This window comes from Hyperolius riggenbachi, chromosome 3 (assembly GCF_040937935.1).
Source record: "Hyperolius riggenbachi isolate aHypRig1 chromosome 3, aHypRig1.pri, whole genome shotgun sequence".
NCBI classification, from domain to species: Eukaryota; Metazoa; Chordata; class Amphibia; order Anura; family Hyperoliidae; genus Hyperolius; species Hyperolius riggenbachi.
Genome location: NC_090648.1, coordinates 110079638 through 110151726, shown reverse-complemented (window position 1 = coordinate 110151726; position 72089 = coordinate 110079638). Strand labels below are relative to the sequence as shown.

The 72089-nt window shown below is 43.4% G+C and overlaps 2 protein-coding genes across 2 annotated transcripts in view; both read left to right on the top strand.

Annotated features, from left to right (window-relative positions):
• Positions 1 to 3967, top strand: part of TMED4 (transmembrane p24 trafficking protein 4) — a 19778-nt gene extending 15811 nt beyond the window's left edge. The window contains exon 5 of the mRNA XM_068274764.1: positions 1280 to 3967. Within this exon, the coding sequence (XP_068130865.1) occupies positions 1280 to 1429 (150 nt within the window). The 3' untranslated portion in view covers positions 1430 to 3967. The remainder of the gene's footprint in view (positions 1 to 1279) is intronic.
• Positions 3968 to 15556: 11589 nt separating this feature from the next.
• Positions 15557 to 51551, top strand: DDX56 (DEAD-box helicase 56). Its single transcript, XM_068272360.1, has 14 exons — positions 15557 to 15696; positions 20724 to 20885; positions 22778 to 22932; positions 23020 to 23190; positions 26173 to 26263; positions 26965 to 27206; positions 30015 to 30146; positions 32853 to 32966; positions 33350 to 33444; positions 33994 to 34070; positions 41711 to 41800; positions 47218 to 47323; positions 48708 to 48808; positions 51258 to 51551. Exons 1-14 carry the CDS (start codon positions 15646 to 15648, stop codon positions 51348 to 51350), a joined length of 1680 nt encoding a protein of 559 aa, XP_068128461.1. The 5' UTR covers positions 15557 to 15645; the 3' UTR covers positions 51351 to 51551.
• Positions 51552 to 72089: the final 20538 nt, after the last annotated feature.

Here is a 72089-nt window from a genome sequence, read left to right as displayed (position 1 = left end):
GCAATGAGCGGAGAACGGACAAAATATGTCCGTTCTCACCTCAAGTGGGAACACAGTCTCCGGGTGCCCGTACATTAGTGGATTTTTTTTTTATTTTTTTTTTTTGCAGGCGGATGAACCTCCGAATCCGATAATTATATTATATCGGGGAACAATTGGCACAAAATATTGGTTGCAAGGGCTCGATTTGGGTGCGCAACAGATTTTTTTTGATGGATCCCCGGCTAGTGTCATCTTATTTGTGTCCCACCCATGTGCAGCGTTGGAAGCTCGCCTGTCACACCGCTGCAAATCAAGCCTGATAGGAGTACACTCGCATGTAAATACCTTCTCTTTTAAAGGGGAACTGAAGTAAGAGGTATACGGAGGCTGCCATATTTATTTCCTTTTAATCAATACCAGTTGCCTGGCAGCCCTGCAGGTCTATTTCTCTGCAGTAGTATCTGAATAACACCAGAAACAAGCATGCAGCTAGTCTTGTCAGCTCTGACTTTAAAGTCTGAAACGCCTGATCTGCTGCATGCTTGTTCAGGGGCTATGGCTAATAGTATTAGAGGCAGAGGATCAGCAGGGCTGCCAGGCAACAGGTATTGCTTAAAAGGAAATAAACATGGCAGCCTCCATATACCTCTCTCTTCAGTTTCCCTTTTAAAAGGGCTAAATTGCTTTTGTCCTAGTTATTCAGTGGGATTTTGGGGTTCCCTTTGGTGGTTTTTGTTCCTTACAATTTAAAGAAAACCTGTAACAGAAAAAGAGCCCCGGGGGTACTTACCTTGGGAGGGGGAAGACTTTGGCTCCTATCTTGGCTTCCCTCGTCCTCCTTCGTTACATGGTTGTCTCGCTGGGCCCTTCCGAATGGCGGCTATATAAATATTTACCTTCCCGGCTACAGTGCAAGAGAGCGGACCCGATTGGGAACGGCTATTTCCGCCTTAGCCCATCGGGGAGCCGTTACGGTGTCTGTGTTGGAGCCATCGATTGTAAATATTTCAGGCGCTACTGCTTGACACATTGTCAGCTGTGGCTTCGGAGGGGCCCAGCAAGATCTCCGTGGGACGGAGGACGACAGGGGAAGCCTCGGTAGGATCCAGAGGCCTCCCCCTCCCAAGGTAAGTACCCCCAGGGGCACTTTTTTTTTTTTTTTCTACAGAGTCTCTTTACCTGTCTACCCTATAACAAGTTGAAGTGAGAGTCTAGATTTGATAGTTTAATTATTCCTTTGTAAAAGCTATCATTTCTGGAAGCCTTTTAATCATGTGTTTACCCTTTTTTTCCACAGTACCGTGAGGAGAGATTCCGCTTGACCAGCGAGAGCACTAACCAGCGTGTCCTGTGGTGGTCCATCGCCCAGACTCTCATCCTCATTCTTACGGGCATCTGGCAAATGAGACATCTGAAGTGCTTTTTTGAGGCCAAGAAACTTGTGTAAAGCATATACCTCCGTGTCCAAATTCTCTATCCCCGTACATACAGAAACAAAACTGGTTGGCATTTGGTACATTGGACAAGTGTACATTGGACAAGTGGCCTTTGTACATTTACCCTCTCAAATTGTATTTAACTGACACATTTGGTCCACAATAACTCTGGTTCCATCTTCTGTAATTGGTACAGTTCCCTAATTTCTGCAGATTTATAGCTGTTGGGAAACAGATTGGGGAGTAGATGTAGTTGGGTTTATATCTGGTGAGGTATAGTTTCTGCCCTGGTATCAGAGATCATTAGGATACAAATATGGACTGTTTCATTTCCTAAACAACGTGATGTCTCTCGATCTGCATTTTTGAAGGCTGTCGTCGTGACATCTGCAACTGGATTCCACAGCCAACTTTTTCTACTTGCTTCAATGAGAACCCTAATTGGCGGCCTTTACAGAATTTATTTATACTACTATTCAATGCAAAACATGCAGGTTGATTGTGACTGTACTTCTCCATGACAATACTTCACTTTGTACACAAAGTGTCTGGACTTTGGAAGGAGAGTGGTGGTGTTGCCTGCGGTCAACCATCAAATTTGAACAGTTTGTTGTCTTGCTTAGTAATGTCCCTTTTCACCCTCCATAGGTTGTGTATGAGGCCATCCAGTACATGATGAGATCAGTAGTTCATCTGTGTTACTAAAGTCTACTCTCTGGTTTTTAAATTGTGATCTCCAGCAGTAGCCTGTAATAGTTTTTGTTCTTACATTTAGATCCACAGTAACTCCCTTTTATGTAAGGCATGGTAATTTAACTCAAAGGTTCCCACATTTTGATTTGACGTTACCCAACATACAAGGCTTTTTAAAGAGTAAAAGTAATGCAGGACTAAGTTTAGCCCCTCCCTTTTTTTTGTTGTTGTCGTCAGGCATTGGAGCTTGAAAATCTTTGCTACTTTAGTACGATGTAATTACAGTAAAACCTCTGTTATCCAACACCAACAGGGATTTGGCTGAAGCTGGATAAGTGTAGTTTCTGGTTGCTTTGTATCAATGATAAAAATAGACCTAGCTAATTCAGTACATTACATGAACTCTGTAGTAATGCTCATATACCGTAAATTAAGACAAAAGACAACATAACCTGTTACTGTACAACATAGTGTAAAAGTAGCTTTCTGCATTATGCAAGGGTATGAAATTATTATTTTATTTTATTTTTGCTTGAGACATCTGATTAACTGTGTTCTGGATGACAGGGGTTTTACTGGATTGGTCAAATTGTTGTTTGGGAACTGCTTCTGTGTTTGCAGATGTGATTGGTTAAAAGTCCAGTTTTACTCTATTGTGGATCCTGGATTTTATGAATGTTATGTCAAACTAAAACCTGACTGCACTTATCAGAGACTAGAGGATATAGAACTAATATAGGATGTTTTCAGGACAGGGTAAAAGTCAGCAACTAGCTATTGTTTTTACAAGAATCTTGTAAAGTTGACTGATTAATGGTTGCTCCTCAAACACACCAGTGCTCTGCTTTCTAGCCTTTATAAATATGATGCTATACACCTCAGCTGTATAAAGTTGTGCAATTTTTATCTCCAGACAGTGCTCAGTTTCTTTATAGAATGGTAAGTATGAAGGATAGGTGAACTTCTGTTGGATATTACTGAAGTTACTCTGGGAAAACCACCAGTATACAGTTGGTGTATTTGCGAAGAACAGACACACATCTGTTAGCAGTATCACTAGACTTAAATCAAGAAACAATATTGTGAAAAGAGAAACTCCTATTTTCTTCTTTCATTGCAGGTGTGCTTGTAACAAATTCTCCTTTTCATAGTGCACTAGTGTCCCTGTTCAAATCGTACTATTACTTCTTACTGTGGAGTTTGTAAATTCTCCCTGTGTATGCGCGTGTTTCTTTCTGATTGTTATAGGGATGCTACATTGTGAGCCCTAATTGTGGAACAGCCAGGGCTGGTCTACAGTGACTGAGCTGCACCAGCGGATCTGTTGCTTTCTCAGTGTAATGGCAAAAGATGCACTGCAAGCTAAAAATGTTTTCAGCAGTGCATTGTGGGCTGCTATGGATGCATTGCCATTATATTGTGTCGGCAACACATCTGGCTGGCAACTGATGCAGTGCAATTACTGTAATAACCTAGCCTGATGATTACGGATTGTTCAATGTCAGCACTGTGTAAATACATGATCCCGACTCCTGATTTTCTGAGTATCCGGTGTGGCTGCAGTATCTTTTTCCTTTCAGCTACTGTAGGATCAGGCAGGTTAAGAGGATAGCATGTTAATGAAAGGGGGAGCTGTGTCAGTCTTGTTACACAGATGACCAGGAGTCAGGTTCCTCCTACAAGGAATTGTCCCTGCATTTCATGAAGAAGAAATATGGGCCTCCTTTTTTCCCCGTAGAGTTCTGCTTTAGTTTGGGGGATTCACAAAAGAGAAGTGAAGTTTAGTTATGGTGTGAACTTCAAGTAGACAATCCAGTACTTGTGTAATACAGAAATAAATTGGGAGAAAAAACCCACAGGAACTCCTTTGCATCATGTTTGGCTATTTCGAGAGAACAGAGTGTGACTTTGCACAACATTCTCCTTAAGGCTTCTTGCACACCAAGACGTTGCATTAGGTGGCACGTTAAGGTCGCATAACGTGCACCTAACACAACGTATGGTGCTGCAAGAGCCGACGGTAGAGTGAGCCGCATTAGGCGGCTCGAGTCCTATAATGTCTCCCAGAGTGGCGCTGATTGGCCAGCGGGACCACGTGATGCGGAGCGAGACACTCCGCATCACGTGGTCCCGCCGGCCAATCAGCTGCCGCCAGTGCAGTGAATATTAAGTAGCCATGTGCGCGGCTACTGTAGCTGGCTCTCCCCGCCTCCTCTCCGCCCCCCACTGCGCATGTGCAAACAGTCTAACGCGGCTATAGCCGCTCCAACGCCGTAGCATGCTGCACTTTGCACCGAACGTGCAGCATTACATGTAACGCAACGTGGGCTGTGTGAACAGCCCACTTGTGTTACATTGCTGTGCGTTGGGGGAGCGTTACAGGCGCACTAACGTGCGCCTGTAACGTCTTGGTGTGTAAGCAGCCTTAAAGATATCCGAGGTAAAATATGATTGCTGACCCAAGCTGGGTCGTGGGCTTCTGCATGGATAAGCCACACCCATCTCATGCACAGTTAGTATTTATGAACTGTGCAAATGTAGAATGCTCTCGGCTACGAGAGCGCAGTCATGAGGCGCACATGAACGGAAACTCGCGACCCACCCAGGGTTGACTATTATGCGAGGTGACAGCAGCAGCTTGGAAAACAGCAAACTTCAGCACTGGACCAGATAAACTTCTAGGGGCTGGAAGAAGAAGCAAGTAAAAGCAGCACCGAAGATTTTGGTGCCGCCATAAACTGTGACGGGAATTACGGCTAAAACCGTGCTCAGGGCAGTAATTTGGGCACTATCAAAAGACAGAGTCCAAATGACTATAAAACGGCGTAATTAGACCGCCAGCAATAGCTGGAAGGCAAATGATGTCTTTCCCCAATGTCCAGGACGAGCTGAAGGGGAAATAGTAATTAACGCCGCCAGGACTTTTGCAGGAACAGGGTGAGCCATTTTTCGACTACCCTGCGCCCAAATTTCCCAGCGTCTTAATTATAGGTAAGTCTGGAAGAAGCCCCAGGTGAGTAAAGCTTAACTTTTTTTTTTTTTATTATTATTTCACCTCGAATATCCTTTAGTCACTCCTATTGCAAAAATTAGTGCGGACGAATGTACAAACCGAAGAAATGATCTTATTTTTATTCTTAATTATTATTTAATTAAAAAACCATTTCTTTTTAACACTAGATGCACAAGCTCACTAAATACTAGGTATAGGTAGGTGGCAAAGGCCTTGAACTATTTTAGATGTGGAGGCTGCTATGCTATTCCAGACACTGGCATCCTACCTTGCAGATGGGATTGTACAAAATGCTCTGTAGACTTGCACAAAATCTACTGTATACATAGCTGCTTACTCATACAGTTCCACAACTGAGGGCTGTCCTATGCTAACTTTTTCAGTACACTACAGTAGTGTGGCTTAGTACACATCCCCCCTTTTTACTGTGGCATTCTCACAGGCGTATAAAGATTTTTACCAGAAGTAAGGATGGCACTGATGCAGGACTTGCTTTCCTGTCTGTAGTAGTAGACCTGGAAGTGATAAGATCTTCAGCTTCACAGCTGTGACTCTTTAGAACCTCCCTCTACCTGCTGCAGTCTCTGTAATATAGGATCATAGAGAAGACCAGGTGTAGAGTGGTCACCAGCATCTTCCCTTGGCAATAGTAGAAGCCGGTTAAAAGAAGTAGCCCCTGGGATCTGAAACCTAGTGCTTATAGTAATAATGGTGAAGTTGCACTCTCTTCACCATTGTCCTCTTAACCAGCTTAGCGGTATGGACGAGCTCAGCTGGATTGCTCTGGCCCTGGTGGGCCGATTTTCATAATTTTTTATTTTTTAAACACACAGCTAGCACTTTGCTAGCTGCATGTTGGGGACGATCGCCGCCGATGCGCCGCTACCTGCCGCGTAACAGGGCCCCCCCGAGACCCTGTGCGCAACTTGGCCAATCAGTGCCAGGCAGCGCGGAGTGGATCGGGACTCCCTCTGACGTCACAACGTCGACCTCACGATCGTCATCATGGCGACGGGGAAGCCAAACAGGAAATTCCATTCTGAACGGGATTTCCTGTTTGCTCTGATCGCCGGAGGTGATCGGAAGGGGGGGGGGGGGGGGGGATGCTGCTGCTCAGCGGCCAGCATGTAGCTATCGCTAGGCTAGCTGCATGATTTAAAAAATAGAACGCCAGGGTGGTCAAGGTCTTGCTAGCTCTTAAACTGTAGGTGATAGATGGCCTCTTTGTTCTTATCCATTTGTCATCTACAGTACAGCGCCACCTTGCAGCATGATGGAGAAAGGGCACACAATGTAAATAAACACTGCCACATGCTATCTACATTAGGCTTTGCAGTTCTATTAGTGCAGACAGGTAGGGTCAGAGTATGGGGGGGGGGGGGGAGAGCTGATAGGATCAAATGTACTACACTTGATTTAAAGGCCAGCATTCACATAAAACTGAAATCACACTTGAATGAACTGAGCCTTAACCAAAGTCCTACCTAGGTAGTTATATTGCCAGCCAGAGAGATTATGAATTGACCTATTTACTGTATATCAGTTTGATCATTTTGGAACACTAGCACCAATCCTGCAGGGCAATGTTGAGCATCTGTAGTAGGAAGGGGATACACAGCCACGAGGATTGTGGGGTTTTGCCACTAAATTTCATTACCCACATTCACAACTTGTCAGCACTGATGCTCTAAATGTCGGTAGTGGTTTCCATAGCCAATGCCAATTCTTCATCCCTTTGTCTACTCCCTGTCTGCTGCCACTTCAGCCTCCAAAATGATATTTCTAATATATTTTATTTTGTAAGTTTGGGATTTAAACATGTTTTAGCTCTGTGACTATTTTGAATTGTAATAAAAGGATAACCTTTCCATGTGTATTGGTGTTAGATGGATATGCCGGGTGAATGGTGTGAGCCTTCTTACCTAGGAGTAATGAAGCTGCAGATATGATGTATGCTATATATCTCTATATTCTGTATAAGCCATCATGAGGGATCTCCACATCAAATATCTGCTATGGTTGAAAGCTTGTATTGTGAATGATGGGGTGGCAAGTTGCTGCCAGAAAATGTATTCTGGATGTTGTTCTTTAAGTTAAAAACTTTGCTGTAGGCTGGTGATGGTCAATGAGATGCTTGATAATTCCAGTTGATGCTAATTTTACACAAATGTACACAGTTAGAAATTTACCAATCGGATGTAGCAGCTGCTGAATTTCATTAGTCCATTTCCAAGCTGCATACATTTGTATTAAAGTGGACATGAACTCAGAACTCCCCTCTGCTCTAAAAGATACACAACAGCATAATAACCTTTAACCTCCTTAGTGGTAACCCCGTGCTGGACACGGGGTAAGCCGATGCGGAGGATTTCTCAGGCCCCGCTGGGCCAATTTGCATAATTTTTTTTTTATATATATATACACGCAGCTGGCACTTTGCTAGCTGCGTGTTACCTACAATCGCCGCCGATTCGCTGCTACCTGCCGCGTTAGAGGGTGCCCCCCCGAGACCCCATGCTCTGCCTGGCCAATCAGTGCCAGGCAGCGCTGAGGGGTGGATCGGGACTCCCTGACGTCACAACATCGCGCCCGTCGCCATGGCAACGGGGAATCCCTAAAGGAAATCCCGTTCAGAACGGGATTTGGAGGGGGTGGGGGGATGCTGCTGCTCAGCGGCTATCATGTAGCTAGTGCTAGGCTAGCTACATGATTTAAAAAAATAAATAAATAAATAGTGCTGCGCTGCCTCCCTGGCGGATTTAATTGACCGCCAGGGAGGTTAAACAATAAACATGTCTTTGTTGCAGCTGATATAAATCAGCAACTGGTTGTACTTCCTGATTCATGAAAGTAGACATATAGTTCACAGCCTGTATCTTCAAAAGGGCTTATCTGCCATAAGCGGTCATGTGACAAGGGGGGAGATGAAATTACAACTAGTGATTAGACACAAATGAGGGGGAATTGCAGAGGTTAAACTCTTTAAATACATACAGGGAGCATTGCTGTTATGTTTTCCTTGTGTCCTGTGCAAAAGTTCAGGTCTAATCACATGGGACACAGAGCCATGTTCTCTGCCTCATGACATGCCTCTGTGTCCCTACACAGCTGTTCTCTGCCCCTCACCACCACCGCGCTACGGCCCCTCGAGATTGGTGACTATCTAGAAGGTAAACACAGGGGAGATGAATTCCCTGTTCAAAACGCCCACCAGGGACATTCCTACAGGGTTTCCAGAGCTGCCATCGGGTAGCTCTCCCTGGCCCCGCTCCTCAGCCTCCCTGCACGCTCTGAGAGAAACGCAGTCTCTCCTTGCAGCGTCCTGACCCTGAGGTCACGAAAGTAAGCCGGAGTGGCAGTATTTGCGGTTACCTGATTCGCTCAGCCCCTAGATCAGGTAGCCTACTTACGTTTCAAGTATACGATTTTTAAATTTGTTATACACTGTAGACTGACGAGGTATTACAAGTCTCTGGAGATACATTTATGCCACAAATTTTGCTCAGCCTGGCTAAAAATGTGTTTGATATGTCATGGCAATAGATGTGCAGCCCTCTCTTGGATCATGTCGCATCAGTGAGGATTGCTCAAAAGTTAGTAAATTGTCTGTATGTCCTACAAGCATGAAGGTAAATCTGGTTGTTGCTTGCTTATTTAATCACACAAACGCTAATTCCGCTTTATGCCACAATGACGTACTTTCTCCCCACATGAAGTGTGAAGCCTGTCCAGGCGGCACGATCAAAGTCCTCTCCTCTGTCATTTCCTCCTCTAGCTGCAAATGTACCTGCTGTACAGTTCCAAATCCTCCGAGTGCTTTATTTTTTGTGGTTACTGTGCCCGCTCAACGCATGACCCTGGCCCACAAGCTTCATCAGGTCAGGCAGTGAGAGTAACCAGTAACCAAGAATGGAGCCGGCGGAGGATTTGGGACTGTAGAGCAGGGGAATTTGCGGCTAAAAGAGGAAATGGAGGAAGAGAGGACTTTGAGTGGTGCCCGAACTATGTGGGGGAGAGGTACAAATTGATCTCTTGCCACGGGAGTGATGTTTCCAGGAGCCCAGGGACATCACCTTCTAACACTGGTCAGGGAGAGGGGTTATCCACTCATCTCTAGGGTTCCCAGGATGGGCAAAAGCTGTGCTGGAAGTCTGGTGGCAGCAGAGCTCTACAAAGTGTGTTGGATCATGTGATCTTGGACAAGTCCCCCGCCTGGACTGGTAATGGCTGAATGGGATTGTTGTGCTGGTTGCCCCAGCTGCCGATACCTGCTCAACAGGAGCATGCTGGGCTCTCTTTGGCTTGCTTTTTTGGCAGCAATGGATGGCAGTGAAACTGCCTACAACACATGCACACCAGACTAGCCCCAGCCTGGCATCCCTTGCATCCATCCAGCGATAGCCATTTGATTGAGGCTGCCACACAGACTAGAGAGAGCTAGTTGTTGCATGTGGTGGGAAGAGTTACCACACTAGCTTTACTATGTGGCTTGCGTCTTGCTTTGTTTGGAAGTGCAGTCTTGGACTCATTCAATGATTTTACTAAATACCCTAGTGATAGCATGGGTTAGTGTAGGGTAGTTAGTGCAGTTGGTGGGGCAGCAGGCGTAGGGTAGTTAATGTAGCCAGTGGGGCAGCGCCGCAGCAGTGGTTAGGGTAGTTGTTGTATTTTTTGGACTATAAGACTCACTTTTTCTCTCCCAAAAGTGGGGGGGGGGAAAAGTCACTGTGTCTTACAGTCCAAATGCAGGGAGTTCCTGACTTGTGAACGCTGCCAATACAAACCTCCAATCCACTGCAATGTTGGGGACTCTCTGTACTGTGCCCATACTGGGGGACAAATGGAGGACACAAAGGGGCATAGAGGCGAACATGCTGAATCCAGCGCTGGAGACTTGGGTGCAGAGGCGCCACCATAGGCCGGAATAGGAGCTACGGCTATAACAGGCACAGGGAGTAACTTCAGCGCTGTCAGAAGACAGAGCTGAAGTTGCTTTTAAACTATCATTCACCCACTATCCATGGCGGCCTGGAGGGGGAATAGTAATTAACACGGCCCGGACTTGTGCGCCAGCAGGATCAACCAGGGCTGTGGAATCGGTACAAAAATCTTCCAACTCCTCAGTTTCTGAAGTTACGACTCCGGGTACTTAAAATTGCTCAGACTCCGACGACTCAGTCTAATACTTAACGGCTGTGGATTTTGTACAAAAATCATCCGACTCCGACTCCTCAGTTTCTGAAACCACGACTCCAACTCCGGGTGCTCAAAATTACTCCGACTCCACAGCCCTGGGATCAACCATATACCGGCTGCGCCCAAGTCTCCAGCGCCGTTATCTCTTGTACGCCATAGAGGAGGACACAAGGAGTACAGAAGCAGAGACAGAAGAGGTACAAGGAGGCATGAGGTACAGAGGGGGCATAATCCACAAGATGCCCTTTCGCCATGGATGCACCAGGATTAGTATATATTTTTCCCTCCTGGTTTTCGCCCTCTAAACCTAGGTGCGTCTTATTGTCCAAAAAATACGGTAATGTAGCTGCAGGGGCAGCAAGGGTCAGTGTGGCTTAGATAGAGAAAGCTTGGGGGGGAAGCGTCACAAGATGCCCCTGCACTATGGACACACCCAGATATAATATACCGTATATACATTTTTTTTTCCCTTTATTTTTTGCCCTCCAATCCTTTGTCTTATGGTCTGAAAAAATATGGTCTACATGTCAATTCAGGTAAGTGTGCCCACTAATGATACAATCTTGATTGCACAATTTTCCCAAATCTATATAGAAGAGTAAACTCAGTAAATATAGTTTGCATGGATATTTAATGGAACACAATGGACATATGTTTTTTTTTTCTTTTTCAACCCAAATAACTAACTTAAGGTTGTACTGCATATTACGTAGTGAGGGTAAAATTAATCAAGATTGCATCATCAGTGGGCACCTTACACCTGCACAGCTGTAAAAAGTACAAGTTTGTCATTAATTCTTGGTTTTCAGAATTTATATTTTTCAAGTTCAGATTTAGCTGGGGTGGAAATGAATTAGAACAAAAGATGCAGAAAAGCCCAAAAAGAAATCTGTTAAATATTCATTTCATGTTTCTCTTAAAGTATCCCTGAACCAAGACTCCCAAAAATGAATGACGCTTGTGGTGGGCTAGATTACCTCCTCTTGAGTGTGCTGGTGCTGCTCACTATCCTCTGGGACCCCTGCTCCCAAATCTCTTCATATTCAACAAGATCTCTGGATACTAAATCCCACCGCCGCCACTGCAAATGAGACGTGCACTGGAGCAGTTCTGAACTGTGTGAGCAGCACAGCAAAAGCAAGTGCTCATTCATGGGTGCTTTCCTTCACTGCGCATGCACAGTTCGAAACTCGCACAGTTCATAATCGCTCTGGGGGTAGGAGAGGAGAGACCATGAGGACAATGACAATGAGCAACACCAGCTCACTTTGAAATAGGTGATCTTTCCCCTAGGTCTTTAAATAGAATCTGTATTGTCCTATTTGTACAATAAAAAGCATACCAATTGAGGCACGGTGATCTGGATCCCTCTTTGCCGTTTCCGCTGCTCCCTGCCGCGATCCTGGCTTTTAATTGCCAGTTTTAGGTGGTGTTTACAAACAAAAAACATGGCCGCTAACCAGGAAGTGATGTATGTGTATATGTGTATGTATGTATATTTATTCATGTTACAGTATACTACAAGTTTTTATTACATAGAGAATTATCTGCGCTGCAGTCAGGGATTCTCGGAGTTTCTCAGCATGGGCAGCTCCCTCCCCCCCCCCCTCAGACAAGCTGAAATTGAGAGCAGAGACCTTGTCTGTAACTAATAAACAAAGCACACACAGAGCCTGGAGGGGGCGTGCATAACTTCTCCCTATCACAGTAGAGGCAGTGAATTCCTCTCTTGGTTGACAAACCTTGACACAGGAAATAAGATTAGATATATTACAGAGATAGTGCAACTAGAAAAGCCTCAATAGAACAGGTATAGGAACTTATAGGATAGAAGAAATAAGACTGAAAACTTTGTTACAGAGTCTCTTTAACAAGTGTTACATGTAACTCGTGGTACATCTGATCGCATACCTCCTGACTTTTTGGGATAAGAAAGAGGGACACTTTAAGACATTCCCCTGCCACACTTATAACCGTACCCCCACCACAACCCTTGTCATGCATATAACAAAATTCAGAATCAAAAGATGCAGTTTTATCATTTAAACCTCACTGGCCCTTTCTATTTATTAATTTCAAATCTGAAAATGCAAATAAATAAATATCAATTTAATTGATGGGAATAAAGTTTAGAACCAATTAAAGGATACCCAAGGTGGCATGATGAGCTAGACCTGTATGTACAGTGCCTAGCAGTGTAGCACACAAATAACTATGCTGTATGCAGGGCCAGGTTTCTGGAAAGGCCACAAAGGTCAAGACCTAGGGCGATAAAATTCAGCAGGGCGCAGGACTTGGAGAGATAAGAGGTCACATGTCAAAGTAAATCACTTCTGCTTTGCTCTATTCTGCCTGAATTCCAGAGATCCCTGCATCTCTCTCACTGCAGAGTGTGTGTGATGACAGTCAGCATATGTTGTCATCTGAGGATCTTGTCCTTAGTATAATGAGTGGGGACATACAAGCTGTTGTGAGAAGAAAAATATATGGGCTCAAGTAGTAGAACTTTTGAGTTCAGATTAGTTTCTTTATGCAGCACGCATTCACAGACAGGAATTATCAGCTCTCCTCTCCCCCAGACTGATGTTTTATTACTTGGTCAGAGCTGTTAAAGACCTGAGACCTGTTAGATTAATGGTTTGTTTTCTTTCCTGTCAGCAACATTCTCTCTTTGCTACAGTTTAACTCTTTCCTGACATGTTTTAGAAGCAGCAAAGCATTGTTCTGTGTTAGCCATCAGTGAAAGCAGGATGTTTTGAAACAGAATGACAACTGTATTACATTTATTTATATTTACAAAACAATGTATGCATCTCCTGCTGACTTTATATATATATCTGGGTTCCCCAACATCTTACATCTTGTATACAGGAACAAAGTCTGAAGATGACTCATTAGCCAAAGGCTCACTATTTTCTTTTGGTTAGCCAATAAATATTATCATTCTATTACAAAACGTAAAAACTTCCTGCTGACTAAGATCTGTCTTAACTTGCCCCAAGTGCTAAATTGTCACTGTGTAAAGTACACCAGAGCTTATGCTAGATACACATGATGCAATTTTCTGACAGATTTACTGTCAGATCGACTATTTCCAACATGTCCCATCTGCTATCCGATAGATTTTCTGAATGATTTTTTTCATAGAAATGAACGGAAAATCGATTGGAAAAATTGATCGGAAATCAGATCAGACATTGTAAACAATCGATCTGACAGTAAATCTGTCAGAATTGCATCGTGTGTACCTAGCATTACACGACATCTATGCCAGCGTCTGTAGTGTTGGATGCTTCTACTTACCTGTTCTGCTTTGGATGGGTTTCTCTCCTTTGCGCTGCACTATCACCTGTTTGTGACTCTGACTGAAGCAAATCGCACAAAGGACAAAGAAGCAGCGCATTTTCTGTCCTCTCGGGCTTCTTGTTATTATGCACTCCTGTATGCATGTGCACAGCAGCTGAGGCTTGGAGTGTTATGGGTATGTGTAATTGACAAGTGTTGCTCATATATGAGCATCATTTCTGAATTATGCAAGCCCAGAACACTATCGGCTGCTGTGCATCCAGGCTGGAGTGCAAAATTACATGGAGTTGACAGAGCATGCACTGCTTCTTTGAACGGGGGGGGGGGGGGGGGGGGGGGCAAAGCAGCAAAACAGACAGGAGCTCATGTAACCCAGTGATCACTAGTCAGAGTTGGACAGAATGGGGGGGGCGGTTGGTGACAGCCGGCCTAGGGCGCTGGAAAGTACAAATCCGGCCCTGCAGGTATGTAAGTAGCTGTTCCTGTCTGGGTCAGTCTACAGTGTGACCCTCACTGATAAAAAAAATGCTAGCATACAATGGCTTCTGTGAGCAGGAAAGAGATAAACAGGGCCATAATCCAGTAAAAACTTAAAAAGTAGATTTAAATATAAAACTGTAGAATTTCTTAAAAGGTCATTTTTAGGAGAAGGAGGATAGACACAATTGTTTGTTCCATTCGTTTATTTTCATCTTGGGTGTTCTTTAAACACACATTAACACACATCTGTACTTCAGTCTTGGGAAAGAGGGACAAAGAAGGAAAAAAGAGGGATAGTTGGGAGATATGCTGATCGTTCCAGGGGGTACTCAGGCTTAATACTGTATAGTTAATGAAAGTGAACCTGAACAGAGTACAATGATTTAAAATAAACACATAATGTACCAGCAAATTAATATTACATACTTACCTCGCTGTCAGTTCCTCACAGAAGCTCACCATTTTCTTCTTACGATTCCTTCCAGTTCTGACAAGATTTTGTCAGACCCAAAATATATCAGCTACTGTCAGGTATTACTAAAAGAAAACCTGATGAGCAAGGTAATGTTCATGTTTCCCTATGGCTTAAGTGGGCCCTATTACAGTTTAACAGTGTTATATTTAACAGTGACCAGGAAGCTGTTATGGGGTAATGGCCATTTTCAAAATGGAGGACGGAGAATTCCATTGATCACAGTGAACAAACAGGATGCAGGAGAGGAGAAAGAGATTGATGAGTAGACTACATGGGAGGTAAGTGTGACTTGTGTTAGTTTATTTCGATTTCTAATTTTCAGTTCAGGTTTGCTTTAAAGGATACATCTACCAATTAAAAAACAAAACACAGATTTGCTTACTTGGGGCTTCCTCCAGCCCCTGGAAGCCTATGAGTCCCTTGCCACAGCTCTGCTCTCAGGCAGTCTCATGGGGTCCCCTCCGTAGCAGCTGCCGACCCGGCTAGGTTGGCGGTCTTTGCGCATGTGTGAGCAGAAGTACTGCGCCTGTGCCGAACGCTACCGACTACATGAGCATGGCCGTGGTCATGTGCAGAAGCAGACGACCTGGCCAGGTCATAGGCTTCCAGGGGCTTCCTTAGCCCTAGGTAAGTAAATCTGATTTTTTTTTTTTTTAATTGCCAGATATACAGATTTAGAGTATTAGAAAATGTTTATTCCTATATAGAAAACACCAAATTACTATTTTAGAAAATGCTTAGAAATAATTTAAAGCAATTACCATCTACTACTTTTAAATATATCTTTGTCTAGGGGCATCTTTATCATACTAGATGGGTACTTGGTAAATAAAGGTTTTCAAAAAGAGTACATGCCAATGAATGTATTATGTGCATTCTCAAAAGGACCACTAGATGGCAATGCAATTTGGGAAGTAAGCGGACTGTCCTTTCTGGCAATCTGGCGGAAGTCGCTTGTTTACACGATAAAGTCTACTACTGTACTTCTCCTCTATGGTATGTAGCGTCACCTCACGTAGTGTGCTGGGCTCTATGGTGTGGCTCCACCGGTAAAACACGTAGGTATGGCTACGCTGCGCTTCCATGAGTTGGGGCTGGATGATCGGCTGCTGAAGGTGAGACCTCGCTGTGACATGTGCGTTCTCTGTGTCACCGATACCTTCTATAGCTGGGTGACTAATGTGGGCAGTATCTTCTGCTGTACTGTAGGTGCTGATTGAAGGGGAGCTCCTATCCTACACCCAGTGGCGTAGCTAAGGAGCTGTGGGCCCTGATGCAAGTTTTACAATGGGGCCCCCCAAGTACTCTATACATAACAATTGATACGGCGCACCAAAACCTGCCAATGGCATTGGCAGTGTCAGAGGTGCAAGAAGGGGATGGGGAACAGTTTGTTAATGATTACTACTATTCAAAGCATCTATAGAAGTGATTCTTATGAGCACAGGACCAATAGAGAGCTAATACTGTAGTTGAGGGAAGGCCCTTCGGGGCCCCTCTGGCTCAAGGGCCCCGATGCGGTGGCTACCTCTGCACCCCCTATTGCTACGCCCCTGCCTACACCTTACATGAGGGGAAGCATACATTACACAGTATGGGTGCCAAGTGAGCAGAGGCAGCTATACAGATTTAAAGTGGAATTCCAGTGGTAACTTTATATTAGAGAATGGAGAAAATGGAGGCTTCCATATTTATTTCCTTTTAACGAGACCCCCCCGCCCCCCACAGAGGTACTTAGCCCACCTGTCCTCCTTTGTCCCTCGGTTGGGTTGCAGCGGCATAGCTAGCATAGTTGCCCCAGTATAGCTAGTATAGTGCCCAGTATGGGTAGGTAGTGCCTCAGTATACGCTCCCCCGCCGCTGCTGTTACCTTAGCTGGCGGCCGCTTTCTTATATTCCCCTCCTGCGTGTTATTTTCATTCACAGCAGCGCGTCTCCCGGCTGCTGTGATGAAGCAGGAGAGCGGCTTGCTGGCGGCCGCCAGTTAAGGTAACAGCAGCGGTGGATGGGTTGGGTTAAGGCAAGAGGACAGACCCGCGGCCCAGCTGCAAACCCCCCACGGACCGGCAGTGGGCCGGGGGTTGGGGACCCCTGCTTTAAGGTATATCTGTTGTGAATGAGCATCTGCCTTTTATGTTAGATACTTTGAAACTATTTCAATACCAGCGGTCTCTGGCCCCTTAAGGACCAGAGGCCACTGGTACCAAAAACCAGGGCTCGTTGATGTCACGCCACACAGAATCGCTGCTCACCCGTCACCTCGGACCACCCACTCTGCCGTCTCTGTGAGCCGTTCAGGAGCCGATTTAATTGGCTCCTGACCCTGCGATCAGTGTGAACCTATGAGATCAGCTCACAGTGATGACGGGGCCAATGAAATCAGCTGCTGACCGTCTCATAGAGCTCTGCCGTCATAGAGACGGCTAGGCGATTGAGCTGCGGCAGGTGCAGAGCGGCGCGATCGGCGGTAGCAGCGGGAACATGTGGCAGCGATGTTGAAAACTAAGTTTTGTCAGAAATAAGCTGCCACAAACAGGATGTAGATTGCAACTCGCTTAGCCCGGAAAACGAATATATATGGTATTTACATATTAGGCTGTCTTTTGATGGTCGCTCTGTATTTCTCCCTCTGGAAAGTAAATGCTAATGTGGCCCAATGTGTAATAGGAGCTAAACCGTCATTCTTCACGTTAGTCTCATTGCATTGCATACAGTGAAGCATGCTGTCGCTGAAAACTATGCTTCACTGTAACTTAATGACTGTGTTTAGTGGTAACACGCATTACCATACCGCAACCCCCATTTTACCACAACGCTACCGATGCACTGTAAATGTCACATAAGTGGTGCATTGTAGTGCAGTAAGCCGCATTACAGAACAGCCATTACACTGCACTGCAACCACTGTGAATGGGCTTAACAGGCAAATTCTTGCTCTGTAATAACTAGAATTATCTGTGCCTGAACCAGATCTTTGCACAGTGCTAGTCAGTCAGAATTAATGATTGATACCTGACATCCAAATACCATAGCTGCCAGATAATTATTAGGTTTTCAAATCAGACTGTTTATTACCCGAATGTTTATTCTGGATAATTTATATCAAGAAGTGCATCTCTAGACAGCAGAAGGCCTTAGAAAACTTGCCTGTGCAAGTCAAAGCTAAATTTAATAGTATATGCTGGAACCCCATTTGAAAAATGCATCTGTAGCGACTCCTCAGTCTTCGCAGAGCACTGAAAAAACAGCTTTAGAGATTTGGGCCATAGGCTATAATATAAATTACGGCTAAAGTGGCATTCAGTCAGTAATTTGGGCAACGTCAAAAGACTGAGCACAAATTACTTTAACCACTTGAGGACCGTAGGCTTACACCCCCCTTGTTACCAGGCTATGTTTTACAATTTAGGCCACTTTATGAGCTCACTGCAGGGCCGTACAACTCGGCACACAAGTGATTCCACTACCCCCCCCCCCCCCCTTCTGCCCACCAACAGAGATTTCTGTTGGTGTCCTCTGATTGGTGCTCCGGTGTTTTTTTTTTTGTTTGTTTATTTATTGAATACATGTACCCTTTTATTTTTTTTACTAAGGAGCAAGGTGAGATGTTTTTTGGCATTAATCTGCGCCTAGATCTCCTAGTGCCTTAATCATATGTGTGCGTCTCCTCTGTCTCCACAAATGCCGCCGTTACACCAAGTGCTGTATAGCACGTGAGACTTCACACACGCGTGCCTGGTGGTGCTCAGGGAAGACAGTTGACAAGAAGTCAATGCAGCTGGAGCAGGTGACATTGAAATGCATGGGCACCTGGGGGAATTTACTTTTGGGGGGACAGCATCACGATCTGTAGTCAACCGATTTCAGCCTGAACTTAGTCGAATCGTAAATCGGACATGGTTGTTGTGGCACCAATTTTCATCCGATTCAATAAAAGTATCAAATCGAATGGTAGATCAGGCGACTATTTCTAGATGTATGGCCAGCTTTGTTATCATCCCTTCAAACCCCAATGGCTTTGCTGGGGATGCTCCTCAGGGAGAAGGCACCCTATGCATCTGTATGGACTCTAACCGTACATAAAGCATAAAATCACTCCCATACATCTGACAGCAAAGCAACGCTACTGTTAAAATGACACCTGCAGGGGAGCTACTGCGAGAGTAATCGGGGTCGATGCTCTTGAATGTAATCACATTACATGACATCATTGCTTTGGACCGCAATGATCAGGAGGTCTGTGTTATAATTTTGGCATTGTTGGAATGGGTCAGAGGTCCTCTGTGCCCTATGCTGTTGCATGGCTTTGTTCCTATAAAAGGGTTTGGTGAGTATGCAGTGCAGATGCCCTCTGCCCCACAAGTGCAGTAAATGACTGACTTATCAGAAGCCTCCATCACTTGACATGGCATTACTTCAGCATTTTCCATTACCAGTTAGCACTTCCTGGAATGTGTGCAGGTAGGAGCGTAACACGTGTGCGCACTTACTTGGCAAACGCTGTAAGAGGGTGTCAGTGCTTTCTGGGCTCTGCTGTAGCTGCATTCTGGCACTAATGCTATCAGGATCTACACTCCCAAGCCTGGTACACACCATCGATACTCAGATCTGACAATGATCGCATATAGAAGAAAGCTAGCATTCACACGTATGCTATGGTTTCAAATTCTGATAATTTTCCGATAGGATATCGGTAGAAAATGAATGGAAAGGACATACCAAGGACTGATGGCCAGTATTTCAATCAGTATTTTCCAGCATGTCTGATCTGCTTCCGATCAAAAACAGGCCGATTTTTAAACTTGTGATTGGTTGCTGGCAATCATTATGCTGGGAATACACGGTAAGATTCTGGCGCTCAATTCCGCGCCCGATCGTTTTTGCAGCTCGATTCTGCGGGCAATTCTCTCATCTTCTGCTCATTTTTCTTATTTTTTCCCATTGTCCCCCATGCAGAATCGAGCGCGGAAACGATCGGGCAGTAGATTCGACCATTCGGAAATTATCTATCGAAAATGGCTCAGAATCTTACCGTGTATTCCCAGCATTAGGCTGTATATTTTATTCGAAGGTCGGATCATTTTCTCAATGGGAAGTAAGATCTGAAATGAACATTGCATGGTGTGTACCAGGCCATATACTGCAAAGGATTTGCTGACACTTGCAGTGCAGAGCTGTTACAGGGCAGGTGACCTGAGCTTGCATAGCGCATCCCCCAATTTTTAAAGCGGACCTGAACTCAGAACTTCCTCGCTGCTCTAAAAGATACGCAACCGCATAATAACCTTTAAAGAAAACAATTTCTTTGTTACAGCTGACACAAATCATGCAATAAATATGCAGTGTGTCTACTTCCTGCTTTCATAGAAGCAAACATCTTGTTAACATTCTGTGCTTTCAAATTAGCCTCTCTGCCATGACAGTCTGCTGACACAGCTGAGAGATCAAATTACAGCTGTGATTACTCACAGATGAGGGGGAATTGGACAGGCTAAACTCTCTAAATATATACAGGGTACATTTCTCTGTTTTCCTTCTGTCCCGTGCAAGAGTTCAGGTCCACTTTAAGTCAGGTGTGTGTACAGGTCTTTAGAGGCAGAGGATCAGCAGGATGGCTAGGCAGCCGATAATGTTTTAAAGGAAATAAATGGGCAGCGCGGTGGCGTAGTGGTTAGCACGCTCGCCTTGCAGCGCTGGGTCCCTGTTTCAAATCCCAGCCACTATCTTCATGGAGCTTGTAAGTTCTTGTGTCTGTGTGGGTTTTCTTCTGGGTACTCCGGTTTCCTCCCACATCCCAAAAACATACAGATACGTTAATTGGCTTCCCCCTAAATGGGCCTTAGACTACCACACATACACTACGCCATACAGACACAGACGTGACCATGGTAGGGATTAGATTGTGAGCCCTTCTGAGGGACAGTTAAGTGACAAGACAATATACTCTGTACAGCGCTAAGGAAGATGTTGGCGCTATATAAATAACAACAAAAGATTATAATCATAAATATGGCAGCCTTCATATACTTTTCCCTTTAGGTTCCCTTTAAAGTGGGTAATTTCTGTACTAACATATACATAATTAATAGAATTACCTGTAAGCCACGTCATTTGTCTGCTGTTTGTCATGGTGTCTCTCTAGGCCATAGCTGATTTAGGATGGGCCAAGCCAACTTTAATTCAGGAGAAAGCCATTCCACTGGCTATGGAAGGGAAGGACCTGCTGGCACGGGCAAGAACAGGCTCAGGGAAGACTGCAGCCTATTCCATTCCTATAATACAGAACCTCATGCAGTCCAAGATGGTATGTTCATCTATGTAATGGGCTTGTGCTGTGACAATCTGACAGCTGCTTACTGTATAGTCATTGCCGTGTGTTTTTATTTTAAAATGCTGCAATTCAGTAACATATTTTTTCTCTCTGGTGTCATTATGATTCATACCAGGGTACTCTCTAGAACAGGGGTCCCCAAACTTTTTCAGTCGAGGGCCGGGTCAAGATAGGGTCGGAGTATACATAAAATGTAGAAAACATTACACTGAGCTTATGTAGTGTAAACTATTACCTGTTAACATGTGCAGCCCTTATGTCTCCCATTTAACCAAATCCGATAAAATGCCCCCCAACCCAGCATGTGCAGATAGTATGTCCTTCCACACAGAGGAGAACTCCTCCGGAGGAGAAGCAGCCGTTCATGTGGCACCTGAAGAACATCTTTGCTACAGTGAAGCTTACCCAGGTGACAACCTGCAGTCCACTTGGACCCATGTGGATGGGTGGTACCAGCACTGCTATTCTATATGTGGGTCGCAGATATTTAAAGATGCAGTGGACCGCATCTATAAGTAATAGATTTTGAGAGTGGGGGGCCAGTGTAAAAGCCTTGGGGGGCCGCATTCGGCCCGCGGGCCTTAGTTTGAGGACCACTGCTCTAGAATGTGTATTTTTTTTTCCTGCTCTTATAGTTGCATAGGATTTCTGTTCCAGATTTCTCCCACTACCTAAGACATTATTAATGTGTACCAGAGATAGGCTAGCGCTAATTTATACTTACCTGGGTTTCCTTCAGCCCCAGAAGCACAGTGGCTTCCCTTGCTGTCCTCTTCAGTCCCTCCGACTCCCAGTAATCCAGTTAGTCGAGGGCTTATGTGCATGCTTCCGTCCCCTGACGCAGAACTCTCCAGGGGAAGGGAGCCCGACGAGGGGTGTGCGCACAGAAGGCCGTGACTGCCTGAATTACTGGGAGTCATAGCTGCTTTATGGAGGGACTTTGGAGGATGGCAAGGCAGGCCACAGTACATATGGGGCTGGAGGAAGCCCCAGGTAAGTATAAATTTGCGCTTGTCTACCATCTCGGGGTCCCTTTAAGGTGGGTACACACATTCAATCTTTATTGGCCAATTTTACCACTTCCGTATAGTATGAGACACAACTTGACAAATTCAGCAATATAACCTTAAAAAAAAATAAACACAGACAGCAGGAACCCAGCTGGTGTAGTACATTGAGATAATGGAAGAATTTTATGAACATATGATGGTACGCTCAAAATAAGGTTGCAAACAGGGCAGCCAACCAATAGGGCCTGTGGAGAATAACCGTCCCCACTCGGGAGCAACAGGTCTCTCTCTGCTTGTCGATCGCTCTCTATAAAGATCTATACTGATCCTACCCACTAAAAGGTGCTGCCAAAAAGCTAAGCCTAGAATACACTGCTGATTGTAATCCATGTGTATATATAGGTGTCACCGGCTCACAAGTAGGTACACAGCATGGCATAAGTCAAGCTGGCTCAGCCGCAAAGTGTGCAGAAGTGTCAGGCAGCACAGCGGGTGAGCAAGGCAAGCCACATAGCATCTACCAGAATGCCATGTAGGAGAGACCCAACACGTTTTGCCTGTCACTTCCAGCTTCCTCATGGGTATCTTTTAGTTGTGTTGCAGTAACTGGCTGCTGGTCAGCCAATTGCATTGAATCAGGGCTTAAGTGACGTGAGCAGGGAATGGTAGGATTTGAAATGGTGAGAGAGAAGGTGCTTATTTCTTTTCAGGGTATTACCCAAGTACATCACACACTGCTATGATTTTTCTTGACAGACTTGATTCATTGAAACAAAAAGTGATTTGTAATTTTACATTCCTTTGTAATGTTTGTGCTGGTGCATCCCATTAACATTGCCACTCTTCTGTGCTCAGTCTGTCTCTGAACAAGCAGTCCGGGTTCTGATTCTGATACCTACCAAGGAACTTGGCCAGCAGGTCCAGCAGATGATTCGCCAGCTGACATCCTATTGCTCCCGTGATATAAAAGTGGCAGACATCTCTGGACAGGTGGACGTTTCTGCCCAGAGGTGAGAGTTCTGCATGCAGTTGCAGATGCAGATTTTTTTTTTACTTGCACTGGATAGAAGTTCACTAACTTCCATGTACTCCTTCAGACCTATCCTCATGGAGAAACCAGACATAGTGGTGGGTACTCCTTCCAGGGTACTTACACACATGACTCAGGGAACCCTAAGCGTCCGAGATACTCTCCAGGCTTTGGTGATTGATGAAGCTGACCTCATCTTCTCATTTGGATTTGAAGAGGATCTGAAAAGCTTGCTGTGGTGAGTACTCGTGGTCTCTACACCTACTTAGAGCCAGTGTACACGATTCTATTTTTAAAGCGGACCTGAACTCAGAACTTCCTCTCTGCTCTAAAAGATATGCAACAGCATAATAACCTTTAACAAAAGCATTTCTTTGTTACAGCTGATACACACCCTGCAATAAATCTGCAATGTGTCTACTTCCTGCTTTTTTGGAAGCAGACAAAGGGTTAACATATTAGCGGTGTCTGCCAAGGATTGACGAATTTCTGTGCTGCCACAGCTAAGAGATCAAATTACACTAGTACAGTGATCTGCAAACTTGGCTTTACAACTGTTAAAGGGAACCTATACTGAGAAGGATATGGATCTTTCCTTTTACAATAATGCCAGTTGCCTGACTCTCCTGCTGATCCTGGGCCTCTAATACTTTTAGCTACATCCCCTCAACAAGCATGCAGATCAGGTGCTCTTACTGAAGTCAGACTGGATTAGCTGCTGGTTTCAGGTCTGTGATTCAGCCAAAGAGATCAGCAGGACTGCCAGGCAACTGTTATTGTTAAAAGGGAAACATCCATATCCCTCTCAGTTAAGGTTCCCTTTAAGGAACTACAAGTCCCACAGTGCATTGCAGGAGTCTGACAGCCTCAGTCATGATTCATAAAGGAAAATGCATTGTGGGACTTGTAGTTCCTTAACAGCTGGAGAGCCAAGTTTACAGATCACTGCACCAGTGATTACTTACAGATGTGTAGGAATTAGACAGGCTCTTCTCTCTAAAAACATGTAGGGTGTATTTCTCACTGTTTTTCTTATGTCTTGTACAAGTGTTCAGGTCCAATTTAAGCACTCTTTCCCACTCGCTGTAAATTTCAGAGATTACATTATGTTGAGGCTACTGTCTGTTATTTTATTAACTTTTGGAGGCCACCATGTTATCGCATTAGCCCAGCCTCATTTACAAGGGGGCACGTTGCACATATTACTCATCCCCTCCATTCACTTATTTGAGGGAAGGTTGCAACCACAAACTCTCCTCACCCCCCTAATATATTTGGCAGCAGGGTTGCTGCAGGGGGGTACGCTGCTGTAGGAGGTTCTTGGGAGGCAGTGCAGTTGTTTGTGGAAGGGGAGGAGTCTGCAGGTGTTTGTAGAAGGGGAGGGGTCAGGACAGCACCAATTGGAGCCAAAGTGTTCAAAACTACTGTCTGTCTGGCTTTATAGTGGCTTCATGGGACCTCAAATATGAAAACCCTTGGAGGTGATTATTGGGGGGTTTTAAAGGGTGAAAAGTGTAGTGTTAGGTTATTGAGGAAGGCATGCGTTGGTTAAAAAAAAAAGATACCCTTTCCGTTTGCTTGTATAGTTAGCTTGCCTGCCTTGGACACAAATTTCATATTTGAGAAAATCACAATTAACACCCCTCCCACCGGTCACAGTCAATGCGCTGTAATAGTAATGTAATATTTAAAGAATGGCAATGAGGACAAAAGAAAAATAATGCATCCGACACTGCTGATACTTTTATTCAAAAGCATCCAATCACCTTGTGTATAAATGAGATGAAAGGCACAGACCTGGTGAATGAAGAGGCAGTGGGTACAGGGCACTGGTTTGCCTTCTAGCAGCCGTCGACGTGACTAGAACATCCATGCAGCTTAATTGGTTAAGGGGAGTGAATGTTTTGGGGGAGAGCAGGGAATTGGAGGGTGATGGGAAGAAACATTACAGCAAGTCTGCCTCTTCCTGTCTGAAAATGTCACTTCAGCTAAAAGTCTAATTTTTCCAGAGGAATGAACAATGCACACAGGCATGGAACCCACTGGGAGCAATTTTCTGAGCGCTTTGTGATTTGAAAAGCTCTTGCTGAGGTAATGCTATGAGTGTGATCCCACAGGTTGGTTTGCCTTAGGTCAGGTATGCTTTAAATCAGAAAGCTTTGCAGTCAGGAAAATACAACAGTTACTTGAATACAGAGATTCTCTATTATAAATTGTTCGTTATATTTTTTTCCCACACTAAGATGAAATTTATCTCCTGGCTGCTTTGTAACTAAGAATCCTAGGACAAAGTGAAAGTAAAACTATTTACCCTTTCAAAGATTTAAAGAGAACCCGAGGTGGGATTTAATTATGTTAGTGGGGCACAGAGGCTGGTTGTTCACACTAACACCAGCCTCTGTTGATGTGCCTCCAGGACCCCCCTGCGTGATGCTTTACCCTCCGCCGTGCTAGCGACACACACTAACACCAGCCTCTGTTGCCCCATGGTGTGCCTCCAGGACCCCCCTGCGTGCTGATACACCCCCCGCAGTGCTAGCGACACACAGCGTGTCGCCAGCACAATGTTTACCTATGCGGTGTCAGTCAGCGCCACTCCCCCGCCTCCTCTGTATCGGCGCTACCCACCCGCGTCCCTTCCCTCCAATCAGCGGGAGGGAGGAGACGCGGGCGGGTAGCGCCGATACGGAGGAGGCGGGGAGCAGGGCTATCAGACAGGCATAGGTAAACATTGTGCTGGCGGACACGCTGTGTGTCTCTAGCACTGTGGGGGGTATAGCGGCGCGCAGGGGGGTCCTGGAGGCACACCATGGGGCAACAGAGGCTGGTGTTAGTGTGTGTCACTAGCACGGTGGAGGGTAGAGCAGCACGCAGGGGGGGTCATGGAGGCACACCAACAGAGGCTGGTGTTAGTGTGCACAACCAGCCTCTGTGCCCCACTAACATAATTAAATCCCACCTCGGGTTCTCTTTTAAATGTTTTTAGAATTTAAATAGATGGGCAGCCACAGTGGAATGTGAAAACCTGCATGAATGAATCAGACAGACCTGTGATTGCAGTGGTTTATCCAGTACATTTTTACTTTAAAAGGAGACACTTAGCAGGCATGTTGTTGAACTGTATCGTGTATGTTGCAGAAAGGCCAGAAATTGGGGGGTGTTTGTTCTTAAAGACCAATTATATCTACCTTAACCTACCCCTTCCTTTTTTTACTTTCAGCCAACTTCCAAAGATTTTCCAGTCTTTCCTCATGTCTGCCACATTTAACAGTGATGTCCAAGCACTAAAAGAGCTGGTACTGCATAATCCAGTGAGTCTCATCAATGTATTGCTGAAAACAAATGATCAGAATTGTCAAAGTACAAATTGTCAGAAAGTATGCAGATCACTCACATCGGCCCATGCCCATGAGGCACTTTTAAGTGAGTTGTGATTTGAACACAATCACACTGAGGTCAGTGAACGGCTTGCTCTGCATTTTTGCTAGAGTTTTTTGTTAACTATTTTAAGAGTGATTTCTGGCAATTTTTGAAGAGTTTTTATTTAAGTGCTAGCGATTTAAGATCAATTGCCATAAGTGATTAGCTATTTACAATCTTCTTTTTGCAAAGGATTCTGGGAAAAGCAGGTGATTCTGGATAAAACAAACGCTTCAGAATCGTTCACAAATCACTTCATACAGCGATTCAGGATACATTCTGAAGCAATTTTTGCAGCACTCCAATACTTTACTTTGGAGAGCAGTTACTCCCAATATCCTGCGATTGCAATTAGCTATAATCTCAATTAATCTAATGGGTTCCCCTCCATTAACTTTCCTTGGCAAAACATTTTTGGAATTGCTGGCAATTGATTGCGATCCAAAGACACTACCAAAAGCACTCTAGTGGGTCCCAGCCCTGAGTTGTGATATCTCTGTTTTTTCAGGGAAAGTAGAGATTTCACATTCTTTTATTCATTTAGCACTTTTAATTTGAATTTGTCTCTTTTTCCCTTCCTCATGCCACTTAGGTGACCTTGAAGTTAGAAGAGTCTCAGCTACCTGACAGCTCTCAGCTGACACAGTATCAGATCCAGTGTGAGGAGGAAGACAAGTTCCTTCTGCTCTATACGCTACTCAAGCTGTCCCTCATCCGTGGCAAGACTATTATCTTTGTGAATGATGTGGATAGGAGTTACCGGCTGAAACTCTTCCTAGAGCAGTTCAGTATTCCTGCTTGTGTGCTGAACTCTGAGCTGCCAGTTCAGTCGCGGTAAGTCACACGTGTTACATCTGCCCCATGCCCATGGTGATGAGATGTGTACACTGTAACAGCTGCCTGTGGATAGTGATGTCATGTCTAGGAAAACTCATGGAGAAACGTGATTTGTTTGATCAGCTGATAGATTTGCAAAGCTCTGATTTGCTGTGATCACATCCTGCTTTAAGTACATGATCATGACCAGCAAATCAGAGACTTGCATATATATCACCTGACCAAACTGATCACATGCTTCTCCATGAGTTCTCCTAGACATGACCATCACTTCAGCTGTGGACATCATTTCATCTAGATGACTGCCATATAGCTGAAATAATCACTAGAGGCTACATTTTATAATGTTTTACATCTTTGAAAATATTTAGGCAAATGCTGACATTAGTTCCAGGCCCCACCCCCTATTTTTGTACAAATGTTTTGTAAAACTGTTTATTATAGAGGAAATGAGATGTTTCCAAGTAGGCAGTAAAATTAGTTAGTGGTTGACACAAATATTTTAGGACACAGAAGACCTGGTTCATTCCCCTTAAAAATGCTAAATGCATAAAACGGATTTAGTTTTTTGATTGTATGGGTATCTTATTGGTATCTCAGTTTCTTGTCACAAATCAGTAGCATGCCTTATTGACTTCTGACTACATTCGTTTATATTGGTGCTTATGTATGAAAATGCAGTACACATAGATACTATGTCTACAGACAGGCAGGAAGTGGGCCTTGATTGATCATTCTCTTCTGCACCCCTTCCTTGCTTCACTTCCCTAGCCGAGTGGTTTCCCCTTTGTGTGCATTTACAGCACGCATGTTTTGAAACAGTTGCTAAGGATTGTGGGTGAGAAAATGCACATAATGTGAAAAATAAGGGAATTTTACTGTGCTTAAAACCAAAATCAATGGGTTTGTTAAAGTGCACCAGAGAGGAATATAAACTAATGAAATAAACAATGGGATCTGTCCTACTCCTAAAAATAACTCTTTGTAGATAACTCAAGGTTTTGTTTTATGTATAAACCTTTACAAAGCAGATTTAATGTTTCATAGTCTCTGCTCAATTTGTGTCTCAAGAGTTCCAGAGTGAAAATACATGAACTATTGTCCTTTTTATCTTTTCTTCTCGCAGTAAAAAGCCCAGGTATCTGCTTAGGAAAGTGTTTTTTTTTAGCTTGAATTAATCAGTGAGCAGACTGAGGCCTGACTGGAGAAAAGCTGTCAGTTCCATAGCTAGTTATAAACGCTTTCAGGCTGGGAAAAAGAAAAGGAGCACAGCACAAGTGTCTATATGCTTGCCACTGTATATACACATCTGTCTCACCATGTCACATGTCCTCTCTGGTACACTTTAAGACCTAAATACGATTTTGCATGGAGGGGGTGAAAATAAAAAACGATTCACAGCATTGCAGAACAATATTAAACTTCAAGCTAGGCCTGAAAGATAAATCAAATTTAAACCGAAATCGCGACCACCAAGATCACAATTTCAGAATCGTCAAAGCGGCGAGTATCGCAATGACATCATTTCCGCATAGGGAAGAAGCAATTTCATACTTCCCCCAAGTCCCGGCGCGTCCGGCCCGCAGCATCGGCAGTGTTGGACATACCTTCCGCACAAACCCAACCCTGTCCAGCCTCTATCACTGTCTGCCGGCTCTTACAGGAAGTATGCAGTGCATTAGATCCTGCAGGAGAAGAAGTGGATATGCGGGCATCACTGAACCTGTGCTGGAAGGTATATCCAGCACTGCCACAGCATAGGGGACAGAGCGGGTACAGAGAGAGACACAGAGTGGGCACAGAGAGAGACACAGAGTGGGCACAGAGAGAGACACAGAGGGAACACCAAGAGGGCACAAAGAGAGACAACGGGACAGAGAGACACAGGGGGAACAACGCATAATTTGAAGGAAATCTAGAATCGAAATCGTGATTTCGGACAGAAATCGCTCAATTCAATTTTTTCCTAAAATCGTTCAGGCCTACTTCAAGCGACCCGAACCAAGTAGTTTACTATATCAGAAGTTTACTAAATCAAAATTGGTATTCTATTGTATATTCATACAGGCCCTGGGGTCTGAGTTTACTATAGCCAGAGGTTTACTATACCAGAGATTAATGTAACACTATTTTACTGCACAATGTCAATGAAAATTTGCATGCGGAAAAAGGCTTGCGATTCTGCTAACCCTGCCTCAGTGTTCACTGGAGAGCGCAGCAGACCATTGTGGTAGTATTCTTGCCCTTGAGAAGGGGGACAGTAAGGGAAAAAAAATATTGAAGGTATCCAGGTTAGTCTCTGGAACCAGGAATGTGATGGAAAATAGGGCAGATGCCTTGATTAGTCTTGTGGAGCTTCTGCTTCATATGTTCCAAGTCTGCCCCCCAAATCAAGCATTACTGCCATTGGAAAGTGTCCTTTGACAGTATAAAGCTATTCTGATACTGCTTGATGTAGAAGAAGAAAAGCTATTCTTACTGAAATGGTGTCCGTCATCCTGATGGTAAAACTAATACCACTGAGGTCTTCTGTGTCAACTATTGAACTCACTGATAAAGAGATTTAGAAGTATAAAAGTTCAAAATTCTGTTATACATTTAGAGTGCTGAAGACAGTCTGTGCTGACAGGTCCACTTTCTATCGACAAACATTAGTCTTGCCATTAAACAGAAACTGCTTCTGGGTGATTGGTGCTTGGCTGACTTGGAGGGCAGCACATTTCAGAGGGGGAATTGATGGACTGTTATGATGTTAGTGTGGATGGATGACCAAGAGTAATGTTAATAAATGCTTTGGTCCTGCAGGTGTCACATCATTGCACAGTTTAATCAGGGTTTCTATGACTACATCATTGCTACAGATGAACAGGCCTTGTCTGAGCCAGGAGGGAAAGGGAAAAAGCCACCTGGCAGGAAGAAGGGGGGTAAAGGAGAAAAGTAAGTATCTAATATTTTTATTTTTGAATTGACCTAATTCAGTCCTTCTGTCTACCTTGCTCTCCAGTTTTGGGGGGTTTTGAATTCATTTCAACTGTATATAGTTGTTAGATGTAATTTTTATTCTGTATAGTGGTATGCTATTGGAAAGTTCAATGTGAGTCAAATAATTCTATGTTGATACAGAATTTTGCAAATTTATGCAGCTTCAAACGGGCCCAAAATGGACCAATCAAATCGCATTTCAGCTTCATGCAATTGGTCTATTTTCAAGCTATATATTCATGCTTCAACTCGCATTTATTTGCATCTCATTACCATCCCTATACTTGACAGTCGTAACACTATGCTAATCATGTTTATAATTTGGATACATTAAAAACCAATTGTTTTTTTTATTAAATTGTTCCATAAAAAGCATTCAATGCACATTGTATTTGTTGAATTGATTTGGGGAAAAAAAAAGAGTTCCTTCTAATTTAGAAGATCACACAGTGTACACTTCCCAGAAGTGGTAAGTACATTGACAATTGACTGCTGATTCAATATTCTGTACAAACACCACATGTTAGTCCCCACAATCCAACACTGTTTCCTGTTGTCCATGCTGGTTTTACTTCAGGCCCTCTGAAAGCACACCTGAAGTGACACCAATATGGAGGCTGACATATAGCTATTTCCTCTTAAAGAAAATCTGTAATAACCCCCCCCCCCCCTCTGGGGGATACTTACCCTGGGAGGTGGAGCCTCTGGATACTAACAAGGCTTCCCCTTTCCTCCAATGCCCCCTGCAATCCAGCGTTGCAGTCCCCCGAACCGCATCAATGTAAATATTTAACTACCGCGATCCTGTGCAGGCGCACTAGCGGCTCTCTGTTCGGGGGTTAAGGCGGAAATAGCTGAACCTGATTGGATCCGCTCTGCTGCACAGACGCAAGTCCTTTGCGCTTGGGCAGCAGAGCGGATATGATCGGGTTCGGTTATTTCTGCCTTACCCGAACGAAGAGCCGCTAGTGTGCCTGCGCAGGATCGTGGAGGAGTAAATAGATTACAGCTTGTCAAGCATGTCAGGGGAGCCAGTGCTGGATTCCCTGCAGCTACAGGGGATGGGAATGCCTCATTGGGACCCTGAGGCTTCCCCCTCCTGAGGTAAGTATCCCCCTTCAAAGCATTTTTTTTTTTTTTTTTATTAGAGTCTCTTTAAACAATGCATATTTGCCTGGCTGTCCTGCCTCTAATACGTTTAGTCATAGACCATGAACAAACAAGCAGATCAGGTGCTCTGACCGAAGTCTGACTGGATTAGCTGCATGCTTGTTTCAGGTTTGTGATTCACACTACTGCAGCCAAAGAGTATAGCAGGACTACCAGGGAACTGGTATTGTTTAAAAAGAAATGGATAATGCAGCCACCATGTGCCTCTCACTTCAGGTTCCCTTTAAGTGATTAATTGTGGTCCTGCCTTATGTCTAAGAATGTTTAAAACGAATAAAGTGGGTGGACATATAGTGGCCAAAAAGTAAAGCCGCCTATATACATTAAATAAATCCCCCATTAATTAACCCCTCCCCCCATAGTTAGCAAAATAAAACACTTGTTTATAAAATAAGTTACTTTAAAAACAAAACAAAAACAAATGGTTTAATTTATGGACTCAACGTTTTGAATATGTATGTCATGAGGGTATGTTACTGTTATTTTTTGCAAATAAGTTTGTAATTAGTCAAATAGTGTAAACGAAAAACAAAACTGAAATAATACCTTTGTTTCCAAATACAATATTGTCACCATACATTGTACTAGGGACATAATTAAAATGTTGCAATAACTGGTACAAATGGGCAAATAAAATGTGTGCATTTTATCCACAGAAGCACATTTTATTTTAAAACTATAATGGCTGAAAACTGGGAAATTATTTTTTTTATTTTTTTTCCCCGTTATTCCCATTAAAATGCATTTAGGATAAAGTAATTCTTAGCAAAAAGTACCACCCAAAGAAAGCCTACTTAATGGCAAAAAAAGCAAGATATTGTTTTTTTTGTTCTGATAAGTAGTGATAAACTTATTGTGAATTAAATGGAGAAGCGTTAAAATGAAAATTGCTCTGGTCCACAAAGGTAACTTAAAGGGATACGATGGCGAAAATTTTTAAAATGTAAAATATGTGCAAACATATACAAATAAGTACATTTTTACCAGAGTGAAATGAGCCATAAATCACTTTTCTCTTATGTTGCTGTTACTTACAGTAGGTAGTAGAAATATGACAGAAGCGACAGGTTTTGGACTAGTCCATCTCTTCATAGTTGATTTGCAGGGATTTATTTATTTTCAAAAGCACTTGGTGAATGGCAGTTGCTCTGTCCAACTGCCAAAAAACGGTATAGCGAGCACGGAGGCTGGCCAGCATCATTGTTTAAACCCTTTTTAGGGAATATCTTTATAAAGAATAAAAGCCTTGCTGAGAATCCCTAGGAGAAAATTAAATTTATGGCTCATTTTACTCTGGAAAAAATGTACTTCTTATTTGTCTGTTTGCACATATTTTACATTTTACAATTTTTCACCATAGTGCCCTTTTAACCTAGTGGTCAAGTAGATAACTGGTGATTGGTTGTGGGCAGTGCAGGACGTTGTTTCAGTGTCTTTGACAACTGTCATGTTACCTGGACTCCAATTTACCAGCTGTACTTGTATTTCCAGAGGTCAGGACAGTGAATATGGAGTGTCCCGGGGAATAGACTTCCATAACGTGTCTACTGTAGTGAACTTTGACTTCCCCCAGTCTGTGGACTCCTATATACACCGAGCTGGAAGGTATGTACTGTACATCTATGTAAAACTGCCTATTCTGAACGATTAGCTGTTAGGATGAATATATATATATTTCCAGATGTCATTGCCTGATCTGACTGCTTATGGTCAGATCTGACATAGGTTGAATAAATATATTCCCGGTCCATTAACCCTGCTCCATGGAAAGAGTAATCAGCCGATTGCTATTATTTTCCCGTAAGATATTATGGCCACTGTTATTGGTCCCCTGCTGCTTTTCCCTTTTATTAGAGGACTGTCTGGAATGCGTATCTGTGCAGCGTTCCTTAATGTGAATGACCAAGATACTGGAATCCTGCATTGCACTTTACCATCTTATGTCTTAGCTTTCCAGCTCTTAGTTAGATCTTCATCTTGCCTTTCAGGACTGCCCGTGCTAATAACCCAGGAGTGGTTCTGACATTTGTGGCGCACACAGAACTCTCCCTGCTGGCAGAGATTGAGGAAGCTCTTGGTGGAGGTAATGACTAATGTAGGAAATACTGACCTTACTTGAATAACCCCAAAACATTATTAGTACAAGAAAGCTTACTGGGATCTAATTCAAGCAATACATAGTATCGCACAACATTGGCTTCTGAGATTAAAAGATATATACTTTTATTACAACATATCTAAAAAATAACCATTAAAATCCATATATACATATAAGGGTAACCAAACAATTTCCTCACAATATGCACTGTTCTTATGCTGTAAAATGGTGTAAATACCATGTACATGGGGCAGTATTGATTACATGGTGGCGAACTGTATACCACCTTCTATAGTGCATCATGCATTGGAGCGACATTCTTTAGTCCTTATTGGGATATAGAACTTTGCTGGAACATGTTCTAAGAACATGAGACTTTATATGGCTATAATGCAAGTGTACTTGGCTACAAGCCTCTCTAGTGTCCCATAGCTGTTTTGTATTGGATAATATTAGCAGCAACATGCACTAGACACATGTCAATGCTAGTCTCCCTTGTATGCAATAATCCTAAGCAACTGTCTTCTCTTACAGCCAACACTGAGGACTGTGTGCTGCGCCCCTACAGGTTCCGCATGGAGGAGGTGGAGGGCTTCCGATATCGCTGTCGGGTCTGTATGAGTGAGCAGTATTTAACTTGACTACATTTTGTTGGCTTGTGAGGTGGGTGGAAATAATTATACTTCAAAGTGTACCTGTAGGAAAAAAGGTGCCCCTACACGGTACTCTCATCATGAGGGGGAAGCCTCTAGTTCCTCAAGAGGCTTCCCCCATCCTCCTCCACCTGTCAGTTTCAAAAACTGGGTGCCCCCAATGTGGCTCATCTTTTTCCATCAAAGCCCAAGCTGTGCAGCGCAGGCACAGTGCGCCCCCCCCCCCCCCCGCAGGGGTCTCATCGCTGGATCGAGTTGATGTAGGAGAATGGGAGGAGCCTCTGCAGTGTCCCCCAACCCTGTCCTCAAGGCCCACCAACAGTACATATTTTTCAGGAAACCCCACACATGCACAGGTGATGTAATTAGTGGCATTAAAATGTGCAATTGTGTGTTCATTTCCACATGCTCTAGGTACCATGCTCTAGGTACCAGCATGTGAAAATGCGCACACAAATGCAAATTTTAATCGGTAAAATGCATGTGTATAAAAAAAATGCAGGTTTTATGCCAAAAAGTGGAGAAATTGTGGCAGAAAAGGAGAATTAAATTTTATTTTTTTACATGATTTTGTTTTTGAAACTTTTAATATACTTAAAATGTATACTAGGCCCTTGCTTGCCACATTTTGGCAAGTTATAGGCAAACACTTAAAAAAATTAAATGAATGGAGCCACTTTTTGCCCATGCTGTAAATCCAGCAGACATTGAATGCCGGTGAGGTTTATTATGAAAGCATTCTTTTGACATTTTCCTGATGCATATTTTCCTTACTGTAGCTGTACCTTCCCCTTTAACTATAGTTATGGGGAGCTGCAATAAACTTGATTTGAATGAACTAGCAGAGACTGTCATAGCCCCTGTTGAAAATTTGGAGTTTTAGCAAACTGTGCACTGTTCTTTTTCCACTTCTTTGGGAACTCATTTAGTGGTAGATCAATTAGGTGTGATCATGTGAAACTCAGATTAAGGAGGAGCTGTCAGCCATACCATCTCAGACAAAAACCCACATATATAAGTAGATAATTAAAAGGTAAACTGGGGAATTATCATTTGTCAACAAGAAAAGTAATAGTGATTTTAACTTTTGGATTGCCTGATTAGCATCCTTATTACTTGTTTACCAGATAAAAATAAAGAATTGATTTTATGCCCAACAGTTATGCTAGGTACACACTATGAGATTTTTCTGGCAGATTTACTGTCAGATTATTTCCATCATGTCCGATTTGATTTCCGATCGATTTCTGATAGAAGTGAAGGGAAAACAGTCAGAAAATGATCGGAAATCAGATCGGACAAGTTGGAAATAATCGATCTGACAGTAAATCTGCCTGAAAATCTCAAAGGGTGTACCTAGCATTACACTTTAAGAAAGAAAAAGTAGATTATAGATGCTGGACTACATTTCCCAGCATTCTTGCACTACAGTAGAAAGCGTATGTTTAAGTGGCCTTGTAGTACATCGCAAGTAGGTGATGAACAACTTGTATGCTGGATACACACTGTCACGGATGGTTGCGGGGCCGCAGGCGCGTCCTGTAACCGCCCGTGAAGAAAAGCGATCGCACTCGGTTCTCTGCATCGATTGCGCTTCAAATCGATACAATCTGGGTTGAGTGTGTAGGGGCAGCTGAAGTCTTTTTTTTTCAGCAGAGAGATAGCACCAGCCCAACTGCTGGATGGCTCTTTTGATATGCTAATGAGCCTGGGCCCAGAGAGTCCCTGGCTTCAAGCTGTGCTGATGGCCCATCCATCAGGTATAGACCATGACAGAAGCAATCTAGTTGGGAGAAAAGCCAGACCCTCCGGCTCCCTCCCAGCAGGGGAGCTGACACCTAGCTAGCTGCCCCAAACTTCAAAGAGCCTTTGCCTGGGAATGACCTGCTATCAATCCCAAATGTAGATCATATTCCATAAACGGCTATATGTATCATATTTTCTGTGTTGCCAGGCTGGCAGACCCTCCAAACTAACAGAGCATGTAGGGCCCGGTCTGGCGTTGGTTCTGAGAACATTTCAGAACCCTCTGAGGTAAAGACTGCCCGTTAGGCAGTTCAACAGTGCCCTAATGATACCACAGGGGTCCCACCCCTCATATTTGGTATCAGGCTGCTGGGTACATCGAGGCAGACCTGAAAATATTAGTAAATCTGCCCTGACCTGTACGGTTCTGTGAGATAGAGCTCATATATGGTTGAGGCATGATTTCTGGTCCCCCAGGACAAGGGGAGGACTCATCATGTTCTAAGGGGGTGTGTGGGCCCGCCCTCACTCCCTCCTACTGAATCGGGGGCATAAGAATGACAGAGGAGCCAAACTCGCTGTCCTCCACCCTGAAAACATCTTGAACTCATCGGTGCCAGCTTGAGGATATGCTGGCATCCACCTGGTCTGAACTCTGGACTTTGATTGAAACCAAGAACTTTACAAGTTTTCCCACTAAAGGACATCTTTCCAGGAACTAAGTATTTTTCTCCCTTCTTTTATTTTTTAAACTGGCTATTACTGTTTTAATAATTGTTGATTTTAATAATTGTCTGTATATATTAATTATTTATATTGCTGTGAATAAAAGACTTCCTCCAAGTCATTCACTGTTCCGCTACCCTGCTTATCAGCACACACAGAACTGATCCCGGGTCTCTGAAGATACGCTACTGTTTGTTTGTTGTTGGCTAGACAGAATACCGTGTGTTTAACCGTTTTATTCGCAGGACTAGTCAGTCAGTAAATCGGGTCCACTGGCCCATACCAGTGGTGGTGGCAGATACCGTGGAATCGTGTGTACGTTGTAATTACCCGTGTCTCACAGGCCCCCTTCTGGTTTGTCTGCGGCTAATTGTTAACGGTTCCTGCGCATTGACTGCGACCAGAGTTCGCACGATCTGTGCGCTGGCACCGTTTAGAAGGCTAAGTGTGGTCAGACCACTAGGGCTCCTGTGACACACACCATAAAATTTTCTGTTAGACTTACCTGCCAGATAGATTTTTTTTTTTTACAACATGTCGTAAAAAAAAATCTATCTGGCAGGAAAATCTAACAGAAAATTGTATGGTGTGTGTACCTAGCATAAGATCTCGGTCTTCTTACAAGCAACTACTAAGGACCCTTTCACACCAATGCAGTGCGGTATTTTTACCGCATCCCACCGCCATGCAATGAAAGTCTGTGAAGACTTTCATACTGTATAGTTATGGCGCGATGCGACAGAAGTGACTTTTTTGCCGCATGCCCAACGCAGGTTAAGAACTACGTTACCGTGTGGTTTCTGCGCCGAACTGCAGCAATCTGCGCCGGCCCGGAAGTCATGTTAGTCTATGGCAGGGGTCCCCAAACGTTTTGGGTCGAGGGCCGGGTCAACATACTTCAGACTGCTGGGGGGCCGGAGTATACACACAATGATGTAGAAGTCTTTGCGGGCCAGACAGTGAAGCATACCCAGGTGACAACCTGCAGTCCAATTGGACAGCAGTGTCACCTGACTTGGAATATGATTGGAAACCAGCAAAATTACTGCTTTCTGGCTTCATTCTGTATGTGGAAAACCAATATTTAAAGATGTAGCTGACCGCATCTATAATACATTTTGTGTATGGGGGGCCACGTTCGGCCCGCAGGCCTTAGTTTGAGGACCACTGGTCTATGGCAACATGTGAATTCGTAAAAAATCACTGGCGCAGAAGTGTATTTTAACAATACGCTTCTGTGCACTTCCACATACTCGAAGCAGGAAGTGACGGCAAGAGCGCGTCACTTCCTGCTTTGCCGGTGGTCAGAGAACACTGCACAGTACGCGGTGTTCCCTGAAGCCCTGTTTTTGACGGTGCGATGCGCCGCTTCGCTAACGCTGGTTTCTAGTGTGAAACCAGCCTCCGGCTTTATGCTGGGAATACACTGTTAGATCCGGCGGCTCGATTAGCCGCCGGATCGACTCCCGCCTCGTCCCCGCGGCCGCCCGGATCGATTCTCGCTCGACCCCGCGGCCTCCCGGATCGATTTCCGCTCGTCCCCGCGGGCACTTCCTTATCTTCCGCTAGATTTCCGCTATTGACCGCCCGCGGGTATCGAGCGGGGAATCGATCCGCGTGGTGATCGGACCTGTCGGAAATTATCAATCGAGCAATCAACGGCTCGATTGATAAGAAGAAACGCACCGTGTATCTCCAGCATTAGAGGTCTTAAAGGACACCGGAGGCGAAAAATAAACTAATAAAATAAATACATTTGTATCTATCTTCCTTCTCCTAAAAATGACTTTTTAAGATATTCGACAGTTTTATTTTATGTTTAAATCTACTTTTTAAGTTTTAACTATTTTACTGTTTTTGCTCAATGACGCATTCATTGAAGTATGCCAGAGCTAAAATCTATGAACTATTGGCCCTTTGTATGTCTTTCCTGCTCTCAGAAGCCATTGTCTGCTAGGAAAGTGTTTTATAGTTGGAATTTCTTATCAGTGAGGATCACACTGTAGTCACTTCCTGACTGAGTCAGCCACTTACATACCTGATATTTAACTCTTTCAGGCAGAGAAAGAAAAAAAAAAAAGGAACACAGCTTAGTTATTTGTGTGCTTGGCTCTGTAAATACACGTCTGTCTCATCATGTCACATGTCACCTCGGGTATCCTTTAATGTACCCTGTAATGGGGCAGTTATGGAGGCTGTCACACTTATTTCTTTTTAAGCAATGCAAGTTGCCTGACATCCTGCAGATCTTTATGGCTTCAGTAGTTTCTTGTTCACACACCTGGAACAAGCATGTGGTTATTGCAGACAGACTGTAGTGAGACCACCTCATCTGTGTACTTATTCTGGGTCAATGACTTAAAGGACTTCCGAGGCCAAAATCTACCCCCAAAACGTAAAAAAAGTTAACTACCTGCATGACTTTGTAAGGCACGGAGGGCGCCGCCCGCGCCCTCCATGGCGTTCCGCCTTGTCCCCTCTGCTCAATAGCCCCCCGAAAGGCTGCGACCCCACGGTCCGGGTCGATATCTGCAGCATGCATAAAGATGGCCGCCGGAGCTGGTCACGGCTGCGCAGTCCGCATAGCCGCTACTGCGGCTGCGCAGCTCTAGGGCAAACCCTCCGATCCACGCTGCCTGTTACGTGGATCGGGGGGTTGGCCCTAGAGCTGCGCAGCCGCAGTAGCAGCTATGCGGACTGCGCAGCCGTGGCCAGCTCCGGCGGCCATCTTTATGCAGGCTGCAGATACCGACCCGGACCGAGGAGTCGCAGCCTTTCGGGGGGCTATTGGACCAGGCGGAATGGCGCGGACGGCGTCCTCCGTGCCTTACAAAGTCATGCAGGTAGTTAACTTTTTTTACGTTTTGGGGGCAGATTTTGGCCTCGGAAGTCCTTTAAAGAGGCTCCGTAACAAAAATTGCATCCTGTTTTTTATCATCCTACAAGTTCCAAAAGCTATTCTAATGTGTTCTGGCTTACTACAGCACTTTCTACTATCACAGTCTCTGCAATAAATCAATGTATCTTTCCCCTGTCAGACTTGTCGGCCTGTGTCTGGAAGGCTGCCAAGTTCTTCAGTGTTGTGGTTCTGCTATGAACTCCCCCTTCCAGGCCCCTCTATGCACACTGCCTGTGTATTATTTGGATTAGGGCAGCTTCTCTCTTATCTTTTACAAGCTGGATAAATCGTCCTCTGAGCTGGCTGGGCTTTCACATACTGAGGAAATTCAGACAAGGGCAAAGCTGTTTGCAGGAAGAAAAGAGCAGCCTGAAACTTCAGTGCATGAGAGATGCAGGGGGAAAGAAACACACAAATGATCTCTTGAGATTCAAAAGGAAGGTTATATACAGCCTGCTTGTGTATGGATGTATTTTCTATGTGTGGACATACTGGACATCAGCTTACTTCCTGTTTTGGTGGCCATTTTGTTTGTTTATAAACTTTTTAAAACTGTTTTTAACCACTTTTAATGCGGCAAGGAGCGGCGAAATTGTGACAGAGGGTAATAGGAGATGTCCCCTAACGCACTGGTATGTTTACTTTTGTGCGCATTCCCGCTAGTGCAGGAACATTAACACATACATTTTTATGCATTACTGGTTCAATGCCTAAAAAATTATGCATTAAACCAGTAACGCGTAAAAATGTATATGTTAATGTTCCTGCACTAGCGGGAATGCGTAAAAATGTACGCAATGCGGCCCGCCAACCTCCGAGGTCGGCAAGCTGCCAGCGGGGGACTGGAGCAGCAGTGAGTGACTACGAGGGCACAGGATGGCTGCATGGGGCTGGCAGAAGCCCCAGGTAAGTGAAACTCATTTTTTTATTTTGCTTGAACCTTCCCTTTAAAGGATTGTCAGGACAGACAGTCATTAGGCATTGTTTAACCTCCCTGGCGGTACGCAGATGCAGAGTCTGCAGGAGGTTTTTTTTTTTTTTTTTTTTTTTTTTAAATAAAAAATGCTCTGTATCTATGTGCGGCAAGTCCCCCGGCACCTCTCCGAATCTCTCTCCCCCCCCCCCCCCCCCCCCCCCGATCGCCACCGGCAACACTCACTAGTCCACTATCCCTCGAGTTCTGCAGCTTCAGCGTCGCTATGGTGATGGTCGGTCATGATGTCATGCGCAGTCCCGATCCTCCCTATAGCGAAGCCTGGAGCTGATTGGGAGGCTGCGCCATTGCGGGTTCCCTGGGGGTATGTATTGCAGCGGCGATCGGTGGGGACCAGAGGCACCTGGGGGGCACAGCTAGCTAGCCAAGTGCTAGCTGAAGAACACACAACTAATTTTATTTTTAAAAAAATCCTCCCGGGGGCATGCGATCCCCTGCAGCGGCTAGCCCGAAACTGTCAGGCTTACCGCCAGGGAGGTTAAAGGAAACCCGAGGTGAGAGGGCTATGGAGGCTGCCATATTTATTTCCTTCTAAACAATACCAGTTGCCTGTGTCTCTTACTTTTAGGCATAGCCCCTGAACAAGCATGCAGCAGATCAGGTACTCTGTTTCAGGTTTTACTGGATTACCCATATGCTTATTCCAGGGTTTTGACTCGCACTACTTATGCCAGAAGATCAATAGGGCTGCCAGGCAACTTGCATTTAAAAGGAAATAAATATGGCAACCTCCGTAACCCTCTCACCTCGTGTTCCCTTTAAATAATACATTTGGCAGCCTTCATATCTCTCATCACTGAGTCGCTTTAAAAGGAACCCAAGGTGAGTGACCTAAGAAGGCTGCCATATTTATTTGCTTTTAAACAAGACCAGTTGCCAGGCAGTCCTGCTTTGGCTGTAGTAGTGTCAAAATTACACACCAGAAACTAGCATGGAGCTAATCCAGTAAGACTTCAGTCAGAAACCTCATGATCTGCATACTTTTTTAGGGTCTATGGCTAAACGTATTAGAAGCTGAGGATTAGGAGAACAGCCATTGTCAGCCTCAATATCCCCCTCACCTCGGGTTCCCTATAAATAGGTGCGCTGTTACAGGATGATTTTCGGGTTTGAAGGGTTCTGTACCTAAGGTAATGCATCTCATTTTCTTGTAAAAGAAAAATCACATGTCAAAATTGTATAGAGGAAAAAGGTTTGTAGGGCTGAATGACTTTGTGTCCATCTCTCCCGCAGGATGCCATGAGGTCAGTGACCAAACAAGCTATAAAGGAAGCGCGACTGAAGGAGATAAAGGAAGAACTGCTGAACTCTGAGAAGCTGAAGGTAAGGGGCATGCTGCATATGTGTCTGTGCAATATCCCCACCCACCACTTCCTCCACTGACCTCCATCTCACACCTAAACCTTGCTACAGTGCCTTTGCCTGTGTTCACACAGAAATCTGTACATTTCCAGTCCGGTCAGTTTTGTATAGTTTTCTATAGGTGTGCTCACACATAAAAGGTGTACATTCAGCTCTGTGAAGCTGTACAATCAGCCAATCAGCACAAATGGAAATTCCATCATATTTTACAGTTTTACATCCGTTTTCTATCTGTTTTACCTGACTGGACAGGAAATGTACAGCTACATGAAGCTGCAAGAATCATCTTTCTATCTTTTTTATTAGGGTCAAAAGTTTGTGTGTGTGTGTGTGTGTGTGTGTGTGTGTGTGTGTGTGTGTGCACACGTACGTGTGTGTGTGTGTGTCTACGTGTGTACGTGTGTGTGTGTGTGTGTGTGTATATATATATATATATATATATATATATATATATATATATATATATATATATATATATATATATATATATATATATATATATATATATATATATATATATATATATATATATATATATATATATATATATATATATATATATATATATATATGTGTGTGTGTACTTTTGCCCTTTATAAAAATGTGAATATCTCAAAAACTATAAAAGATAGAACGAAGATTTCACACCCATACCAGTGTCATGTCTGTAAGTTGTTGTACAGGGGCTGGGTGATGGTATTGTTTTTGAAAGGGGGGAGGGCAGCTTCATGGAGCTGTACATTTCCTATTCAGTCCGGTAAAACTGATAGAAAAGTTATGCAAAACTAACAGGACTGAAAATTGAAATATATTTGTGTTTAAACTGTATATTCTAGTATAGTATAAGGGTAACAATGCTGCATTTAATGGTGGACTTTTCAAAGGTAACGGAAATGTGACACTAAATCAACAACTCCAGAGCTGGAGTTGTAGTTTTGGGTGCAGTGTGGGCCTTGCATTGTCCTGCAAGGGTTTCCAGTATATCCGTTCTGATTCAGCACATCTAAGATATTGCAAGGCTGCCGCATCTGTATTTGTTGAGCTGCGCTGAGCAGTTATAATACTGCTGGGTAATTACTGATATGGGGGTGGTACGGTCAGACCGTGGTGACAGTTCTGTGCTGAGAAGTCAGATGAGGACAGCCAGTGATTCTTATCTTAATGTTGTGCTGGAGTCATTCTGTGACCTTACTCAGCCACAGACTGTATCCTTAGTTAACCTGGAGTGTGATGTGCTTCCACTGACATGTTCAGGACATCTGGCATCACTGGCTGTGTCTTATCAGTCTGTATAGTGAGTGATAGACAGGATTTTATGATCCATGCATAATATGCTGTGATCTTGTGCATTTCCCATGGTGATACACTTCATGCCCTCAACTGCACATTCTGTCCCAGTCACCAGATTTTAAAGAGGAACTCCAGTGAAAATAATGTAATAAAAAAGTGCTTCATTTTTACAATAATTATGTATAAATGATTTAGTCAGTGTTTGCCCATTGCAAAATATTTTAAATCCCTGATTTACATTCTGACATTTATTACATGGTGACATTTTTACTGCTGGCAGGTGATGAAGCTGCTGCATGCTTTTTTGCAGGTGGAAACAGCTGTAAACAGCTATTTCCCACAATGCAGCAAGGTTCACAGACAGGAAACTGCCAGGAGTACGTGCTCAGTTTCTTGTGTGAGGGGTTTCACCACAATATCAGTCATACAGCGCCCCCTGATGATCCGTTTGTGAAAAGGAATCGATTTTTCATGTAAAAGTGGGTATCAGCTACTGATTGGGATAAAGTTAAATTCTTGGTCGGAGTTTCTCTTTAAGTGAGTGGATCATTCTAGAGCAGGGGTGTCAAACACAAATACAAAGTGGGCCGAAATTGAACATTCGGACCTAGTCGCGGGCCAATCTCAATGGCCAACCTCGACCTCCCTGGTGTCTAATGGCTCTCCTCCAACAGTTCCCTGGTGTCTAGTGCCCCCTCCCCTATATAGCTCCCTAGTGTTTAGTGCTTTCCCCCATCTCCCCCATATGGCTTCCCTGGTGTTCTAGAGCTTCATCTCCAGTATAGCTTCCCTGGTGGTCTAGAGTAGTCCAAACATAATGCGAAGTGGGGAAACCGCTTAGGGGCCAAATTTAATGGCTCTGAGGGCCTGATTTGGCCCCCGGGCCGGAGTTTGCATGTATGTTCTAAAGGAATATAGTGTATATGACCCATAAATGTCTCTTGTGACTTCACCATCTAATGACATCACTTCTATGCTAAAATAAACAGTACAACATACATATATCTGTAAAGTTTGCAAATTATTCTGCAACAGCTGTCTGTTACCTTAACCACCTTTACATGCAGCAATTTGCATTATAACTTAAAGAACCTATAACAAAACAAGGCAATTTATGTGATAAAGATGTATTCAGAAGCAGTTTGTTGCTCATGTGTACCAGAACTCATGAGAAAGAATTGGATGAAAAAACTATGGACTAAGGTTGGCAGATCTTCTGGGGGTATGAGGTGCTTGATTTTTGCAATGTTCTTCAGGTGAAAATAGGATGATTTCACCACAGCAGAGATTTGAGTTCTGAAGTTTAAATCCCCATCAATTAGAACTCCCAGGCTACGCACATGATCAGAGCTGCGTAGATCCGTGCCTCCTATTCCCAGTGGTGAAGACTGCAAGTTAAGTTGTTTTGTTATCATGCTCTGCCCTCCAATCAGAAGGACTTCAGTTTTGTCTGCATTTAGTTTCAGCCAGTTGTCATTCATCCATTGCTGTAGTTCACGTAAGCAGGCGTTTATAGTTAGAGTTGGGTCTGTCACACCAGGCTTGAAGGAAAGATATAGTTGGGTGTCGTCTGCATAGCAGTGGTATGTCAGGCCATGTTTTTGGATTAGTTTTCCCAACGGTAGCATGTAAATTGTGAAAAGCAGGGGAGAGAGGATTGAGCCCTGGGGCACCCCATACTTAAGTGTTACAGGAGTGGACAGGAAGGGCCCCATAGACACTTTGTGGGTTCTGCCACTCAAGAAGGATTGGAACCACTGAAGTACTATGCCATCAATGCCGCAGTATTCCTGTAGCCTGTTTATCAAGATGTCATGGTCAACTGTGTCAAAGGCTGCAGAAAGGTCTAGCAGTATGAGGATCAAGCACTCTCCTCTGTCTCTTGCCATGAGCAGGTGGTTGCATATTTGGATGAGGGCAGTTTCAGTGCTGTGGTGTTTCCTGAAGCCAGACTGGAATGGGTCATAACTGTTATTTTGTAGGATTCTGGCTTCTAGCTGGAGGTATACAGCTTTTTCAATTAGCTTTCCCAGAAAGGGGAGGTTAGAGACAGGTCTGTAGCTGGTCATTGCATCTGGGTCCAGGGAGGGTTTTTTGAGGAGAGGCCTGATGATTGCTTCCTTCAGTAAAGCAGGAAATATCCCTGATTGTAAGGAACAGTTAACAATTTTGAGGAATACCGGTACGAACAGGTCGGGGCAGTTCAACATGAACTGTGTTGGGCCAGGATCCAGGTCACAGGTAGTTAGGCGGACGTGAAATAGGATGCTTGATGTGACTTCTTCATCAATTTCTTTGAAGTTTGACCAAGGTGTTACGTTGTCTCTGCTAATGGTCTTTGGCGCTATATTAGGCTCAGATGCTGTAAGTTGGATGGCGGACCTTATAGCGGAGACTTTGTCTGTGAAGAAATGGGCAAATTGGTCACAGAGGTCCTTTGAAGACTCGATATTAAGTTTTTGACATGCTGGGTTGCAGAGTTTTTCCACTGTGCGGAACAGTTGGGCTGGTTTGTTAACTGCATTTGCAATCTCTTGTGATAGAAAGGATGATTTTTTTCCCGTGATTACCTTTTGGTATGAGGATTAATCTCTGCAATAAAAAAAGTAAGATTGATTTTAAAGTTATGCATTGCCTTTTTAGCATTCCTTTTATATGATCAACAGATAGAAATAGAGAATTGATTTTAACAGTTACTTTTTAAAGAGGACCCAAACCAAACATTTTTTAAATTCAAAATATTTAGTTGCACCACTCATACAAAGATAAATAAACACTGCTTCAAGCCTATGATCATTTCAGTGCATGCTTTTCACCCTTCTCTTTTCATAGCTAGGGTTATACTGGGGGCAGCCATTAGCAATTCCTCCTTTGCTGGACACCACCTTCTCCACCAGTTTGCCGGTTTATGTCCCTGCAATATGAAAGGAAGGGAGGGATTTCTCCAATAAATGTAAAATATTTTACATTTGTCATCATGCAGCTGAAAGAAGGCTACTATTTATTATTATAATTTAGAAAATAGATTTTATTTCTGAAATCTTGTATTTTTAATTTGGGTCCCCTTTAAGACTCGTATTTGCTGGTCACAATCATACAGGAAAAGATCACTGCAGATCTGATCTTTACAAATGTATATGATAATTAAACTGATCATTTTTTTCTCTGGGAGTTCTGGTCCACAGAAGAAAAACTATTTAGATGCTACCTTCAAAATGCCCAATAGTTCAAGAAATTGTCTTTTGCAGATTTTAAAAGTTTTGCGTAAAGGTATACGGACTTGAAACTTTAGCTTGTAGATGATTGGCAGGCAACCCCTGCAGCCAGCTTACCATTTGAACTCCTATCCCTACACGCTGCCAAGCAATGTTGCCCAAACAGGGCCTGCAGGACCAGTTCTTGTTCACCAGCTTCAGCCAGTGGTGTGCTTATGCATTCATAAATAAAGATTCCCTGTTCTCTCTAGTTAGCGAAAAGGTTGAATTTGCCAAGTGTTCCTATTGGTCATTTGATGCGATGTAGTGCTTCAGTGTTCATTTGAAAAGCTCAGTAGCCATTGTAGTCATATGTAGATCTAGAACAGTCAGTCTTCATGGAGGACTTTTACTAGATACACACTAGCATTATCGGAAAACCGTATCCAGAGACTCTGATCAAGTCATACAATTATGTGAAAGCCTCCTTGGTCACTAGTTAATGTAAGTTGCAGCGCAGAATAAAAATATTTATGCCCAGTGCTCTTACTGATTCGTGGGTCAGAATCCATTTCAAAGTAAAAACTTTCAAGAAGCAAAAACTAGAAGGTACACTCGCCATTCACATAAAGAAGCTGCAATAGAGCAATGTTCCACAGCCTCGGTTAGTACAGTCAATTCCCCATCCTTTTCCTATGGAGCTTCTGTCTTCTCCAGCATGGGGAGTTCAGACACTCCAATATTCTCAATGGCTGGTCATCTGCTGCTCCTGGGCTTTCACCCATTCGTGGACTAGACCTCGGCCTGTGTTATATTGTGTCACATGGTGAATCCTCCTCATTTCTGTCCATAAAGTCTTCCTTCCTTTATCCTCATCGCTCTTTTTTTCTGCAGACATATTTTGAGGATAACCCCCGGGATTTCCACCTTCTCAGACATGACAGACCGCTGCATCCAGCCATAGTGAAGCCTCACCTGAAGAATGTTCCAGATTATCTCAGTAAGTCCTCATTGTGGCGAAGTATTAGTTATATGAAAAGTGCAAGCAATGGCCAGTGCACCGGAGAGCAGTTCAAGATTTTTTTTTTCATCCACTATGGACAATCCAACAATTGTTTGGGGGTCATTGACTGTACACCCCTTTTTCAAGGCATATCACACAGTGTCCTGTCAGTTTGCCCACTGTAAAATCTTTCCTCTCCCTGATTTACATTCTTAAAGGGACTCCAAGCAGTGCAGAAACTATGGAAAGATGCATACCATTTTGAAGCTCTCTTTCTCCTCTTTCCAACGATATATAAACCGCCGCCCTACATCTTTTTTAATTTTCGCTACTTTTGTGATTGAAATCGCGGCCGCTGCGATTTGGATCGCAAAAATTTTGAAACCAAAAAGGTGTAGGGCGCCGCTTTATATATCGTTGGAAAGAGGAGAAAGAAAGCTTCAAAATGGTATGCATCTTTCCATAGTTACTTGTATTACACAGGACGACTTTTCCCCAGTGTCGGCAGCTGAAAGGAGCCGTGATTTCGATAGCGAAAACTAAAAGGCGTAGGGCGGTGATTTATATTTTGTTGGAAAGAGGAGAAAGAGATCTTCAAAATGGTATGCATCTTTCCATAGTTACTGCACTGCTCGGAGTGCCTTTAAATTTATCGCAGGTGGCTACATCTTTGCTACTGGCAAAGTGCATCGACACAGAATTTTTGTTTGTTGTGTGTTCCAAAGTGAGCAAAAACGCCTGGTCTACCAGAATGCTATGGGTCAGAAGTTGCCTAAGTAAATAGCCTAGGCCAAACATCACCGGGAAGGCGGGGTTACATACCCACATAAAGTAATTTTTACATACAGGAAGTGTTTCTAATGCTGAAATCAGGATAATTTAATGTGAAATTGGGTATCCTGAATAATGCTACATTATACTATATGTCGTTGTGTTGCCTCCAACTCCTATGCACAGTTATTTGTATTGACTGGGACTTTTACTCCAGGGCACAAAGTTTTATTAACCTATGAGGCAAAAGCATCCTCTTCCCAGTGAGTGTTCTGGTCCCCAGTCCAGCCCCCCCCCCCACCCCAATGCTGCTGAGGAAGGTCCAAAAAAGTCTGAAACGGGTATCTGCAAGTTGAGGCAGAGGATTATGTAATTCAGTAACCTGTAGGTGTGATCTAAATCCTTCAGAAGTGGACTTACATGACTACCTGACTTATAAGGGCATGTAAGAATGGTTTTCATATTGCAACCACTGCCTTCAAGTGAAGTATTACCAGTGCAGCAAAATTGTACACTTTGTGTGCTGTTCGCTGTTTTTCTTCTGTGTATTTACCTTCCACTGTATTTACCGATTACATTCCTCTTATGTACTGTTGTGTGGCTCTCCTAGTACCACCTTCCCTGCGTGCCGTTGTCGATCCTCTGAGCAAGAAGAAGCGACGGCAACGACTGAAGGGAGGAGGAGGAGTGCCCAGGATACCATCTACCAAGGTGAGACCTAATCTGTACCAGTAAAAACCGCACAAGAAGATATTACATCTTAAATGTGGAAGAAAAATTTGGGCATACTTATCTGGGGCTTCTTGCAGCCCCCTGTTGTACTTCAAGTGGAGTCTGATTCAGAGTCAGAAGCAATTTTTGGGTAGCTGGAGTCAGAGTCAATAATAATCAAGACTAGCCCAGACTGATATTTAAAATTTAAAGGGGCACTATGGCGAACATTTTGCTGTTCCATTATCCCCACCATCAGTTATTTAATATGGATAGCATACGTTTCTTCATAGAGCTTGTGTTAAAAAAATAAAATAAAATATATAGATCTCCTAAGACCAATTCTACTCTCTGACACAGCTGATCTGCGTCAGTAAATCAGCTGTTCCTGTGCTAATGCATGGCTAGTTGTTCCCTGCTAACTGCCAGCAGCCTTCTTGTCTCTCTGCCTCTGCTGATTTGTTTCTCACATGTAACTAAATAAACAGGCTGCTAATTAGTGACTTTTACTGTTGGAAAAATTACAGGTTTGCTTTAACAGGTTACCTGTAAAAGGAAAAAAGTGTTGCATTTTTCTATTTTGCGTTTAACCTCTGGATGGCGCTGCTGCATTTTCAGCAGAGCACCAGCAACTGTCTTGCGCTGGCGTCAATGGTTGTTCCCTCACTCACAGAATACGATACGATAGGAGAGGAGTATAGAAACTGCTGATCTGATATAGAAGCTTTTTGTTCATTTGAATGTACTGCTAATGGTGTTTAGCAGAATATCCTGAGTAACTGAGCAGGAACAACCATACACACCAGGCATGCCTGCACACCCACTCTGCATATGTAAGTCATTTGAGAAAGGATTATAGCTAGAGAATCAGCCAGTCTGCTAGGAAAGAAGTACCCTTCTGAAAATGCTACTTGCCTTGCTGTCTTGTTGATGCTTTGGCTTTTAAAGGACCACTATCACAAACAATTGTAAAATGCATGTGTCTGCATATGTATGAAAAGTACATTTTAGTAAAATGCACTGTAAATAACTCAATTTCCTATGTTTATGTCACTTTAAAATAGGTATTAAAGATCTGACAGGTTTTGGATTAGTTTGTCTTCTCTTGGGGGATTCTAATGGTTTTCTTTATTTTCAAATGCAATTCCTGAACAGCAGTTGCTCAATCCAGCTGCCAAAATAGTGTGCAAGCAAGTAGGGAGGCAGGCCTACATCTTTGTATAAATACTTTCCAGGGAATGCTTTTAGAATCTATAAAGGAAATACCGAGAGTCCCCCATGAGAAGATGGACTAGCCAAAGCCTGACAAATCTGTCAGATTTTTTTTACTGCCTATTACAAGCAACAGCAACTTAAGAGAAAAGTAATTTATAGTGCATTTTACTCAGTAAGGCCTGGAACACACCAGAGGAGTTTTTCTGAGCGTTTTGAGTTTTTAAATCTGCTGCTAATGTTATCCTATTATTATCCTATGTGTCTGTGCACACTGGAGCAATGAGGTTTTGTAAAAAACCCCATAGCATTACATTGGGAAGAGCTTTTGAAACCTCTAAAAGCTCTTCCCAATGTAATGCTATGGGTTTTTTTACAAAACCTCATTGCTCCAGTGTGCACAGACACATAGGATAACATTAGCAGCAGATTTAAAAACTCAAAACGCTCAGAAAAACTCCTCTGGTGTGCACCAGGCCTAAGAAATTTTACTTTTTATAAGTGTGAATTTTACAATTTTTTTGTGTGATGGTTCTTTAAAGCGTATCCGAGATGAAACTCTAACAAGTAACTTGTCTATATATCTCATCTAAAGTTTAGATAGTTTACACAGCAAATCTAGCTGCAAACAGCAGAAAGTTTATGATGATTTATTCCTGTGATACAATGAGGGTAGCCATTTTCTGATTGTCACAGGCTGAGGGCTGGAGATGCTATCAGCTTGCCTGTGTGTAAATTCAGTCCCCTCTCCTCCTCCCCTCTGCCTCTGAAATCAATGATTAGTAACCTCCTCCTCCTCCTGCCTAGATTGAGCTACCATAAGCCCTTGCTACAGTGCCAAGGTACAAAAGTAGCTGTGGGTGAGGCTTATTTATTTTATAGGGAATTAGAGTATTAAAACAGAACAAAAAAAGTATTTGGCTTGAGGAATGCCCTATAAACTATATGAAAGGAACACAATTCTGCAATGAGTAAAATGTTATCTCGGATCCACTTTAAGACTTTGAGATAATGACACCTACCATGTGTGCATTGTGTCCTCCAGCCATTACATGTCCCTGCTTGTTTGTTGATGTATCAAAGCAGAGGATCACAATGTCAGCCAGGAAACGCCAATTGTAACGGATGCAGCTTCCATATTTCTGCATGTTCATTTTCGTCTGTTTAAATGCTGGTGATGTTTTTAGGAAGTGCATTGGGCATAGCAATAAATAATTAATGCCTTCTTCTTTCTTAGTTTAAGAGGGGGAAGAACCCACTGCGGACATTCAGATACACAAAGGGGAAGAAGACGACGGCGCGCACCAGGAAAGGGCCGAAAGAATCTTAGGTTACAGCGCTCATCACAATGATGGATGAAATATAGGACTTGTCAGTGACTGGTTCATGAATTTCCATGAGTACAAGGGAAACACTTGTCAGCTGCAGGATGTGCTTGCTACCATAGTGCACAAGCAGATGCTACAGGTCACCCTGTACCATGCCCTGTGTGTACGGTCTTCTGTAAATAAATATATATATTTTTATGTGATGCCATATTCGATTCTCTGTTATTTTCATGTGAAAAACACTTTATAGCCAGTGGTGGTGCAACACCGGGGCCAGGGGAGGCACAGCTCAGCTCTGCTCCGCCCCCCCCCCCCCCCCCCCCCTTCTCTGATTACTGTGCAGCCTCCATATCTCTCTCAGTTCAGGTGTCCTTTAAATGAGTTCAGGCCCAGAGAAGGCCAGGGGTGTTTATGGATCTTGTTTGAATTATAATATATTATATGAATTATATGTGAATGCGGCAGTGAACTGTTTACAAACTGTTTTTGGACATGGTTACTGAGCCCCTGCAGTGATTTCCAGTGAACAGTCATGTCAGTTTGTATTGTAAGCCCACCTGCAGGCTTATCCATTCAATATTAAATATCAAACTTTTCCTTGCATACAAGATTTTTTAAAAACTCACACAATTTTTTAATTTGTTGCTCTCTTTGCCCATGCAGTGTTTTGTAGAGTGGTACACCTTTCTCTATCATTGCTACCATACTAAGAGGTTTTTATACCCAACAGTATTTTAGATGGTGTTGCCAAGCAACCTAATTACTTGGGAGATGTTCCAGTTTTTGTAGCACTATAGAACTCCAAGTCTTGTTGCCCCCTATTATTTTTGTGTTGTTTAAGTGCCACTGGCCTCAAATGCAAAATGAACATATACAGTGGCTTGCAAAAGTATACGGCCCCCTTGAAGTTTTCCACATTTTGTCACATTACTGCCACAAAAATGAATCAATTTTATTGGAATTCCACGTGAAAGACCAATACAAAGTGGTGTACATGTGAGAAGTGGAACGAAAATCATACATCATTCCAAACATTTTTTACAAATAAATAACTGCAAAGTGGGGTGTGCGTAATTATTCAGCCCCCTTTGGTCTGAGTGCAGTCAGTTGCCCATAGACATTGCCTGATGAGTGCTAATGACTAAATAGAGTGCACCTGTGTGTAATCTAATGTCAGTACAAATACAGCTGCTCTGTGACGGCCTCAGAGGTTGTTTAAGAGAATACTGGGAGCAACAACACCACAAAGTCCAAAGAACACACCAGACAGCTAAGGTATAAAGTTATTGAGAAATTTAAAGCAGGCTTAGGCTACAAAAGGATTTCCAAAGCCTTGAACATCCCACGGAGCACTGTTCAAGTGATCATTCAGAATTGGAAGGAGTATGGCACAACTGTAAGCCTACCAAGACAAGGCCATCCACCTAAACTCACAGGCCGAACAAGGAGAGCGCTGATCAGAAATGCAGTCAAGAGGCCCATGGTGACTCTGGACGAACTGCAGAAGTCTACAGCTCAGGTGGGGGAATCTGTCCATAGGACAACTATTAGTCATGCACTGTACAAAGTTGGCCTTTATGGAAGAGTGGCAAGAAGAAAGCCATTGTTAACAGAAAAGCAGAAGTTCCGTTTGTAGTTTGCCACAAGCCATGTGGGGGACACAGCAAACATGTGGAAGAAGGTGCTCTGGTCAGATGAGACCAAAATTGAACTTTTTGGCCGAAATGCAAAACGCTATGTGTGGCAGATAAACTAACACTGCACATCACTCTGAACACACCATCCCCACTGTCAAATATGGTGGTGGCAGCATTATGCTGTGGGTGTGCTTCTCTTCAGCAGGGACAGGGAAGCTTGTCAAAGTTGATGGGAAGATGGATGGAGCCAAATACAGGGCAATCTTGGAAGAAAACCTCTTGGAGTCTGCAAAAGACTTAAAGGGAACCAGAGATGAACGTTTCACACAAAATAAACATATCAGTTGATAGCTTGTAAAAAATAAATGCTCTACCTGATAATTTTGCCGCTCTGGTGTGCCTTTTTTAGTGTTTTTTATCCATTATTGCTCCAGGAAAAATCAAATATGGCCGCCGGCTCATATCCCTTCTTCTTCCGGGTTATCAGTTGTTCTGGATGTGCTGTCTAGGCTATATGAGACTATGCTGCTATCTAGGCTAAATGCAGCCTTTCATCTATGTGCTTTCATTTTGGTATGATATCTGCCTGTAGGAAGGGTCTCTCATAGGAATGAAACTGCCGTTATTATCAGTATCTAGTGCACACAGGGATCATATTACAGCCACAGAGCTTCTCTCTCAGGAGGAGCAGCAGCCTCTCCCATATCATCACAGCTCTCAGTATGCAAAGCATGAAATCTAAGCCAGGAGAGGGGAAGGCTTGGGCTTGAAAAGACTACACAGAAGAGTGACTCAGCTATAATGATTCCAGGTCAAACCTCGACTGAATAGTCGGTGGATTCTTATCACAGTTGCTAATAGACTAATTAAGCAGATAACAATGAAACTAAAAGCAGGGTAGGTGTTTACTGTCATGTTCTCACTGATAAATGTAATAAAATACATGAGGGTGCTTCATCTCTGGTTCTCTTTAAGACTGGGGCGGAGGTTCACCTTCCAGCAGGACAACGACCCTAAACATAAAGCCAGGGCAACAAGGGAATGGTTTAAAAAAAAACATATCCGTGTGTTAGAATGGCCCAGTCAAAGTCCAGATCTAAATCCAATCGAGAATCTGTGGCAAGATCTGAAAACTGCTGTTCACAAATGCTGTCTATCTAATCTGACTGAGCTGGAGCTGTTTAGCAAAGAATAATGGGCAAGGATTTCAGTCTCTAGATGTGCAAAGCTGGTAGAGACATACCCTAAAAGACTGGCAGCTGTAATTGCAGCAAAAGGTGGTTCTACAAAGTATTGACTCAGGGGGCTGAATAATTATGCACACCCCACTTTGCAGTTATTTATTTTTAAAAATGTTTGGAATCGTATGATTTTCGATCCACTTCTCACGTGTACACCACTTTGTATTGGTCTGTCACGTTAAATTCCAATAAAATTGATTCATGTTTGTGGCAGTAATGTGACAAAATGTGGAAAACTTCAAGGAGGCCGAATACTTTTGCAAGCCACTGTATTTAAAAAGAGAACATTTTTTATTTCTCAGTATCAACATTTAAAACTGTGTGGTCTCTACTAAAGGTGGGACTATGTGTCTCAATTATTATCAAATCGGTGCCGCAACAAGCATGCCGGATTAAGGAATCTACAAATTTCAGGCAGGATTTGGTTGACTGTATCGGATATGCTGGGAAATCTCGGGCCGATGTGGTCGATCGGGGTGCGGTGGTAAAAGCGTACGATATTGCAATAAATGCAACTGAACCTCTAGCCAATGTCATTTAAAATGTTAGATGTCCCCTTAATGCCCGTGCATGTAAATATTTTTACCTGTCTGCTGCCCCGAGTGTTCTAGTCTCAGCCGTACTGCAATTGCATCACACGCGCGCCCCACGTGCAATATGCCGGTAGTCCCGTGGGATGCGAATGAGGAAGGATGGTGAGGATTAGGAAAACACTCGGGGCAGCGGATAGGCACAGTATTTACTTGAAGAGGCACCGGGGACATCTAACATTTGGTGGGGACAGGGGGCGGGAAGGCAGCTTGCTGAGGCCGATTCCTGAAAGATTTCATGCTGAAATCGATCAGGAATCAGCCTGCGGTGTATGGGCAGGCAACAGATCTCTCCGATCAGATTCAATGAGAGAGATCTGTCTCTTGGTCGAATCTGCCCCTACATTGCTAGATGTATGGACACTTTAATTTCAGTTAAATATAGGATTTAAGTGATTTGGAAATTATCACCTGTGTTTTATTTACACACCGCAACATCATGTTGGATTTTTATTTTTTGGCCTCTGACAACTAAATTGGCAAGTTCCCCTAAAATCTGAATAAAAACAAATCTCCATATTTTTTGTAAAATAATAAGATGATGTGGCATTCTGGATTTGGTATCTCTGAACCTGGTTATCTCCTGTCTGTTTTATCATCACAGATCTGATCTGTGTCTCTGGCTTGTACTGTTTTTCTCACCTTGTACCTTCCCACTGGCAGAGAATGATCTGAAAAGATAAGATTATGCTTTGCTGTCCTTGGCCGATAGTCAAACGCTCCAATACTCGATAAGATGGCAGTCAGTGCACAAGTGCTAGTTGTATAAGCCAGAAAGGATTTGTGCATCATTTCAAGATGTCTTGACGCCTAGGTTCCTTCCAATGCTCCAAGAATTTACCAGCTGACCATTAGGGGCAAGTAAAGACGAGATGGTCAATGAGATACGAATAATTGCAACTTGATACAGCATTATGCAAAGTTTTGTATGCAAATTTATGCAGCTTGAAAATGAACCAATCCTGCTGAGGTAAAATTTGATTGGTAAATGAAGAGGATAAGGAGAATCGGCACTGCAGGTGCTTTATTCCAAACAAGCGAGGCACAATATGCAGTACACAAACAGTGTTGCTATAAAAGGTCACATACTATTTCAGCGAAGTGCGGTGGGTGCCGGGGACAGGTGCCTGATGGCCGTTTTGCACTAAAATGCACTTCTACGGAGGCTAGGATAAGGAGCCCCGCATCCTAGCCTCCGTAGAAGCGCATTTCAGCGCGAAACGGCCGTGAGGCACCTGTCCCCAATACCCACCGCACCACCACACTTTGCAGAAATGGTATGTGACCTTTTATAGCAACACTGTGTACTGCATATTGTGCCTCGCTTGTTGGAATAAAGCACCTGCAGTGCCGGTTCTCCTTCTCATCCTCTTCATTTACATTCATGCTGCCTTCTACTTATATCAGAGCACGCAGATTATATCACAGCGAGAGAAGTGTGTGAACCCTGCCTGCATCACCCCAGTGCCGCCTGTCCTTTTCTGCAGTGCCAACTGTTTCCTACATCTTTTGCCTACATGAAAATTTGGTTCATTTTCAAGCGGCATAAATGTGCATACATGGCGCTGTAGTATGGCAGCCTCGGCTCTTGACTTTTGGACATTATCCCCCATCCTTCCAGAACCTGTATGAGCCAAAACCAATTCCGGGTACAATACCCCGTTTGTATTTGGCGAATGAAATGATTCTGATACAAAATTTTGCATAATCCTGCATCAACTCAAAATTATTTGCATCTCCTTGACCATCCCTAGTGAAGGCTGCATTCTTATAGATGATAATGGTCATGTCTTTGAAAGCGGTAAAGCGCAGTTAGGCCTGGAACCCACTAGCAGTTCATTACTAAGCTGTTGCTAAGGTCTTGCTAATGCAAAGCTATGGGGGATATTCATAAAATCGCATCCCTCTAGTGGGATCACACCCATAGCATTACATTAGCAAGAGCTTTTCAGATCACAGAACACTCAGAAAAGCACACCTAATGGGTTCCAGGCTGCACAGGGTCCCACCACACCAAAGCAGACCATAATCCATTACAAGGATATAAAATATAAATGTTAAAAATTGTCAGGAGACCAGCAATATTCGTGCTGAACTTTTTTTCTTTAATATTCAAAAAGTGCAAAAAAAGTACAAAAATGTCTTTAATCCATCAATCCATTTGTGGTTTCTTGACAACTTTTTATATCCTTGTAATTGATTACAGTGATATGGAGGCTGCCATATGTGTTTCATTTTAAACAATACCAATTGCCTGGCAGCCCTGTTGATCTATTTGGCTGCAGGAGTGTCTGAAATACACCAAAAAAAAAAGCATGTAGCTAATCCTGATCTCCATATGCTTGTTTAGGGTCTAGGGCTGAAAACACTAGAGGCAGAGGATCCGCAGGACAGCCAGGCAACTGGTATCGCTTAAAAGGCAGCCTAATTATAACTTTTACCTCGGGTTCGCGTTAAAGGACAACTGAAGCGAGAGGGTTATGGAGGCTGCCATATTATTCCCTTTTAAGCAATACTAGTTGCCTGGCTTTCCTGCTGGTCTTGTGCCTCCTAATACTTTTAGCCATAAACCATGAACAAGCATGCAGCAGATCAGGTGTTTTTGACATTATCAGATCTGACAAGATCTGCATGCTTGTTTCTGGTGTGATTTGGACACTACTGCAGCTAAGTAGATCAACAGGGCTGCCAGATAACTGGTATTGTTTAAAAATAAATAAATATGGCAGCCTCTCACTTCAGTTGTCCTTTAACCTCCCTGGCGTTTTGATTATGCGCAGCCGCACTGCTGCACATGTTTTTTTTTAAACCTATTTTTTTTTCTTAATCATGTAGCTAGCCTAGCGCTAGCTACATGATACCCCCCTCCCTTCCGATTCCCACCCACCCTTCCGATCGCCGCCGGCGCCTATGCCCGTCAGGAAATCCCGTCCTGGCGACGAACGGAATTACTTCATAGGGAGTCCCGATCCACCCCTCAGCGCTGCCTGGCACTGATTGGCCAGACTGCGCACGGGGGGGGGGGGGGGGGGGGCTCTTTCGCGGCGGGTCGGCGGCGATCGCAGCAAACACGCAGCTAGCAAAGTGCTAGCTGCGTGAGTGAAAAAAATTTATTCAAATCGGCCCAGCAGGGCCTGAGCTTAGCTTATCCAGAACGCTAGGAAGGTTAAGGCATCCATACATCTAGAAATGTTGGCTGCCGATTGACAAATAGACAGATCTCTTTCTGATCAGAGAGAGATCTGTTGGCCGCCATAAGCCACACGCCCGTTGGATTTATGCAAACATTCTTTTGGCAACCTGCCTCATGACACCGCCTCGCCCACCCTGATGTACCCTCAAACTCTACCTGCTGCTGTCCATCGCTGTGTCTGCACTCCTATTCGGATTCACACCCCATGTGGCTGCTGCCAGTATTTTAGCCTGCATGTAATGCGTGCCTGCAACAACGTGGGCTGTGAATCTGGAAGAGGAGTGCGGACACCAGACAGGTAAAGTATAACTGCACGGGGGGACATGCATATTAGGAGGGACAGCAGCTGAGCGTTTCCTTCACGTTTGTTGTTGGCGATAATCACATACTGTTGCAGGTAGAAAGGACCGGGTGGTGGGTGCAGCGGGTCGTTAGCCAGTTCGCGCTATGCAGCAGTCAGGCTATCAGACTTGCGACCCCCTGCACCCACCACTCTGTCCTTTCTGCCTGCAACAGTATGTGCCTCTCTTTGCATCTGTTTATGATGACTATGTTTTAATGAAGAAATACCAAGGGGTGAGCAGCACAAACCAAAATTTAATGCAATATTTTTGCAAAGTATGCAAGCAGCAATGGAGATCCCCAATCTCCACATAAATAATGCAGAGGGGCTGCAGCACACAATAGGAAACAGTGACAGGGGCTCTTGGTTACGCTTTAACGCGCTTAAGCTCACCAACTGCGCCAAAGTTATATATTTTATGTGGAGATTGGGGATCTCCATTGCTGCTTGCATACTTTGCAAAAATATTGCATTAAATTTTGGTTTGTGCTGCTCACCCCTTGGTATTTGTTTATAATTTTCCCCTGTGAGCCTGCATAGCCACGCCCACCTCTAGCACAGTTAAGCATATAAATTAGTGCATAGCACATGTTCAGAGAGTTCATTTGGTAGCTAGTGAAAGGTGAGGTGTTTTTAATTTCTTTTTCTCCCATTTAGTTGACTCTGGGTTTTGGATTAGTTCCCACTAGACTGCTTATAAAAACTGGCATTTTGCATGGTAGAGTAGGACTCACCAGATTGGGGACACTTTGGCGCAGTTGGTGAGCTTAAGCGCGTTAAAGCGTAACCAAGAGCCCCTGTCACTGTTTCCTATTGTGTGCTGCAGCCCCTCTGCATTAATTATGTTTTAATGAAGATTGCACAATAAAGTTACTCGTCAGCAGTGCTAGATTTCACTTTCCTCCTTTTGTCTAGTAACTTATTTGTAGTAATACTTATTGGGGATGTGGGAGGAAACTGTAGTGCCTGGAGGAAACCCACTTAGACATGGAGAGAACATACAAACTTCTAGTGTTGCAAGGTGAGTACTATCTACTATGCCACAATACAGGATATTTCTCTCAAAATAGTCTCCATGCAGTAAGAATGAAGATGGTCTTATCCTGACGCATTAATCTCGCACTGGTGAGGTAAGAGATTTTCAGAAGTGTGTTATAAATTCATTAAGCAGTAAGGTGCAGAGCTGTGCCAGTGTCCTGGAATCTATGTCCTGCAGGACAATTAGGAGACATGCAATTTGATTTCTACAGGTCGACTCAACCTTAAAATTGTACCTGGCAAACCTTGAGTTGTATCATACTGAACAGGATTTTTTTTTTTTATTCCAACAGCGATGGCTTTGATAAAATCACACCACATTTATGGTCTAATAAGGAAGTCATTCTATTGGCCACTGCACTGACTGCTTCTTCAGCTTTTACTGATAACATCAAGGAGCTCTGCTGCTTTCTCTACTTTCATTAGAGATTGCAGTGAAGTAAGTTTTCTTGAGGAAGCGATTTTGGTTAAGGAGGATGTTAAAGAGGAACTTTGGAACTTCCGGTTCCGGCGCCCGCATGGAAGGAGAGTAGGAGAAGAGCTCCGGCGGATTACGGGCCAAACCACCCTCACCACACAGCTAAACCGCCGCTAAAACATAGCGGTTAGGTGCAGAAACAGGCGGGGAACACGGAGGACGGAAGGCGAGCAGCGCATGGAAAGATACCTCACCCGAGCGCAAACGCAGCCCCGGGCAGAGACGGACCCCACACAGACCAACATGGCGGGCGGAAAAACCGGGCCTAAAGCTACTCCTGCACGGCAACAGCAGCACAAAGGAGCACAAAGCACAGACGGAGCAGACTGGGACTCAGACGCCAGCGAGACTCGCAGCAGGGGTAAGAGCCCAGATACGCACATAGACTATCAGAAGATAGCAGCAGCTGTCAGCAAGGCTTTGAAGCCGGAAATACAGGCCACAATCGAAAAGGCTATGGCAAGCGCACTAAAGCCGTTCAGAAAAGAGATAAACAAGCATAACAAACGCATAGCAGAGACAGAAAAGAGAGTAAGCACTTGTGAGGATGATCTAGCAAAAGCAAACATCACAATCGAGAAACTCCAACACGAGAACTCAGTGGCTTACAGCCGTATAGAAGATCTTGAGAATAGATCACGCAGAAACAATATCAGGTTTGTGGGGATTCCTGAGAGTGTTCAAGCCTCTCAGTTGCATGCGCTATGCTCCACAGACATCCCCTCCAAATTAGGCCTGCCAGACCCTTTGAAGATAGAACGCGCACACCGTGTGGGGCCTCCCCGGGTGAAAGGAAAGAATCCGCCTCCCCGCATGGTCATGGTACGATATTTGGACTATGCCGACAAAGTTGCTGTAATGACAGCATATAGAGCACAGGGCCAGGACCTGGAGATAGAGGAGAGCACAGTCCGGCTGTTTAATGATTTTTCGGCAGACGTCTCACTAAAAAGGCGCTCTTTTAATAAGGTATGCTCCTCACTTTATACCAAACAGATCAAGTTCTCGCTGGTGTATCCAGCTATACTTAAAATCACAGATCAGGACAATAGGGTCTTAACATTTTATTCTCCTGAGGAAGCGCAAAACTACTTACAGAAAGGGAAAAGCCCTCCCAGGGAGAACATGGCAAACTCAGAGGAGCCACATGACTCACAAGATGAGGACTGAGACTGCAGCACGCATAATACCAAGCATTTCTCCTAAGCCAGGAAAACAGCCCTAAGGTTAAAAGTCCTGCATGTATTCTATTACTCTTAAAAGAATATGAGGGTGTATTATGAAGGTTTGGCTCGGATCTACGGACTCGAGGCAGTTAAGATACTGTCGAAAACTGCGGGAAAGAAGTGAAGTCCGCACTACTATGGTACAGGTTATGGTTGGTGTTTGGGGAATAAGTTTGGGGGAAGGGTGGGAGGGAAGGGAGTTAGAAAGGGGTTTGATCTCTGTGCAAAAATCAGCTTGGCTTAAATCAAAACACTGGAGTTGCGGCACTGTCCTCGGCCATCTTACATTTAGTTAAGTTAGAATGAAAATAGTATCATGGAATGTAAAAGGGTTGCAAAGTCCTGGGAAAAGATCCAGAATATTGAGACATCTGAGTAAATTCAAGCCAGATGTGTGTTTCATACAAGAGACACATTTAAGGGAAGATCAATACAAATTCATGAAAAAATTTTGGGTGGGAGAAGTGTACGGATCCCCGGCAGTACACAAAAAAGCGGGAGTACTAACCTTGATCAATAAAAAATTACAATGCAAAGTAACTGCTCACTCAGCAGACAACGAAGGCAGATGGTCAAGGCTGCAGCTCCAGGTTGCGGGAGAAACGATAATACTATATAATATCTATGGCCCCAATCAAAATCATACGGGTTTCTATGACAAAATCCAAACACAGATAGTGAAGGAATCCTCGTCACCAATAATAATAGGAGGCGACCTAAATACTGTCCCAGATCACTGGGAAGATAGAAGCAACCCAAAACGAGCTTTGAGCAGTAGAGATAAATATTTACACCCGCTCATGCAAGCCTGTGGACTTATTGATCCATGGAGATACTCCCATCCACACGAACACGAATTCACATATTATTCCCCAAAACATGGGTCTTTTTCCAGAATCGATCTATTCCTAATTTCAAAAACACTTGGAACGAGATTATCCAAAGCTTTCATAGCTGACCTACTCATCTCAGACCACGCTCCAGTGGGACTGATACTGGATGATCTGGTTCCAAGAGGCACAGATATAATATGGCGATTTCCTACAAAACTACATGGAAACGATGAATTTGAGGCCATGTTAAAACAGTGGTGGATGGAGTATGCCCAGGATAATGAGGCCCATAAAAATGACCCGATATTATTTTGGGAAACTGCAAAGGCAGTGATAAGGGGAAAAATTATCTCCTATACCTCAGCAAGAAAGAAGCAAGCCCATATACATTACATGTCCGAGGTGGAAAAAATAAGAATAGCTTTTAAAGCTTTCAAACAAAATCCCACCCCAGAAAACAAAAAAAAATGGTTAGAAGTGAAACTAAAAGGAGACTTATGGTACAAATTACATGAAGAATTGCAAAAGCCCTACACAACGTTGACATTTCATAAGTACGGGGAGAAGGCAGGGAAACTATTGGCCAACATGGCGAGATACAAAAAAGGGAACCAGGAACCTTGCGTGCTTAAAGACACAAAAGGTAACATGATACAACACCCTCAAAAAGTGAACCAATGCTTTAGAGAATTCTTTGCAAAATTGTATTGCTCCACCACACAGTCAGATCCAAACGATTTGCAATCTACTTTTCAGAGAATTCCGGTCAGAAAACTTACAGAGGAACAGGTAGAATCTCTGAACAGGGTAATTGGGGTGCAAGAGGTCAAGGAGACAATCAAAACCTTATCTAATCAGAAAACACCAGGACCCGATGGATTATCTAGTGAGTTTTATAAAATTCTACAGGGAGAAATAGCAGAGGACCTGGCCAAGCTATACAACACAATCTTAACTGACTCTGTGTATCCGGATTCTGGAAACACAGCATATATAAAACTATTACCGAAGGAAGGCAAGGACTTAACTGAAGTAGCCTCTTACAGGCCTATCTCTCTCATAAATCAGGATAGCAAAATACTATCTAAAATATTAGCTGATCGATTAGCACAAATACTCCCATCCCTTATACATACAAACCAAGTGGGCTTTGTGAAGGGACGAGCAGCCGTCACAAACATCAGAAAAGTTCTGACAGTCCTGGAACACGTTCGGGCTTATCCGAATACATATAAGTCAACAGGTCTTCTGGTGCTAGACGCCGAGAAGGCCTTTGACAGTGTAGAATGGGACTGGATGCTGGGTCTACTGTCTACAATGGGATTTAAAGGAGCTTTTCTTAAAGCAGTACAAGCAATATATCGAGTACCTAAGGCAAGGATTGCGACGGGTGGGTTCCTCTCGGAACCCTTTCCTTTAAAAAGAGGTGTGAGGCAAGGCTGCCCCTTATCCCCACTTCTGTTCAATATTGCCTTGGAGCCCCTGGCCATAGAATTGCGTTCACTCATAACGGGAATCGAGATTGGAGAGGTATCAGTGCAGCAAGCGCTCTTTGCTGATGACATTCTTCTTTTTTTAAATAACCCCATAGAACAAATCCCACAGATTTTTCAAATTCTTAAAGATTTTGAATCCCGATCTGGATTAAAAATTAATAAAGACAAATGTGAACTCATGCCTCTGTCAAAATCAGCAAATTTCCGAGGATGGCACGGTTTGGGGGTCCGCCTGGTCACAACCTCTATAAAATACCTGGGTATTAAAATACCGAGGGACCCGACACAAATTTATACTCTTAATTATTCTGACCTGTTTCAGAAAATCAAACAACAGTTAGAAAGATGGGCTACCCTCCCAATCGGATTAGCAGGAAGAATAGCACTCCTAAAAATGACAACAATGGGGAGATTACTTTACCCTATGCAAACAATCCCACTGCTTATAAAACATAAAGACACTAAATCCTTAGAAACAGCCTTCACAAAATTCATTTGGCAGGGCAAGAGACCACGTGTGGCTCTTTCAAAGCTTCAAAAAGCAAAAATAATAGGGGGAATGGGCTTACCGAATATAAGACAATATAACCTGGCCTCTCTCTTGCGCCACATCCAAGACTGGATCAAAGGCACAAGCAAATACTCTAATTTAAAACTAGAAACAGAAATAGTTAAACCCTGGTCTCTCCTTGGCCTCCTCCACTCAAAAATTTTTGAACTACCTCTCCGACTTAGGCAAAATGCTATCTTTAGAGATACTGTACAAACCTGGAGAGCAATACGCAAAAAATTACGTCTCCCATGTCTTGTTTCCAAATATATGCCCATCTGGGGTAACCCCCACTACCCGTCAAGTATCTCCCAACACCAATTTTCAAACTGGGACTATAAAGGGATAGATAAACTGGGGAAACTACTAAATATAGAAGAAGGGAGATGGCTAACGCTTCAAGAACTGGCAGGTAAATACAATATCACAAAAGCTGACTTTCTTCCGTACATGCAATTGCAGTCGATGGTCCATTCACACATATCGGACATAACTAATGTGGCCCAACCCACGGAATTTGACAAAATTATAAATCCGGGAGGTCCACTCAAAACACTAGCAGACTTGGCAAAGGCACTAGCACAGCTAGACGAAGAATTTTTTAGTAAAATTGCACTTGGGAAGTGGTGTAGTGATCTGGAGGAGGAGGATATAGAAGACAAAATAATACAGGGACTACAAGTCTTTAGAAACCAAATTAAAAATGAACAATTTAGAACATCACACTTCCTATTTATTCATAGAGCAAAATATGCGTTCAATATCAGGTATCGAACCCCTCCAGCTCATTATGTCCCAGAATGTCCTAAGTGCAAGCACCCGAATGCCAATTTATTCCATTGTATTTGGTCATGTGAATTTATTGATCACTATTGGGGGAAAGTCCTTACTTTTGCGAATAACATGTGTGGAAAATCAGTACAAAAAAAGGCTATGCTACTTCTATTCCACTACTCTGACGAGAGAGAAGATAACAAAGAGCAGAAACCTTCGGCCCTATTTCATATCATTTTAGCATCTGCCCGGAGAGTAATCTTTCAAAATTGGATCTCTGCACAACCTCCCACGATCTCATCATTAAAGAAAGATCTAATGGTAATATTTACCTTGGAAAAACTCAACACGCTGCAGTCTCTAGAGCTACGCACAAAAAACTTCTTCAAAATCTGGAAAAAGTACATTCTACACTCTTTTACTCCAGCGGAACTCAATATACTGATGGGACATTTCTCATTAACTTCCTGGTACTGTTTAGAGGACTTGGGAGGCACCTTAGGTGCTCTTGAATACAAAAAGACCTAATTTGAGACCCTCGGTTTCTTTTTTCTTCATTTTTGGCCAAAAAAAAAAAAAAAAAAGATTGAAACTCAAACCCTAGAAGAAATGTATAACCTTAAAAAATTATCTGATATTATTACTTGTATGCCCAAACGAAGTGTACTGATAACCGGCTATTTAGACACAGAGAAGGGGGGAGGGGGGAGGGTAAAGGGCTGTTTTTTTTTTTTTTTTTTTTTTTTTTTTTTTTTTTTTTTTTTTTTTTTTTAAGGTTTACTACCAAAGTCAAAGGGTGTTTTACAAATATCTGTCTTTTTTTAAGAATTTTGTAGAAATGAAACAAATGTACACCTTCTTATATCTAGTCAGATGTAAACATATTGTAAACCTGTGGGATGAAAATGTTTGAAAATCTTCCAATAAAATATATTTAAAAAAAAAAAAAAGAGGAACTTCAGGCTAAACAAACATACTGTCATTAAGTTACATTAGTTATGTTAATTAGGTAGGTAATATAATCTCTTACCCACCCTGTTTTAAAAGAACAGGCAAATGTTTGATTTTATGAGGGCAGCCATCTTTTTGGTTGAAAGGAGGTGACAGGGAGCAGAGACACAGTTCCAACTGTCCTGTGTGCTGATCACCCCTCCCAGTTGCTAGGCAACGTGAATAACAACATAGGAAATCTGATCATTCTTTGCACAGCATCAGGGAAAAAAAGCCTGGGCAGTTTTCTTTGATGGGTGTAGCTTAGCTAAAAATGCAGCTAAAAATGATGCTTTGGTGAGAAAAACAAAGTTCTGATGCTGTGGAACTGTTAAAGAAACACCAAACCTTTTCAGTTCTGCTGAGTAGATTTTTAGTCCGGAGGTTCACTTTAAAGTTAATAAGAATCAGATTTAGAAAAAAAAAAAAAGCCAGATACTTAAAGCGGACCCAAACCAAACATTTTTTTTATTCAAAATATTTAGTTGCACTACTCTGACACATACAAAGATAATTGACACTCTTTCAAGCCTATGAGCATATCAGTGCATGTTTTTCACCCTTCGCTTTTCATAACTAGGGTTATACAGGTGGCCGCCATTAGCAATTCCTCCTTTGCCGTACACCACCTACTCCACCAGTCTGCCGGATTCTGTCCCGGCAATATGAAAGGAAGGGAGGGGTTCCTCCAATAAATGTAAAATATTTTATATTTGTCATGCAGCTGAAAAAAAGGATGCTATTAATTATTATAATTTAGAAAATAGATTTTACTTCTGAAATCTTGTATTTTTAATTTGAGTCCACTTTGACCACTTAAGTTTATCTAGATGGATATATCCGTCCAGATAGACTGCAGCTGCCACTGCCTGAGGCGCACAATCGCATGCGCTCCTGCTGCCTGCCGTTAACCCCCCGATCAGTGAATGGGATTATAATTCCCATTCACCGATCTAAGTCCCCCGCAGAAAAACCGACGCTCTCTAATCAGAGACCGCGGTATTTGCAAAAAAAAGTTTCACATCCTCCTTGTAGTTCCTGGTAGCGTGATCGTACGCTCCAGGACTTTTTTGGCTGTCCATCTTGTGGCCAAATAGTAAACTGCACCCACATAAATTTTTTACATTACATTATTTTACATTTAAAATTCTCTGTTTCCCTCCCACACCAAAAATGACCCAAATATTTTTTTTAATAAAAAAAATAAAATGACAAAACAAAACAACATAAATAGTTACCTAAGGGTCTGAACTTTTTAAATATATATGTCAAGAGAGTATCTTATATTTTTTAATATTATAAGCTTGTGATGGACGCAAAATGAAAAAATGCACCTTTATTTTTAAATAAAATATCGGCGCCATAAATTGTGATAGGGACATAATTTAAACGATGTAATAACTGGGACAAATGGGCAAATAAAATACATGAGTTTTAATTACGGTAGCATGTATTAATTTTAAACTATAATGAGAAATAATGAATTTTTTCCATTTCTTTCTTATTCCTCCTGTTAAAATGGATTTAGAAAAAAATAATTCTTAGCAAAATGTACTACCCAAAGAAAGCCTAATTAGTGACGGAAAAAACAAGCTATAGATCAATTAATTCTGATAAGTAGCGATAAAGTTATTGGCGAATAAATGGGAGGTGAACGTTGCTCGGATGCATACGATTTTTGACACTAGGCTGAAGTGGTTAAGAAGAGGGAAGGCTCTGGGTCCTATAGAGCCTTCCCTCTCCTCTCCCGGTCCCTGTGTTGCGGTGGCAGCTCCTTCATTTGAATCCCCCTCCACGGCAGACTTTAGGAGCTGAGTCCTTCCGAAGACAGGCAGCTCCATACTGCGCATGCGCACATCTTCACAAGAAGCCTCTCTTCGGCGGCAGAGACAGCAGTATTTGACCAAATTGGTTGAATACTGCTACAGGGGAGCCAGTGCTGGAATGGGGACCGGGAGAGGAGAGGAAGGCTCTATAGTACTCCAGAGCCTTTCCTCTCCTTAGGTAAGTATCTTGTTTTTTTTTTTCTCTATCTGATTCCCAGGTGAGGTGTCTATTTTTCCGATTCCCGGCGCTTTTGTGTGCAGTTTGCTTAGCGGTTTTTGAAGCGTTTTTCCAAGCGGTTTTGTAATTCACTCCCTGACGCAAGTCAGGAAGTGAACTCTGACCCCGAAAAGAATAAATACAATGTATTTATTCTTAACAACGCAAGAGCAATTGCCTAAATGCGTGTTTTTGTACACCAACGATTTTTCTATACCTTCCATTGAGGCGGAATCGCCCCGAAAATGGAACACGCACCGCTTTCCTAGCCCCACCGCGCACGATCTGCACTGATATGAACCTTCTCATAGACATTCATTGGCCACGCGGTCGGGGGGTGGGCGCGTTTTGAAAAACTGCAGGCGGGCAAAAAAAATCTGAAAAGGCCTGTAGTTTGAACAAACCCTAAAACCATGGTTTCAAGGAAGTCAGGGAAGTAAGCATGTCCAATCACCAGAAGAAACAAGAACATGCAGCACTCTCGGCGCTCGGAGCCTCAGAAGCTCATTTGAGTGAATCGGCTGTTCGGCAGATCGTCGCTCCCACATTGCCCCCCAGCAAAGACCACCAGGGTATGTCAGTTTAATATATATGGAATATGGAACGTGTGGATTGATGTAATCTAATTTCGTGATAATAAACTAAAGGTGGCCATACACTGGTCGATTTGCCATCAGATTCGACCAACAGATAGATCCCTCTCTGATCGAATCCGATCAGAGAGGGATCGTATGGCCACCTTACTGCAAACAGATTGTGAATCGATTTCAGCCTGAAACCGATCACAATCTGTGGAGCTGCCGGTGCTGCCGCCCCCCCCCCCCCCTGCATACATTACCTGTTCCGGCCGGCGCGAGTTCCCTGGTCCTCGCTGTCGTCTTCTCCGCTCCGGGCTCCGTTCCTGCAGCTACTGAACTTCCTGTCCAGGGGAAGTTTAAACAGTAGAGGGCGGTCTACTGTTTAAACTTCCTGCTGGGACAGGAAGTTCTGTGTAGCTGCAGCCGGTCCGGAACCCAGCACGGAAAGAAGACAGCGAGGATCAGGGGACTCACGCCGGCCGGAACAGGTAATGTGTACCCGCTGTATTACGTCGGTCATCGGGCATTCGAACGCCGCTATCGACGCACTCCCGACCCGCCGACGATCGAGAGAAATCCGCACGGACGGATCGACGGAAACGATCGATTTCGGACGGAAATCGATCGTTCTGTCAGCGGTGTGCACAGCGATTTCACAGCCGATTCGATCACTGTGATCGAATCGGCCATATATATGCGGGAAAATCGTTAGGTGAATGGGCCCCTTTACAGAGAAGAGTCTTGTTAGTAGTGCCGGATGTTCTTGTTTCTTCTGGTGATTGGAATTACTGATAATTTTTTTTTCTCACTAATCCTGAGCACACGAAAGACAGTACCCTATTGACCCATCCCTGAATGTGCCTCCCCCCAATGCTGGAGACCGCAGTGTCGGTCGCTTTTTCTTCTTTGTCATAGGAAGTAAGCATGTCACCCCTCCCCAATCTCCACCACACTACCTGTGACCTTGACCCTGCCCTGGTTTACAGCAGCATTTCACAAAATGGTTAAAATACCAATAGGCCTTAGGCCAATATCAATTAACTTTTTCCTCTTAGGAGATAATTTTTCTTATTCTATTTAAAATACCTTTTCAGCACTTTGCAACTGAAAAAGTACCAAAAAGTAGATGGAAAAGTACTATCAAAACTATTTTCTTGCTTTCTGCCGATTTAAAAGACATTTTATTGACCAGTTTGAAAATATCAACTAGCAGAAAACTCAGGAGAAAAAGATAATTGCATACGGGCCCTGAAGTGAGCGGGATATGGAGGCTGACATATTTCATTTCGAACAATGCCAGTTGCCTGGCAGTCTTGCTGCTCCTCAGCCTTTAAGGCCTCATTCAGACTGACGGCTGAACTGTGCGCTTGCTGAGCAGTCCAGTCTCCAATCTCCACTAGTGCAGTGTGGATGCAATTTAAATGCAGTTGTATTGTAGCGGTAGTAACACCACCTGTGTGTAGAATGGCCTATTTTCAAGCTGCATAAATTTGCATAAAGAGTTTGCATAATCCTATATAAACTCGGAAATATTTACATCTCACTGACCAATCTCCTCATCTTGGGATTGTCAATTAGATGCAAATAGTTCCGAGTTAATGCAGGATTGTGTAAATTCTGTATGTGAATTCATGCAGCTTGAAAATGGACCAATCAAATCTGTTTAAGGTAGAATTCGATTGGTCCATTTGCAAGCTGCATAAATTAATGCGTCGCCATAGGTAGTAATTTAAGAGTACCTAAATTATAAATTACAGTTAGCGTTGAACCTAATAAATTGCCGAGATATACAAAGTCACACATAAAGGTTGATTTTCACACCCCTAGGGTCCATATTTCACATTCAGTCTTGAAATCCCTGCCCCCATTGTGAAATTGGAACAGGGTGATTTTTTTTTCTTTACAAACCATAGGTGCAAAGGATGCTGGGAGATCGATGTCATAATTCCACCCCCCCCCCCCCCCCCCCCCCTCCTTGTCCATGTGATCTAGTCCAGGCAAGCAGACCGACATCTGAAATAAGAATTGTACTGTAGCAAGCAGACATAAAAAGACTGCAGCAGTTCTCCCTTCTCTCTTCTCCTACAAACGGTGAAAAGAGAGGTCATTTAATTCAGGCAGGCAGAGAGCAGGGCAGGGAGGGGCAGAGGAGGGAATCAGGCTGGAGAGGAGGACACCATGCTGAGGGTGTACTTTACAAATAAGGAAGTGCTACTACAGTTATAGATGTGAGTTCGTTCTATTCACTACGATGTACCAGATGTAAAGTTTATATGTTCATCTAACTGTACACAGTGCATAATTTACATACATGTATTGCCATTCAAACCTTTTTTTTGGCCGGAGGTGCTCTTTAAATTACAGCTATAGCTATGCTCAGACGGAGCCCAATTTACTATAAAAACAGTGTAATTCAGCCACCACCAGCAGCTGGCAGCCTAATTACATCTTTCCCCGAGTCCATGGAGGGGTAATGGTGATTAACGCCACAGGACTTTTGTAGGAGCATGGCTTTGCTCTGCGCTCAAATTTCCTGGTGCTGTTTTTGCATGTATGTCAACAACCTTTGTTTTGCAGGTTACAGGAGTACTGGTACTGATGACTTAGCTCTCCAGTGGTTTAGAGATCCCTCTTGACTGGCAGAACACAATATACATGCTTCCTCTTGGCAAACTAATTCAAAAATATGGCCTGTTGACCCCCAGTCGTATTTATTCTTTTAAACCTGGCATGACAGTCTGACCTCCAGCTATAAACCCATACCTAGGCAAGCTACAAGAGTGGGGGAATGACTCCTGTCTCAAACTAAATGCTGACAAGACTGAGACAAAACAACTACCATCATAACTGAGGGTACGGAGCCCCAATTTGTATAACTCTGGCCATGTGCACATTTTGGCTATACTGTATTGATTGGTGACAGAATTAAGGAACACAAACACTTGAGCAAATTAGCCTCAAGTCAAACTAGGCTAAGTAATATCTCATATTAAGGAGATAAAGTTATTTTGGGGGAAATGGGTCTCCGATCTCATCATAAATAACCAATGAAACAGTTTTTGTTTTGTTTTTTACTTCAATCAGAAGGTTTTTTTGGTTTGTTTATGGAAATTAAGGAACACTGCAAAAAGTAGATACATTATCCCCACAGAAGACCTGCCAACCCTAATTCTTTCCAGACTCCCCTCTTCCCCGGGTAATAATCAAAGTGTAATTTTTATTATGGAAAAATAGAGACAGTATAGACACATGCACTGCAGAATTTGTGGTTAAAGGAATACTATCGATTCACATATTTTTTTCAATTGACACAGGAATTGTTTGGGAAGTGCTGCTAAGTACTGGTGTATACATTTTAGCAGCAACTTCTTTGTTTACTGTTATCAAAATACATTCAAACTTTACTGACACCAAAACTGATGGCTGACTGAGCCATGAGGAGAGGGGAAATTCCCCTCACACTTGATCAGTTAACTCTATGTGTAGCTCTGTGTGTGACAGAGAAGAGAGCTCTCAACAGCTGCAGCTCATGTGTCCTGTGTTTCTGACTGACCTGTCTGAAGAGAGCAGAGGAAATGTAACTAATTGTCACAGCTTTTTCATACTGTTTTTGCTTTCAGAGTTTGATATGTTTGATATTTGCTTTCTGTAGTCAGATATGCTACTCTGGCTGTGCATTGAAGCAGACACCCCTTCTGCAATTGATTTGTCCCAATATAGCTAAATCCTAC

Bases quoted from the DNA above. Each gene is read 5' to 3' on its own strand.
- DDX56 (XM_068272360.1), top strand. From the start codon at position 15,646: ATGGCTACGCTGCGCTTCCATGAGTTGGGGCTGGATGATCGGCTGCTG. The intron at 15,697-20,723 runs GTGAGACCTCGC...GTGTCTCTCTAG, and splicing joins TGGATGATCGGCTGCTGAAG to GCCATAGCTGATTTAGGATG. The intron at 48,809-51,257 runs GTGAGACCTAAT...CTTCTTTCTTAG, and splicing joins CCAGGATACCATCTACCAAG to TTTAAGAGGGGGAAGAACCC.